This window comes from Ruditapes philippinarum, unplaced genomic scaffold (assembly GCF_026571515.1).
Source record: "Ruditapes philippinarum isolate M1 unplaced genomic scaffold, ASM2657151v2 ctg598_1_1_1_1, whole genome shotgun sequence".
Taxonomy (NCBI): Eukaryota; Metazoa; Mollusca; class Bivalvia; order Venerida; family Veneridae; genus Ruditapes; species Ruditapes philippinarum.
Window position 1 is genome coordinate 398,646 of NW_026859523.1, and position 72,089 is coordinate 470,734.

The window sequence follows — 72,089 nt, forward strand, 5'->3', positions numbered from 1 at the left end:
GGTGAAATTCTTTTAATTTAGAAACATCCGCAGATATTTTCACACGGTGGTTATCATGGAACCTTCAATGTGACACAGGAGTGTCATTCCATGAAAAGCGGCGTATGGTCCCCAAGTAAAAGTGTGCCCTAAATGAGAAAACAATGGGCTGAACTGAATAAAATGAAATTTTGAAAGGGGATCTGAGGTTATGAATCTGCATATCACATATAAGACGTCAAAAGACAAATTTAAAAAGCAGGAAACATATAATAATACTGGAACCACCCACGTTGAAAATGCCCAAAAGGAAGAAATTCAAAATGCATGTACCACATAACATGTTTACAGAACAATAATTGTCGTGCTGAACGATCTTCAAGGATCGAAAAAATAACATCATTCATTAAATGTACAGGGTGACTTTTACAGTGGCCACACGGCAAGTCTCGCCATATAACAATTCATGAAATGGATATAAATCTTGACTAACAAGTTCCGTTTTTAAAATGGTTTTTATTCGAAAATTTAATTATGAATTTAATTCATTATCACAATATAAAGTCACAATAGATATAAAATGGTTAATTCATTCGTTATCTGATCTGTTACATAATATATAAACTCAAAATAAAACAGATCCATCATTCAGTCTTACTTAATATCAAAACATGTTATACAAATGACATCCGTCTGTCCGTTGTTATGTTTCCGGCAACTGGGCATGTATTACAAAACAATTGATATTTATTGTTTTATAAAAGACAACATTTTTACCTAAGTGTAGGAAAACACTTTAAGAGGTAGAGTATAAAAAGTAGTATTAAATATTTGGTTTATGTAATGAAACATCTCCTAGAAGGGGGTTTGTTGACGTGTCTTCAAGTACGCTGCTACCTTTGGTTGTTTTGCAGTTGTTTCAAGACTAGACGCAATACCTGGATATTTATCTTTGGGTACTTTTGTGAGTGCATTGCAGTTTTCAAGGTAAACATACAATGCTAGATCGGCTACTGTCAGCTAGGAAATGAAATCAAAATGAAATAAAAAAGAAATATTATAATTTGAATATACTCACTACGTAAATAATAAATTGAAATCACATCTTCAGTACAAACAATTGAACATGGACTTTCAACTTATATAAATGTATTCAATGGCATTTATTTACACCTACTTTATCAATCAAAACTTAAGATTTTTAATATAATTTCTTCAACATTTATTTATCTTTTTTTTTAATTTAAACGATCGTCCTTAAATGTATTTTAATTGATATTAATTTCTACATAATGTAGCATGTATCTAATATCTTGCCTGTCATATATTTGATTAATTTTACCACTTTTTCATTTTTTTTATTTAAGAACTCCACATACCGAGTCTCCAACAGCAAAACCTTTCTTTCCAGTTTCTGCAACAAGCTTTTCTATATTGCCTAATACCGTAGGTAACGTGTTGGTATCAAACTCTTCAAACTTCTTTTTCTGTTGAACATAAAAGTATTTTGATAAAATACTGTGGACTTTTCTTTTAGAACATGCAGTTTGTTATATAAAAAGTACTAGGATGAAATGTACCTGATGAAATAAAGCCATAATAAAAAAGAGAATTGAATGATTATTTACAAATTATCACTTTGAAATTTATTTATTCAGTTTCAGTTTTTTGATTTTAACTTTTAAAAACGCCGTGCCGTAAAACTCCAGCCTTCGGGTATTGTGCCTGTTCTTAAACTTATGTTTTATAACGTCTGACACCCTTTCAGAATTTCATTTTATTAAGTTCCTTATTCCATTGTTTTCTTGTTCAGTGCGCAAGCATTATTAAACTTGGGGACCATATGTCGCTTTTCATGGAGTGCGACGAACGTGTCGCATGCTAACCGCCTTATGAGCACCATTGAAGATGTTTCTTAATACCAAATTTTACAATTGTCATGTATAAATTTTGCCGTTTTTTGGCGATCTATAAGGTTTTTTTCTCATGAAACCCGTACCATTATGATACACATGTAGGGACCATATACTGCGAAAGTAATAACAGGTTTTAAATGGCTTTTATTTTATGAAAATTCATCACACCTAATAGACCGGAGTGTCATTCTTTATACATGTAGATGAAAAAAAACTTTCCTTTAAGCATGATTGCATTTTTACCTTTTCTTCCTCGCTGTCCTTGCCAAAAGCTATTGTTACATATGGGGTAAACATGTCTAAAAGTGTGTCCAGTATCTGATCTACCATTACCATCTCTGAGTTCCCTTTCCCGTATAATTCTAAAATTCATGATACAAGAGATACTTTATTAAATATGTACAATATTTTTTTAAAGTAAAAAGCACAGTAACGTTACATGCTTAATACATTTTAATGCAATACATATATTCAATGTTTTGGTTGAAAGCTTAAGTTGAGCGCATGCAAAACACCAATATTTTTCCACGCAATAAAGTTAAAACGAGAAGGATAACATGAAGCTAATTTACTGTTCATCCCAGATGATTTCTTTTATATAACAGAGGAATAAATCCTGACAAATAAAAATTAATTATGATTTTACATACTGAATTCCCTTCCTAGATAACGTGCAACTGCAAAACTTTGACATATCCTTTTCTTTCCATCAATTTCAAGCACCGGTAGTGAGCCTTGTGGTGTTCCTGACAAATTAACAAACGCTGGTAGTGATGATGTATTATGCTTGTTAACTAAGTTATAACAGTGCTTATAATTAGAAAAATAACAATTATGTTTAAAGAAAATTAAAACGTTTACGTATACACCTTCATGGACACATGTGACCAGTTTAAAACAAAGAATAATCCCAATATAACCTGCTGAAAGTTTTGAGCCCTTTGCTTCCAGTGCAGAAAGATGTCAGTCTTCATCTTCATAAAATCTGATCATGCTTTATAATTTATTATATTTTGATATTGAAATCCCTTAAACATTGAACGGACTGTTCCCAATCAAAAGCTGGACAAGAGGAGTCCAATATCAGGGTTCTGTTTCCAATATGTTTAACGTCATCTGTATATCTTAGCTTTTATTTATACTGTTCTGGTTATCACTATCGCTTAATTCTGTAAATAAATATAAATATATATTAAATAGGTTATTCGTTGTCATACACAACTTACCTGCTTTAAGCTGTGGCCATTGTGAAAATTCAACCCGATCGTCCTCGAATTTCACGCCTGCAGCATTGAAGATCATTCTAGACAACTCGGCCCTTCCTCGTCCATTAAAATATGTTAACTTATATTTAGTAGGCATGATGTTAATATTTCCAAAGTATCTAAGTAAGAATAATATTTATATATATTTATATATTTTATATAATTTACACTTTTCAAATCTTAATCAAAGTTCAACTGTCTAACAAAAATTATATACTGTGCTTTGCGAAGTTTGAAAGCGCCCTTATATAGTGGTAATGGTTTGTTTACACATTTATGTTTGCACATTGAAAAAACTGTCACTCGTACATTGCATACACACACCAGGTCAGTTTTCGTGACATATACTAAATTACTTGAAAAACGTTACATCTCCTGTAAAGAAAATACAATTGCTGTTGATTATCTTTTCTGGTGTGTTTCATTAAACTTCATATTCTCATAAAAAGATTGTACAAACACGAAAATAATGCGTGTGAAAAGCACCAATCGTGCATTAGAAATAAGCAGACCATGTCGATGGCAGCCGTTATTAATTCAGCTCAGTATAGAAATTAAGCCCATTTGACCAGGAGGCATTAACGACAGTGGTGTTCTGATATTTTAACCCGTTTCGTCATCTTTGTATGATCGATGGAAATGGGGGGATAATAGAACACTTGACTTTTTCTAGTACATGTGTATTGTATTGAAAATAAAAAGGTCGGAACAAATGGCGGCCGTCACATTTTTTAGCTCATCTGAGCGAAAAGTCATCTGAGATGAGATTTTGTGAAGTTTTCTAATTCCGTCGTTGATACTTATATTTATACTCATTGTCTTTATACAGCTTCTCCTTCTTAATCACAGCGATGTTGGGATTTTACCAAACTTCAAAGAAATGATGATGAGCCTCTACAAAACTTATATTATTATAGATTATTCCAGTCTAAAGTGTAATAAGGTCACAAAAGCTAAAATATACCTTAAAAATGAAATATTCAAAGCCTTCTTTGTAGAAACTACAATGACTAGAATTAAGATATTTGGCATGTAGCATCATCTTGTGTTCCTTTACAAAAGTAATACAAATAATGTCACGGGAATTTTTCATTTATATAGACTTGTATATTAATAAAACACAATTATTTAAAGCTCTAAATGCGTGAAACTAAGATGCCAAGAGTCTATTTTGCATGCGTCACCTCCCTCTACAAAAGTGATGTCAACAATGAATCAAGGGTGTTCAATCAGTACATGTTCTAGAGTTAAGTTATTTTGCATGTTGCTTTACCACTCGACAGAAGTTATATTTATCATACTCCTGTGTTAAATATAGCCCCGCGCCTTGGGTCGCTTTTGTTACACTGATTTTATAAGAATCACGATTTACAGATATTTTTCTTAAAATCTGCAATTCATCTAACATGTAATATCACTTTGTGATCCTCTTTGAAATTTGCCCAAAGAGTCAAAATCCACAGACGCTTGTGGCCCAAATGTATGACGCCCATGTAAACACTCTATCAAAACTATTTTCATATTTAAACACGGATGGGACATCTGTTACAACGATAAAATTGTTTTACAAAAATTTTTAACATATATGAAAAAAACCGTATACTTTCAAGTTTTAGTAAAGTATATAAAAGTATATAAAAATCTCAATCTTTTTGTGTGAACTACATGGCCTTAACAAGAGATATATTGTATGCTATTTGTCCTGGTATATTTTTACGAATGTTATATGAATTATAGGCTTTCATAGTCCTGTGGAAAAAAAAAAAAAAAAAAAAAAAACACACAAAAAAAAAAACAATCATCATGACCCTTTAATTCAGCATATTTCTTTCTCTTGATCTGGGGAACAAAAGAGAATTTTAAGACGTATATTTTGATACTAATCCCGAACATGTAACTGAAAATGACCTTAGACATGTATTGTCGGGTCAAGATTAAATAATATTATATCAAACTAAATAAAGACTATAGCAATCCATAAATAAAGAGTTCACCATTGAGAAACCAACTTATTATTTGTGAACGTAAACAATAAAGAGCGGGCCTGGATCCAATACGTCATCCCGCCTTCAAAGTAGATGGTTGATGAAATTTATATTAAAGGCCCATTATGCCACATAAATGTTTTATTTTTTTCCTCAAAAGCTTTTTTAGTTTTGGTGTACTTTTAGCATGTATGTTTACAAAATTAGAATTGGTGATTAAGTGCACATTATTTGATCTGTGTAGTGTAGAACATTCGTAGTGTGATTATTCAGGCCGGTCATTGCCACCTGGTAAAATGTGACATCTTCAATAAAAAAAGACGCAGTACAATACGCATCTCACCGTTAGAAAAAATAACAAAATGACGATAAAGGGTAGTGCATGTGTATTTTACATAAGGAATAACAAAGTTACAAAAATTCAAACACACTTCCACGGCATTCCTCGTTGACGATAGAGCTGGCTCCTTTTATATACATGTCGTTCTTGATAACATGTGACTTGTCCTTCGACAGCAATGCTCTCTGCAAGTATAGATGTGCAAAACATAGTGTACTTTTTATAATTTTAATGTCGAAGACTCTATCAAAGAAAAATACTCTACTGTGCCGAAGCAATAATGCATCCTGTCTTCGAAAGGCATAATGCCTTAACTCTACCATTTCGTAGTCATAACACCTTCGCTGTACCAACCGAATACAAAAACAGATGGTATTTCTGAATGATATTAAACATGTAAAACTGAAATGCTTTCTAGCAAAATTTGAATTGTCTCAAGATAAGAATAACTTTAAACATTTTTCGGTTTGATATTGTTTTTGCTATGCACGTTACTAAAACAGTCAGGGGTAGACAAAATATAACATAAATGCTATACCATATTATAGATACTTCTATAGTATTCTAATTTAGGACACGATGTTTAAACATGACGCTTGAAAATAGAGTATTTGCCTTTCAACGCCTGGTCAAATTATAGAACATTTAGTTAAATCTATAGATCGAAGCCGAGGTGAATATATAGTGGTAAGGACATTTTGGCTTAAATTACTTTAAGTATTTAATCTGGGACATTTAACAGAGCGCACCAAAAAGTGTTCTAATTTCTACTTATTTTACCCTGTTAGAAAATAGTAACTCCCTTTCATGAATTTAATCGGTGCAAAAGGCATGTAACGCATGAATACCCCATGTAAAAAGCTTAAATTATTTTCGATCTAATAATAACATATGTCAAATGATAGCAACATATCGTCGGTTTATATCCAAAAAGTAGAACATGGAGTTTTCATATGTATTTTAGCGAAGTTGCCCGGATATTAGAGCTTGCATTTTACGATAAACCTTTATAGGGTATGAGAGTTTCCTCCCTTATTATAAATTAAAGTTGGCCACGGATGTCTTATCAGTCAATCAACTCTAAGATGGTTTGATGAGTTTGTTTAATATGCAACTTTTAAATGAATTTTTGATTGAGTAGTCCAATCTAAAAGCTCATTGTTTTAAAATCATGGTATTTCAGCAAGATATATAGAATGTAAGTTAAATCGTCTATGAAAATGTTATAAAACTTGCTTAATCTAATTCTCTTGGACGATCTATATCATACGACAGCGACTGTGAGATTCTTATTAGATTATTTTTATTGCGTAAATGAAATAGTTTAAATTAATGAAAATATACGTGTTTTGACGTTTTACGCGTGCTTTTATTCGCAGTGTTATATCAAACATGTGTAATAATAATGATGATAATTATATAACGTTTAAAATGTCCTATAAAAACGGTAAAATTTGCAGACTTGTGTAAAAAACTAGAAGAATATTAATAGGTAATTGTTAAAAGATGAGTTTTAAAGCTTTTTAAAAGACGAGATAATTTTACAGTCACGTAGTTCTGAAGGTAATGTGTTCCAAAGTTTTGGTGCTGCAAATGAAAAACATTTCATCACCGTATGTTATAGTTTTGGAACGTGGAACATTCAGTAAAGCCGGTTCATGCAGAGACCTTAATTGTCTTTAAAGTATATAAAATGTTAACAAGTTTCTGATGTATTGCTGGGCTTCTCCAATGACGTGAGTTAGGATTTTATAATCTATACCTCGATGTATTGGGAGCCAATGAAGTTCTTTGAGCGTGATGCTGACATACCTAGAAGTTTTGGTTATAAGTTTGTTAAGAACTGTCTTTGCAAAGCCATTTAGAAGGGCATTACAATAGTCCAGTCTCGTTATAATTGAATGATTCACCAATGATTTTGCAGCATCGCCAGTAAGATGTTGTCTTATATATTGCCTAATAATATTCATTAAGTTACTATACATTGCTGAGTACAAAACTAAATTCCATCGGACGAGTACACAACTGTAAAAAGTATAAAGGCGCTAGCCGAGTCCAATAGAAGTATTACAGCTGTGTACGAGTCAATATTATACTCAACTATGTAAAATGACCTTTTCATTTCACATCAAAAATGCATAATATGCATTTGATATTAAATTTTGTGAACTCGGGAAATTGGAACGAGGCTACATGGAGTCCAATATGCAATTTGGTGTGAACTTTCGGAACATGGAGAATTTTGTTGTTCGTTTTGTTTATATTCGGACACCGGCATTAACCATAATATCGAAACCTGCTGCGTCCTTGCCGGTACGCTGATTGCATCAACATCATGGACGTCTTTTTCATGCCGCTTAACCTAAGTCCTATTTTCGTTGGTGGCAATGTTGCTCGACAATACTTTAAAGACATCTTTGTTTCAAAACAACGACCCTTTGCAGGACAATATCTTCCCTGAGTTAGTCCCGACAGGTCAGCAAATCATCCCTGAAACTTATATTCGTACGATGATAATTAAGTCTACACGGTGCTTGGGAAAGTTCAATAAAAGGGTAAGTCTGCATATTATCCGAGGAAATATAATTATGTAGTTTTATTCTAAGAAGAATGTGTACCAACGTAATGACCCAGGTGGTAATCAATGTCATTGTAACTTTTTATGATTTGAACTCATATGTTCGAACCCTACCCTACGATGATTATCTTAATAAGACGGTAAAAATATAATATATCCTCAATTGCATTCCTGATATAAGACAGTAAAAATGTAATATAACCTCAAAAGCGTTCCTGATGTAAGATTCCATATTGACCAGCTGTATATCTGTATCAGTGAGGTGGTAGACATAACAAACATCATGGTCTACTATAACTGCGCTCATACTTCCCTACAAAATAACAAACACTGGTAATACAAGTACAAATGTTGCTGCAAGGCAGCAATTGAGAAGCTCCGCGCAAAAAATGCGCTCATTACAGATACCTTACCAAATTATTCCTACGCACAGGTCATGTAATATTCAGATTGTTTACTATTGTAGATTTTTTCCGAATGTTTTGTAAACCATTTTTTGCCTAAAATTTTATACTTATCTTATGCACTGTCCATAATTGAAAAGAGGGGAAAGATATTTAATATAAAAATGCTTTCACTGACTCCTACCTGGTAAGGGAAGTAATTCCATTGAATACAAACAAGACTTACAAGACTTGTAAATGTTATGTAACATGACTGTACTGTGTTCTGTTTGTGTCACTACTGTAGTCAGTAACATAAGATGATAACAATATCAAAGTCTGTTTTTTATTATTATAATTGTAACTAATATACAGATAGTAATAAAAGGACTTATATAATAATATAGTAATATTACATGAATATTTTCCATGTCAAATTAAAAAAATGGATTCTTTCAATACTGAAAGTAGAACACACACTGGAATGAAAAAATGGGATAAATTTTAAAAAGACCAAATTCAGGATTTTTTTGTTTGTACATAGTGATACAATATTCATCAATATAATAAAAGACTGTTACCTGAATTTTAGGCAGGTATGAGGAAATTCACTAATATCATGTTCGTGCGAGTCAAAGATATAAAAGCTATTTGACATTGGTGATATATATAAAAAAACTATTGTTAATTGATTTATTGGGAGATCAATATACTTTTTTGTTGAATTGCTTTAAAACCATTCATAAAAAACATTACCCCCCCCCCCCCCACATTTTGTGGTTGGGGTATAATTATCAAAAGCAAAATTATTAAAGTCTTATTCCTATAATCTTCATTATATTGACAAAATCAATCATTTATAGAATACTTGATATGCTGTGTGTAAATGTAATTCAAAATGAAACAAATTATAATTTCATGTACTACTAAAAAAGGGAAATAACAAATTGTTGCGAGTCAAAGATATAAAAGCTATTTGACATTGGTGATATATATAAAAAAACTATTGTTAATTGATTTATTGGGAGATCAATATACTTTTTTGTTGAATTGCTTTAAAACCATTCATAAAAAACATTACCCCCCCCCCACATTTTGTGGTTGGGGTATAATTATCAAAAGCAAAATTATTAAAGTCTTATTCCTATAATCTTCATTATATTGACAAATTCAATCATTTATAGAATACTTGATATGCTGTGTGTAAATGTAATTCAAAATGAAACAAATTATAATTTCATGTACTACTAAAAAAGGGAAATAACAAATTTATAACCTAAGTGTCAAACAGAACATTTATAGCCTTCGAATTTATGTACAGATGAACTGCTTTCCGGTTCTCATTGATTAATATGACATGCTGCGAATCACTGAAGGGGAAACCAATATAAAAATAGAAAGGAGTTCTTGAATGCGAATTAGTTTTTAGCTGTAAATCGAAGGGTTTAATTGATCAAATCCGGGCCCATGGACAAAAAAAGTAAACACAAAAAGCTCGCCTGTGGGCGCGGATCAATAATACCTATCACGGGCTCGTACAAAGTCGGCACGATTCGGCAGTTTCCGTGTGTTTTAACAATATAAGGTTGAACTTTGTCAATTCGTTGCTTTTAAAGTAAGACTTTCATTTTACAATCGTTATTTGTATATTTTTGCAATAAAATGTACACGGTGGTGGCAATCTTTTGACTTATTTTTAATTTCATCACGAAAAATAATTATGCAAGAATATAAGTTATTGATCAAGATTTTTGATAGGTTAAATGACCATCCATAAAGACCTTGTATTCTATAACCATCGCCTAGCGGCTTCGGTTACATTAGCTTTCGACTGTTTTTACTGGACTATATAGCCTATCAAACTTTTATAATTTATTAGTATATTCTGAAAATGACCGTATGAGGCAGAATTCAAACGAGCTTCTTTCTAATTAAGAATAGTACTTCAAGTATGAATAAAAGTCAACAAAAGTCAATTCTACTTGAGACAATGTAACAGGCATTGGTACTATAATCTTTTTCTGAATAAACGTTTGTCAAAATACGTGCGATAACGTGAGCTAAAGGGGAAAATGTGTTGCAATATTTCTAAAACAATATTACGGCACCAGGTTTTAATCAATAGCCGATACAATTCTGCAGCAAAGTCTGATTTTCTTATTTCCAAAGGTTCTTTACCCGCTAAATTTAAGGCACATTTGAACAACCTATTATGACGATGACAATCATCATGAATTATTTACCAAAACTATATATAAATAATAACGTTGTTGCAAATTTGATAATTGATATTCAATGTCATAATAAGATGATATTGTTCAACAGGTGTTATTGATTAAATCAGTATACAAACGTCCCACAAAGTTTAAAGAAAATGTAATATTTGACCTTAACAGTAAATGTCATGATCAGATCTGAAATATTAAACATGTCTGTGTTGTTTTGTCCAAATATCAATCAAATTGTTTACTCAGCAATCCTAAGTAAGATATCCTCATATGCTATCTATATTCTAAGTTTAATATTAACAATATCTCATTTCTAACCTAGTTTAAGAATCAGTGGCTCTTCACATAAGCATGGTTTATAACAACTGTAATTTCAATATTCCACACCTAAATCCAGCTATGAACCGAACACCTATGTTCTTTATAGTGACCTTCATTTAGCCCCTCCCCTCCCCCCTCCGACAGCAATACCGAACGAGGTCACCGTATGAAAATGCTATACCAAGTTTTGTTAAAATCCCCTTTCTTTACTAGAATCTATATTGACAGGAAACCATTTTTTTATTTTTAGTTACAGCGACCTTGATCTCCTACAGAGCCTTAAAGTAATTCTAAATGGGATATTCACATACTCTTGCTATTGTGATGACTATATATCACTCTAGCTATCGACCTGAAACAATTTTTATATTTCAAGTTTGTTTCTTTGTTTCATTTTACGCCTTTTTCCAACAGTATTCCAGTCATATAGGCGGGTAGTTTCCTAACCATCGTTCCTGGAGAGTTACACCAGTACTAAACAACCTTCCTCCGCGCTAAACTACCAAAGCATCTCCCGGGGATCGAACCCACGCCAGAGAAGTAACTGGAGTAGAAGTCATCGACTCTAACCCCTCAACCACGGAGGCGGTTTATATTTCAAGTCATATCGATCTTGGTCATAGAGGACTTAAAAGTGATCTCAAACAAGATATCTGCATAAGCTCACAAAATATTAAGCCTGCTCAAAATATCTCATTCCTACCTGAAGTTATCGGCCAGAAATCATTTTTTTCTATTTAGAGTAACAGTGACCATGATCTTCATTATATGTATCCAAAAGAAAGACAAAGCGAGGTCTAGTCAGAAGACCAAGGTGTCCCAAAATAATACCAATCAAAGAATATCTCTACATTCCAAGTCTGGTTATAATATGTCATTCCTAAATATCGTTATCGACCGAAATCCTACTGTTTATCGTCCTTCCGCTTGAACGCGCGCGGTCGTCCACGCAACATGAATTGCAAAGAAAGATCATACACACAAGTTTGCCAGACTTTCCGTTCACACGTTTTCTCCCTTGATCAAAACACAAAGAAAGATAATAAACCGGTCTTTCCGTCCACAAGTTTCCTCCCTTGACCATAATTTTAATCTGTGCCTGATATTCCCTTCATTCTGATAGGAATGTCACCCATGCCAGCTTTCACAGAAGTAGTATTATATATGACTAGCTTCACGTACGCATAATAATAGGGATCACTAAGCATATAATAAATCTCACTTGATGCAAAGATACTGATGGATAAGGTGAACAAAACATTACAAAAGTAAAACTTACATTTGATGATTTATCATAAATGACAGTTGGTCCATATGTTGAGGGCGTTGTTGCGCGTCTAGCATGCTGACTTGTTGCCGAGGCTGGAGCTTCCGCAGTTGTTGTTACTTTAACCCGTGTTGGTGATGACGTCATTTGGTTTAATAACGTCGTACTTTGTGTTTCTTTATTCTCTGTTGTATGGTAAGCATTTGACGTGGATACTTTATCTGACGGTGCTGTAGTTCTAGCGCTATTTAATTCTGGAAACTACAAATAAATGTATTACATAAATAAAGAAAATACAAATTGTTTAAAGTCGACCATCGGTAGACCTACACATAATCATATAGAAAAGAAAGACACGTGACGTGATGTTTGACGTTATTAAATTGAAATTGGGGGGAAATAGTAATTGTAAGTTGTCGGTCAAAAATAGATGAATTCGCTTTATTTTTATAGAATATGTTACGGTCTAACAGTGTTATGTTTATGAGATCAAGATTATTTAAAATTTTGAATAGAACATAGCGCTACTACAGTTATTAATACTGATGTGAAAAGAAAGGCTAAATTAGTTAGCTTGATATACCTTATTTGAAGCAGTTGTTAATTGTTGGTGCAGGGTCGTCGATTCGTTGTTTTTCCTTAGAAGCAGAATTAATTCCTTGCTGTTACACCAGTGTAGAATTTGCCGGGACGCTATCGGGTCAGATCTCAATACTCTCACTTCCGGTAGAAATCCGATCCATTCTTTCATCATTTTAAGCTATTGTATAGAATATAAACAAAAAGATGCATTGTTTCATAAAATAATCTAAATACAATAATTATATCTGAAATAGGAGGCAAACAGAGAAGAAAATGATTACTTGAAATAAAGAGGAAATACATGAATCTGATGACGATCGAGTATTTTATACCCTGTAATTTTTGATAGATGATTATAATATTATATTTTTTGCTATTGTGATTACATTATCGAGTTACGTAAACAAAAACGTGATCAGTAACCGAGTGCATTAGTACCATCTGTTATGTTAATTATCTCTATTACATTAATATCAATTAATTCAATCTCGGGATAATTATTTCGTTAACGGAAAGAACAAGCCAGTAAAAAGCAACACAAAGCTGTTTCATATGGTGGCTGATATGTGCCATGTCGATCTTTTGCTTCGCGGAGCGCCATACAAAGACATAAAAATACAACAAACGACTACCTTGTCGCATTTTCGTGTTTCACCTCGCGCCCCGCAGAGTGGCCTTATTGTCGTTATTTTTCGTGATTTGTCTGGCACCCCTGCGGAGCGAAAGAACGACAAAGTAGTATCCTCGTCATAATTTCGTCAGGCGCATTGCGGATCGAAAAATGAAAGATCAGAATAATTACAAAGCGATCACTTTGTAGTATTTTCGTGTTTTCGTTTAGCGCCCCGCGGAGGGAAGGTACGACAAAATGATGAGCTTGTTGTATTTTCGTGTTTTTTTCTAGCGCACTGCGCAATGTTAATACGACATAGCACAACCTGAACTTATACGTGTGTCTGAAAACCGGAGTACAAGGAAGGAATGGTATCAAAGCCTTTACCTCGATATCGGCAATCCCATTGGTTGTGTGAACCTCGTCCATTTCGTGTTTGTTAAGCGGGACTAGAATACAGGTTAGTCTGTTACTACCGACGAATATACCCTAGTGTTAGAATAGAAGATCATGGTCACTACTTCTAAATCACAAACTAGAGATGATATTTTCACTAAACATGATTCATGATTGTATTTGGCACTCTTTAAAAGAGTTATGTAAACAGACTGATTTTAGCGCGACTATTCATAATTGTACTCAGTCCGGCCTTGATCACTCATTCTCGTGTGTTATTTTACAAGACCATTTACGAGGCTTTTAAAATGTGCGTTCATTAATATCAATGTATTGTACTTAATATATATAGAGTGGATATTTGTCTTGCTTATATGCTGTATTAATTTAAACCATTCATCAATTTCTCATAAAATTTCTTTGTCAAACAGAAATGTTCAACATTAACGAGCCTATCATTTACGGGACTTTGCCTCTTTCACCTTCTCCTGTGATTTATTCTGCTTGTTTTGGTAAATTATTTTAACTTGTAAATGGACCTGGTTTTATTGTTATTGTATTATTTCATGAAAACAAAGAAGTATCCGTGTTTTAAACATATTTATATGAAATATGTTTATCACTTGCAAACAGCTTCTAAAAATCATACTTTTGGTAGTGTAATTCGTATTTAGACGTTTTGATTTTTATAGAGTTCAATATGGATATTTACTTTCATGAACGAATACATTTATCTTATCTTGCAATCACAAAAACGAAGTAAACATGAAAAGAGACAGGTCCCGTATCTGGCTGAACTGACCCCAAATGTTGATATAATTAAATGATAGAAAGGTTATTCTAAGAGACCAAATGAAATCGCCATACTAAATGCACAAATTTAAGGACCATGGTCTCGAAAATGAATAAAATTAATGTTATTTCTGGGTTCTAGTAAACCTATCATACGGAAAAATAAAGGACATCAGTACTAGTAATATTTTACATTTAAGATGTCGGAAAACTATACAAAAAGTGTTTATTTTTCAGTTCTAATATTTATGAAATGTCGTGGTTTAACTGAGAATGAGTGTGGTGCCGGCAACGTCGTCACACTGATTATTTCTTTTTCATGCAAGTTGGTATCTTTAAAACTACTGAAGGGAATGGGCTGAAAAATTACACACTTATTTAAGAGCATAATAGGAGGTCACTAACATGGACCTTGACATAATTATTGCACTTTTTTACCTTAGAAAAGTCCATGTTGTCCAGGCACTTGTTTAACTATCATGCTTTGAAAAAAAACGAGCTCGACAAACCTTAAAATGATTCCAAACGTCTCTTAGTAAATGTTCCAATGTCATCAAATTACAATCGGTTTCTTTACCCATAGATTATAACGTTTAATGATGTAATAAAAAATAAATTATCATCGATTGGTTATCTCTACTCTTATTTCAATTACTTTTGCAATTGCTTGAAATAATTGCAGAAATTAATTTAATACGCACAGTTTCTCCTTCGAAGTAAAACATAAACCGGTCACTTCCTGAAACTTGCACGTGACCAAACCCCGCCAACCATAGAGTCAAGAGTACCTATTAATTAAAAAATAAGCCATCTGAGCATTAAGTATGTATGATAAACTAGTTTTATTTAACCATTTAACTGCTAAATGTATGTAATTGATTTGTTCAGCTTTGAGTCTTACAAAAGTTCAAATTCAGCAAGTAAATGTTTAAAGATGACCAGCATGGTCAAATTGTACTGAGATGATAATGACAGTCTTAAACATGTATATATAAGACTTTATTATAGTTTTTAGAACTACAACATTTCTATAAAAAAGAATGGACTTTATGGCAGACTAAAGCATGAAATTCAATGGCCAACACTGTTTGCATGTTACCTTCTTAATACAACACAATAGCTTCAACCTGATTTAACAATGATACCTTGACGAACGCTAATAGACACACACACGTACATATGAGCCAATTTATCACAGAATGACATATGAAAGTCAATAGCAATGAGAAAATACAAAGAGAAAAATTTTAAAAACAAAACACTTTTTGTTATAATCAACTTAAAGATGCGTGATCAAGTAAAAAAAATGCGCGTGATGTTATTCAGAAAACAAAGTTGAAAGGAAAGTATTGAAATAAAATCATACGTAATATGTCCCCATGGTTTGGTTATCTCACAATTTTACATGTTGTTTTAATTCATAGTTTGATTTTGTCTGCGGTCTAATTTCTCCCAGTCTTATCTGTGTCGCTTCTTACATTAAAGCTGTTGTCTCATAGCCAAGGTGAAATACTTCAACATTGTACTTTTAATCACATGACATCACTTGTTTCCCTTTGAAATATAACCATATCGCATTTCTTTTTATATTACACCTTATAAAATGAAACCAAACAAATTGACTACCAGCTTTGGCACCATGTGACCTCCCAATATGTTATGGGATCAAATAGTATCAATAAAGTCAAGTATATATATTGCCAGTCGAAAATCACTATTATACTGTACCTTACCTAGTTATCATTTTCAAAGTCCAAAAAAAAAAAAATCATATCAGATTAAAATTGCACTCGAATTAACTATGTCAATTGTTATCTGTCAAAATGTCCAAAAAATAGATTTGCAATTAAGAGTTCATTATACGTAATTGAGTAGAATACTGATCATATTGGACTATTGCACTCGGCTAGCACCTCGTTGATATAGATTTGATATAGGGTTCAGTATTCTATACAACTATGTTATAATTTATTTAACTGTATAATAACCTCATTGTATTCAAAAAATGTTATAAAGCTCACAAAAGGCCCGCTTGATAATATTTTCTTGAAGTCGTTTGATAACATTTTATGTAATATGGCAACTTATGCGAGATCCTATGTGTATGTCACTCAGTGTTAAAATGGGACATAGGTAAGGTTTTGAACAGCGAACACTTCAATTGATAAATATGTTACACCCTGAGCTTATACATTTGTTCAAGTGAAAAGGGTGACCAGTTGGCAAGGACAGTAATAATCTTTGAAGTGAGATAGACTAGCTTTAAACATTTCACTTTTATCTGTACGATCCTATTTATAAACTTTGTAAATATAACAGTATAATTTCTCTGAGTTATCATGTTACGTACTATAAGTCAATGTCTTTCAAATAGAATGGTCTGGAAACGGGACCATTTTACGAAATAGGATGTCTCGGCAGAGTCATGTGATTAGGGTATAAATCTACCGACCGTGTATCACCGTTCAAAATGAAATTATAAAATATTTTTTTTGTTAAATCGATCAAAGAATTTACTGAAAACTAATTCTTGCAGGTTTTACTTAATAAGTGATGATTTAACAGATTTGCCTGAAATTATGACTTTTTTCGTATCCGGTGTCAAGAAAAAAATTTACTGCTCGTATTTGATAATAGGTCTGAGTTTGATAAGCCTTTTTTAAATTTATGCATTTGTACAAGAAAAAAAGGTGACCAAATTGCCAGGATAGACAAATAATCTTTGAAATAAGATAGACTAGCTTTAAACATTTCAGTTGGCAGTTTGACCTTTTATCTGTACGATCCTATTTACAAAACGCCATGTAGTTATGTAATAGTATAATTTCTCTGAGTTATCATGTTTATATATAATTATACTTATTATAAGTCAGTGACTTTCAAATAGAATGGTCTGGAAACGGGACCATTTTACTCGGCTAGGTCATGTGATTAGGTTCAAAATGCGGTAAAATTCAGTGGTACGTAAACACATTTTTAGATAATAGCCTCAGTAAAATACATGAATACGTTTATACCCTCAGTAAAATAATTAATACGTTTATATTATCAATGTAATACAATAGTACGTTTATACCCTCAGTAAAATACAATTGTTATATTATACCCCCAGTTAACACATTAATACGTTTATACCCTCAGTAAAATACATGAATATGTTAATACCCTCAGTAAAATACATGAATATGTTAATACCCTCAGTAAAATACATGAATATGTTAATACCCTCAGTAAAATACATGAATACGTTTATGCCCTCGGTTTAATACACTGATACATTTATACCCTCAGTAAAATGCATTGGTACTTTTATACCACAGTAAACACATTAATACGTTTATACCGTCAGTAAAATACATCAATAACCTTATGCCCTCTATAAAATTTATGCCGTCAGTAAAATGCATTTACATGTGACGGCATGACCGAGTGGTAAACGCGTCGGACATCAAAGTAATCAAAGCACCGCTAGCATCATAGGCTGAAACACCGACATGACTGGAGCAAGTCATTGTTTCATTGAGCAAGAAGTTTTACACTTGTTGCTCAGCACTGGTCACTTCCAGGAACGGATCCGAAACTGTGTCTATAAGCTTATATCTTCCTTCAAAATAAATCTAAAAGACATTGATACGATTATAGTCTCCGCAAAATACATTGATTCGTACAGTGATACGTTTTAAAATGACTTTTTTTACTTTTGGTGATTTTGTTCCGTGTTTTAAACCATAAGTTTTATCATTTTGTCATTTCTCCCTTATCTTCTAAACAATCAGGCGAACTTTTGCAAACAATTGCTAGTTAGAATCTATCATAATTCATCAAAAGCCAGTGTTCACATGTGGGACAGTCTTTGATACTTATTTCCTAATATCATAATAATTGATATTAAAAACTGATATTCATGTATGAAAATAAAAATGAAAAGAATGAAGGAAAATAATGAATTTCAAACTAGGATAACCACTATGGCATTCTGTCATTGCTTTGAAGTTAGATTTTGTCAGTATGTCCACCATAGTTAATCGGAAAATTATAACGTTTAATCCACAAGTTTTTGTCAATTTCTCAACTGAGAAAATGTGTACCCTTTCCCGACTGAACCAGTGGCTAAATACAGTAAAGTTACAGTTATGTGCAAATCAACTGACACAGCGTATTCGTGTGCAATTCGTGTGCAATGAAACAGCCGGTGTAAAAGTGAGAAACAGACGTTGTGAAAAATACATTACCGGTGATGGAGTTATTCCCTTAATTAAGACAATTTATCATGTAACATTTTGCAATACCCATGCAGTTAAAGTAATTCTTAAATACGGGGCATGGGTAACAGTGTTACGCCATTACAGTGTTATAGCGGCGGGAAACATGACTTATTTCACATTATTCACGTGTTTATGGATATTGAAAGTGTCAATAATTTGTAAGATAACGCTACTTTTATTCACTAAATATTGCTTAACATATAAAAATGAATTTTACAGAAACTGAATATTGAAATGAAAAGCCTTTTCTTTGGAAAGCAAGGTAAAACTACACACGGGAATTAAAATTTAAATAAAGATTATGATTATTATCTTTATTTCCTCCATAACTGAGGAGCTTTAACAAAATATTGATTATAATATGCATATTAAAATTGTACTAAGAATCATATGTACAGTAAATATAAATACAAGATTTATATGTATAATATAAATGAGAAAAGAGAAGGCATATTGTACAAACATTCAAATATTTACTCATACTGAAAGATAACTAATGCAATTAATCCGTGATATCTATCAACAATTAGTTTAAACATAGTTTATTTCGAACAAATTCACAATATATATACAGACAATAATGTACACAATACAAACATAATATGCTGAAAAAGGATTGGGTCCGAAAGCTGAGCTTATAAAGGCCTTCTCCTTATAGATTTACAATGCATAAAATACGGTATGACAGTATATGTGACTTGCTTGAAATATATCTGATTTTACATTTTTTTTTAAGAAGTTAAAGTCAAAATTGTTTCTAACATTTAGTTATAATGTAAAGCAAATATTAATACAAAAAAATGAATGAGAATACAAGACTGCATCATTTGTTATATAAAATTAAAGAGAAATAACGTAAATTAAGATAGAAAGAAATGAAGTAAGAAACTTTCAGCAAAATAGAAAAGAAGAAGAAATAAATTAAATGTGGATCATTCGGATAGTTCGGCGATTTAGATGGGAAGTATTTATTGATTTGAGCTGATGTGAATATGCTTAAGAGAATCTCCTGCTTTCTCGGATGTATGTATGAACGGCTTCAAACAGTCTTCTGTTTGCATCATCACTAATGTTTGGGTCTCCATTTAATAACTTTTGGAGAGTTGCTGAACAAATAGTAGATATAGTGTTAAGAAAAGAGGCCCTGCTGTCAGCATAGCGATGACATCTATCAACAATTGTCAATTGATAAGAAAAAAAATGAATTAATGAAAATATATACATACATAATGATATACAGTTGTTAAGAGTCGCCTTAGGAAACTCATACGTGCATCTCTCTACACAAAACGTTTTATATTATTAATTATGTATGTAGTAGAAAATGCAACGCATACAGAAGTAATAAATAAGCCATTGCTTTGAGAAACACAATGTGATATATAGAGCATTATACACAATAACTAAACGGTTTCTTTTTTGAATTTCATTGATCTGCAGTAAACTTTGAAGATAAGAACTTTGAATTTTAAAATAAAAAATACAACCTATGTTGTATGCATATATATATTTTACAGTCTGCGATGATCCTGACCCATGTGAGCTGAGGGACGCCGGGCTATTATCCCATCCTAAAGAATGTCAGTTATATTACAATTGTTCGCTGCCAGTGAGAAGATTCAAACCATGGTTAGGGAAACATGTAATGGAGTGTACATACCCAGACGTTTTTGACGAGAAAACTTTACAATGCGGAGATTTTCTAAATGTACAATGCAATTCAAGAGAAACATATGACCACGCGTGTAAGTATTTCATCTTCTTCAGACATTTGCATATTTTTATTATAAGATGTACCAGACAGACTCGTAAAAGTCGGCATATTTCGTCACTTTCCGTTAGTTCTAACTAAATTAGAATTGAAAGCGCTAAATAATTCAAAGTCAGTGAAAACTTAACACTCATTGCTCAGTACTGGTTAACTACAGGAACAGATTTGAGAGTGTGTCTATTATCTTATAGATTTCTATAACTTCTTTTACCAATTCATGTTTAAATGTTGAATTCTGCTTAAGTTTGTGCTAGGTGGCGTGGACGGTAGTTTGCACTTTACAGTACCGTCCATGGACAGGCTCAATCAAACCGAGCCTGCAAAATTTTCAATTTTGCCGTGTTGGGCTTTCTTTAGGGATTCTTATTTCACTCTATTTTAAGTAATTTCTGTATGAACTAACTAAATATAAAACAGTATTTATTACAATGACAATATGCAATACACAGCATCTATATTTAAATAAATAATGATTTGGCAAATAATGTTTTAAAGTCACCGTCAGTATCGGAAAACTTTAAGTTGTTTTATCATAAACTGATATCATGATTAATTTCCGGCAGACAACAGTGCGCATTGCTACTCTTTTAAAAGTCATGTAAATGTTAAAAACGGAAAGTTACGCGGTTTGTCAACGTCGGATACCCACAACCGAACCACATGTTATGTTATATGTTAATCAACCGTGGGTATCCGACGATGGCGGTTTGTCGACTATACAATCCCTGAATCGGTGAAATACTTTAAATTTCTAATGACCGTCAATAGCTGAACACCATGGCTTTAAAGTAGCAGCGTATGCATTTTCGAACCACCGAAATAGAGTTTAAACCTACGGATTAAAAAAGAAGAAGCACAATTTCAACTATAGATTAATTTCAGTTCCGACATGTTCAAAACAGTTCTTGAAAATTTGAAGAAAAAGTAAAGTAAGACATATTAAAGAATGTATCATATTGCATTAATATTTTATTATTAACAAATAACATCATTTTATACAATCAAAATGGTGACTTATTTTGTTTCAGGCGAATATCGCAATAACATGTGCTGGCCAAAGTCAAACTGTAAGCGATGCATTAGTGACTTCTCATGTAATCCAGAAACCGGAAGTGGTCATCAGTGTCACTTTGTGATATCTGATCCCTTAATGCTAAGAATATGCCCGTTACTTCGTAAAAATGCATGTTCATTATAATGATAATTATTAAACTTGACCACTTATAGTATTGCTTGTTGTTGTCTCATTATCCAGAAGAAAAAAACATGATGTATATCATCTTACAGAGAAAGGATATATTATATACAAATACGAAAAGTTTATTTTGCATAAAGCTTAATACAATGCTTATAACAAATATAAATTGTAATATATACAATGTTTGGATGTCAAAGCATGGATTTTACAGCAGACAAAAGATAATTTATGGAATATCATGTCCAATATTCAATATTTTGCGCTTGTATGTATATGTTTCAAATTAACAGGTGCCAACTTACAATATACTAAAAAGTCTACACTTCAGTTTTTCTATCTTATTCTGGTACGAGTATATAATGGTAGCGAGAACACTAAAGATTTACAGACTAGAAAAAATGTTCACTGTTGCAAGTCAGTTCTTTCTGAAAGATATACATGCACATACAAACCTCTTAGTCAGTAAGTTATTGACTATCTTTTACATATTATAATATTATAAAAGCAGTCAAAGATTTAGCCCAGACTAGTTGTTGGTAATATCTAATGGCCTAAATAGGTTTTTACCCCCCCCCCAAAAAAAAACAAAAAAAAAAAAACTTTAAAAGTGGAAAGTAAAGCTAAGAAAATTTAATTGTGCCTACCATCCATATAACAAAGAACAAAACGAATGGACAAGTTTAATATGATGACATTTACGAAAAGTGTTAGCCTGGGTTCCAGTCTGTAGATTTTTTATCGGCTTCTGTTCGGCAAATCGACAAACCCGATCGAAAATGAAATAGCGCTTATGTTATGACTAAGCAAAAAATATCAACGCCTGAACGCCAGGCTAGAAAAGTATGATAGTTAAAAGTTATAAGTTAGTATTTATTTCATTTTGAAATACAATGTCAATATTACTAAAAACATGGATGAATGAATGCGACTTCTAGTAATATATCGAAAACGTGTTTGTTCACTCATAGACCGAATTTCAAACTATTATACATGTATCATAAAACATTGATTTTAAGATTCTTTCTTATTTTCTGTAACTTATAGCAATGAATTGTGCAAGATTAAATGTGTATGCATGTCTTCAATCATATACAACAAGCAAATTCAGCACAAGAATTACCCGAGACATTTGAATTCGGGTCCAATTTCCGGCCAATATCGTTAATCAGAAAAAGGTTAAGGAAGTTTAGACTTTAGCAGTCTAGAATTAAAATTCTTTTTTTGAATAATCTATAGAATATACCTTATTACCGTAAAAAATGAGAATCTTTGTTCTGTTCTGTTCTGTATGTTTCAATTTTAATCGGATTAAAGTAAACACAATGACCGGTATTAATCTGTTTTTATTTATCTTTTGTTATTGGATTGATGTTTGATCGATGTGCGTGCTTATCAATTATCGATAATTATCGTTAAAGATGATCGGCAAACAACGGTTGAATAAGATATTGTTTTTAAAACGTAACATCAAAGGCGGCGTGTTTTCAGAAACACTATACAAACAAACATGTGTGAAAACCTTAAGGCATGCGCGATTTGAATCCGGTAATTTTAGAAACAACATACGCATTTGAGAAGTTACTCGCATACAGTGTGTTTGGATAGCAATTGCTCATCATGTAAGTAAATAATATTTGTTGTTATATATTATTGTTGATTGTATAGCCTAAATGAATGTAAAAACTTACATTATTTAATTGCCGATATTCTTACAAATTGACTTGCGAGATCGTGTTGTGAGACATGGTTAACGGTAGTAGTCAAACAGAAGTTATCAGACTTAGATTCTAGTAAATGCAGAAGAACAGAACAGAATATTTAATTGGCATTAAATACAAACAATATTATAGCCATACAAATATAAACATGTATACAAACTTTACCAGAAGAACAAAAGTTTAACAATTTAGATTTAACAAACATTTTTAAGTCTAGTTTCTTAATGGTATCATTGTCTTTCTCTGAAAGCCAAATATAAAAATCGACCTAATTTGTAAATTGATCTTATAGAATCTGTTGACATTAAAGTAGTGAACTTTTGAATAGATGGCCATCTGCAAAAATACGGGGTGAAAGTTTTGATTCGTAACTGTCTGTATTTAGGACAAACAAGTAAAAAATGATAAGGATCTTCAATCATATTCATATTACATTGAGTACAGTATCGTTGTTGTCGGTCAGTATTGTTATATCGTCCAGTTTCAATGGCTAAATTATTTGTATATAATCTAAACTTTGTAATTGTAGTTTTATATTTAGTGTCCATGTTTAACTGCAGGTACTTCTCTGTTTCAAATTCGTGTTTGAATAAACAATAGTGCGATAACCTATTAGAATTGTTAATTGTAGTATACCACGATTGCTTAAAGATATCTTATATTCGCTGCTTAATAATAACATAACTGATATCATTGGAATTCTGAGAAAGCCACAAATTTCCTAATCCTATTTTTTTCAAGCAAAATTTTAATATGATGTGCCCAATTAAGACCGTTGTATGAGTTTCCATTGTTTGCGTCGTTTTTCAACATTTCGTATATATTTATAATTAATGGGTTGTTTGATTTCAAAACTTGTATCCAATATTTGATAATTATCAATTGCCGTGCTGTTTTCATGGGATATCGCCTACAAGCCGTATAGATTTGTCGATCGTTTTACACATAACAATTTTCGAAGGAATTTACAATGTATTTGTTCAATGTGGTTGCCATCATGATACCCCCAGACTGATGCATTATAATTTAATATAGAACCTACTAAACTGTCGAACAGACGAAATTTTTCTTTCAAAGGTAATTCAATTTGATAAAAAACTATAAATAGGTTATGGAGCGCAAATGATGAATGTTTTGATATTCTAATTTGTGTTCTATACCACGATCCATTTTTGAAGAGATGCGTTCCTAAATACTTAAATGATGGGACTACTTCTAGCTGTGTATTATTAAGAAATATATTACACTGAGTATGTCGACCACGTTCAAATACCATAACTTTGGTTTTGTTCGTATTGATTGTTAGTCCCCACGTACGACAGTACCGGTTAAGGTCATTTAGCATAGACTGCATTGTTTCGGGTGAGTGCGCAAATAATGCCGCGTCATCAGCGAACATCAAGAGGAAAAACTTAAGTTCATTTATTGTAAATATTCCTTCTAAATTAGTATCAATATTTTGTAATATATCATTAACGAACAGTAGAAACATCAGGCTTGAGCTCGGGTCTCCCTGTTTCAATCCTATAAACGAGTTGAAAAATTCCAACATTTTACCATTATATCTAACACATTGTTTAACGATATTATACATTGACTCTAGAGCTGTAACAAATTTTGAACTAACTTGATAACTTTTTCCGTAAGAAATTTCTATCTATACGATCAAAACATTTTTCGAAGTCTATAAAGACACTATAAAGTTTTTGCTTAGAATTTAAGGTTTTTGCAATAATAGAGTGAAATAAAAATATACAATCAGTAGTGGATTTTCCTTTTTCGAACCCTTTATTGGTTGTTTAATATTAAAGTTTTTTCCTGTGTCCAACTTGTAAGTCTATTCATCAAAACTTGCGAGTATATTTTAGCCATCACATTAATGAGAGTTACTCCCCTATAATTTTTTGGGTCCTCAATATTACCTCCCTTGAATATTGGTGAAATGATACCCTCTCCCCATGTTGTTGGATATTCTCCAGTACAAAATAAACGATTAAATAATTTAAGTGTGAATGGAGATGTTACTTCAAACGAATGTTTATATATTTCAGCAATAATTTCATCAAGGCCTGCACTTTTGTTATTATTTTGAGAAAACGTAGCATTTTTTAGTTCATCATAAGTTATCTCTTTGTCTAGAAACTGGTCGGAATTATTTGCATTTACGTTTTCATTTAGCAAGTTATTTTGATTTGAGCCAAATAGTTCTTTAAAATGACTATAAAGGTCGTCTACAGATAAACTTTGTGCTTTACTATTGGGTTTTTTATATTGTCGTTTAACATTCGACCAAAATTTCTTTGGATTATTTCTTGCCATCTCCGAAATTTTATGTTTTTGCAAACTTTGAAACTTTCTCTTTTCCGTCTTTTTGACCTTACAATAATTAATTTTGGCTGATAGAAAAGACATTTTGTTTTCATTCGTTTTACGTTTAAGATAGTTATTCCTCGCGTTATTAAAAGATTTAAGTGCATTATAGCATACGTTATTAAACCAATCTTGCTTCTTTTGAAATGAATTGTTTTTTACTATTCTCTTTTTACTAAAAACATCTTTTGTAGAAGTATGAATTAATGTTATAAAATTTGATGAAACAATATTAACATTATTTTCTAAGTTCTCTACACTTGATTCTAATTGTCTAATGGCATTCTCATCTTGATTCAATCTCAATTTAAAATCTTCAATTTTAGACGCGTCCCACTTTATATATGTGTTTTCTATCGACTCATTTTGTAAAATTTTGTCTATCTTTTTGTAAGATTTGAAATGAAATACTACAGTGATCGGAAAACTCTGTCATAACATTGACTTGAAAGTTATTAACAATATGAAAATTTTCACTCTTGAGTAACAAATAATCGACTGTACTTGATCCATTGTGCGAATGGAATGTAAAGTCCCCGTGAATATCGTTATGTAAGCGACCGTTACAAATGCGAAGACTAGTTGTTTTACACATATCGAGCAGACGACGTCCATATGCATCTATCACGTGGTCAACATTTTCACGGTCTACTAAATGTATGTCTAAGTCTGTCCGATCAATTTGATTAAGTAAATAATTATCAGTTTCCAAAACATCAGATAATGTTGAGGTTCTTGCATTTAAATCGCCTAGCAAAAATATTTTACCAAGGGAGTTATATGTCTCAATATCAGACTCTAATTGATCAAACATATCAATATCAAAAAAAACTTAGCAAAGGAGAACAACTAGGTAGAACATAAGTATTACATAACAAAATATCTTCATCAAAATTAAAAAGATACACGAATTATAGACTGTTTATACATTAATTTTGTTTTGAAACAAATCTGATAATACACTGGTAAAACACCAAACTTATTTAAATATAAAATATAATTTAGAACAAGAAATAACAACTGTAGAATCTGAAATGGCATCGAACTTAGCAGGGGTATTTGTGCACTGTGTCAAAGATACGTTGGTGATGAATTTCATTATATTCGTGAGTGTCCATGATTTGTTACAACAGAAACCTAACTTTTTATAGAAAAGTAACATTAATTCTGTTGATCTGCGAATGAACACTGTTGTTAACCCTTAGATAACTTAAAAATTGTTTATTTCTCTTTTAACTTTTAAGATTGAAATGAGCCAAATACTATATTAATGTACTGTTGATGAGAGCCCACTTAAAGAAGTTGCTATATATAAATAATAATTAAAACAGTGATTTTACTGTAAAGACAAATGTTTTATTTTACTAAGACTGTCGTTTCTTACACACTCGTGTATCAAATATTATTATTTACTATTTCAAATAGTGTATAAAGTTTTATAGTGTACACAATCTTAGAAGATTTTAGTTGACAGGATATTATTTTACAAATGTTATTAACTGTCTCTTATAATTCTGTATGAATGACATTATATATCGTGTATTGTATTTGGATAAGACATCCGTAAACTAAAATATATATATTGCATTGATAAAACAGGTAGGTCTTCATGTAAATTATGTAGAAGCCAATTGTTTAAGTTGCTAGTTACTAAATTTGGTAACATTTTGAGGATGTTAAGTTTAACAAATGACATACTTCCCCATGTTGCATGATATGAGCCGCGTCACGACAAAACCAACATAATGCGTTTGCGACTAGCATGGATCCAGACCAGCCTGCGCATCCGTGAAGTCTGATCAGGATCCATGCTGTTCGCTTACCACCTCTATTACAAGTGGAGAAACTGACAGCGAACAGCATGGATCCTGATCAGACTGCGCGGATGCGCAGGCTGTTCTGGATCCATGCTGGTCGCAAACGCGCTATGTTGGTTCTGTCGTGACGCGACTCATATAATGGTCAACATTTCTCTTATACGGGGAAGTCAAAGACCGTGCCCACGAAGCGGGTCCGGGCTTTGGCTTGCCCGGCTATAGACTACACGTGTATATTTAAAAGAAAATCAAATAAAAAACAATTAAAAAAATATATAGAATTCTATACCTATCAATGAAATTTTCAGTGTCAGTTCTAGCCGGGCACCGCCATTTACAATGTAACTCAATGAAAATAGGCGGGATATTCCGATATCGGAACAAATCTCAACTTTTCAGATAAATAGTAAACGTCGAGTGTTCCGAGTGAAAACGGAAGCGGGTATATATAATACCGAATGACACCTTTAAAACGGAAAAAATGAAAGGATTTTTTACCGACTTCCCCGTTTTTAGGCTTTTCCTAATTTCATATTAATACAATGTAGGCTTTTATAAGAAAATGTGACAGTGTGAATATATTGATGTTATGTTTTTAAAATATAGCGTAACCTTGCACGGAAAGATAATGTGCTAAGGAAGACAAATCTTAAGTGCATAAAGCAGTAAACTGCTATGATAATTGATTAGCATTTTATTGTTATATATGTATTATATATGTACACAGACACTTGGGGTTTGAAGCTCAAAACGCCTTTAAAATCCAAATAAAATGCATATTTGTCAATCCCAGCACATGTACTGATCATATATATCAAAAAAACTTAATATAAGCCGTTTTGAAAAAAAATCATATTTCAACATCTATAATAATACACAAGATAAAAATGTTCGCCGGAAAAAATCCGCTCCCCTACCGTCATAATCACCATGTATTTTAATCCATTTCCAATATTTTCACATAATCCTTTGGTCCATCGACACAGAAGATATAATGCTTCACGATGATGGTCAATTTTAAACTTCAACGGTAATATAAACAACGCAACAGCCGAAATAAACATCAATATTCTCGCCGTTTTTTTTTCAACGACAAAAACTTTCGATAAATTCAATGGACCAGACGGCTATGAACGAAGCTATCCGATTATGTGGCCCCAGCTTTGCCGTGTGCAAAATGCGCAGCGCTTTTAAGTTTGGGAACCACATAATCGGATAGCTTCGTTCATAGCCGTCTGGTCCATTGAATTTATCGAAAGTTTTTGTCGTTGAAAAAAAAAAACGGCGAGAATATTGATGTTTATTTCGGCTGTTGCGTTGTTTATATTACCGTTGAAGTTTAAAATTGACCATCATCGTGAAGAATTATATCTTTTGTGTCGATGGACCAAAGGATTATGTGAAAATATTGGAAATGGATTAAAATACATGGTGATTATGACGGTAGGGGTGCGGATTTTTTCCGCCGAACATTTTTATCTTGTGTATTATTATAGATGTTGAAATATGACTTTTTTTCAAAACGGCATAGATTAAGATTTTTTGATATATATGATCAGTACATGTCCTGGGATTGACAAATATGCATTTTATTTGGATTTTAAAGGCGTTTTGAGCTCCAAACCCCAAGCGTCTGTGTATATGTATAGATGAGACTGTAATAAATAATTGTCATATAATAATGACTCTCCTCTATAGTTAGGCATGTATAGTATTAATCGCTCTGTCCTGTAGCTTCGATAGAGCTATAAAGTATGTCGCCGAAACTGTATGTCGTGTTGTCTTAATACATGTATATTTGTTTTCTTGTTTGTTTTTTTTGTAATCTCTTTTCATCGAATGTCGTAAAAGGCTAGCTACCATGTAGTTTTAATTTAAGTTTTACGGGAACTCCAAGTTGACGAATATACTGGTATGCTTGAACTGAAGTTGTGTCCGCGTTTGCCATTTTTTACAGCTTAAGGATTGAACAAAAAATGCTAATGCCTTATTTTTTAAATCAATAATTAACATGATTATTCCAAATTAAAAACTAATATGTTTCGAGTTGATCTTTTTTTAAAGAAAAAAAAACCAGAACCAAAAATTAGTTTTTATATTTATTTTGGGAAACAGTTCTGCCGTGAAAAAGGCAGTTATTTTGGCAAGGAGAAAGCTATATAGTTGTGTAGGTTTAAAATGTAAGTTAAATCGGCACCAGGATAAATTGCTACATTAAGTCATAACCAAAATAGTCTGAATCCTGACACAATTTGTTTCTTCGCGCGTTGTACGAATACCCTTTAAATATTTGGCATCGAAAGCTTCATATATATATGCATGTACACATCTGCCTTCATACAATCATATCCTTTCGCATATACAATATTGAAATTATCAATATTGAAATGTCTATGTTATTTTATTTCATGTTTTTACCTATACAAGTATACATATATATAAAACATAAACTACATGAATAGCCATTTGTTTACTTCTAAGGGGGACAACTCCACAAAACCATATTACAGCAAGTTACTGTTTTATGCACTAAAAAGTTATCGCCCTTAGCTAAACACATTTCATAGCTGAAACATATATTGGTCTTATACATCGTAACTAAAGTATGATATATTCTTCACCAGCAAAGTGATAAAAGTAACGTTGACAACGAAGTATAATCTTAAAATAGCTTTCCAATCGGATGGTTCAGGAAATAAAATCGACGATAAGTGAAATTAGTTTACAATACATATATAGAAGGTAGTTTTAAATAATTACGACATTGTTTATTCCGTAAATAACATGGTTGATAACTGTGGCATTTATATTCACTTTTGTTTTAGGATGGCTAACAGAGACAACAAAGAGAACTTGGTGCCAAAAAGACAAAGAATAAAGTACAAACCTGAACAGGTAAACTGAAACTCCAAACAACTATATTGTTTATACGAATAAGAATACTGAATATTGTATATATTATACATGTATAACTGCTATATCAGATATTTCTATATCCTGTTTGTTTTTAGTGTCTTTTGTATAATCCGATCACGATAAACAGAAGTTTCTTCAGATTTATTTATAGTACGGAACAGTCCATTTAAATACTATATAGGATAAATGGAATTTTGAACATCCTAATGATTGTATGTTTGGCTGATCATTGTAGATGTAGGTAATAAATGCCCCAACAGCTCAATCGGTAGAGCACTAAGTTCAAAGGGAACCTTGCAGAAGGGTAACAGAGTCTTCGTTCATGTGCGAGACAACAAAATGATAATGTGTTTTTTATATGATCGATTTATTTATGTCACTTTTTAATCGAATAAGATTCATCACATTTATTCGACTATCTCATTTGTTTCATTTCTTATTATAAATGTATCAATATTTTAACAAATTTTAAGAGAGGCAAAAATACAATATCTTTAAGTTCATATGCATAATAATATATTAATTTTGTCAGACAGTTATAAGTTATTAAAAAAAATAAAACTTGAATAAAAATGCAAGTTTTTACCAGGTTTCGAACCAACAAGCTGAATACACTTTCATTTTAACAAGCGGTCTTACTTACTGTGCTATAGTGTCAGTCGATGATAATATCTCATAAAATATAATTTGTATAACTTTTAATGTAATTATTTGGTTAATCACTTGCAGTTTACATGTGTCCCTGGGTTTATCTTTTAATGGACTGTGCTTGTATTTTTTAGAACTGACGAAAGTTCTGTTAATCGTGCTCGGAGTCATTAATCAAATAGCGTTCGTCCATGCTATTTTATATAAATCGATGCCCTGCTTTTTCAATCTTTGCTATGCTATATCAATCCGTATTATATATACTTCTATCTTTACGTTTTATGGTATTATCTGTTAATGTAATTCTATTATCGATCCATGTTATGCTATTATCGATCCATGTTATGCTATTATCGATCCATGTTATGCTGTAAATGATTAATGTTATGCTATTATCGATCAAGGTTATGCTATTATCGAGCCATGTTATGCTATCATTGATACAAGTTGGGCTTTTATCGATTCAAGTTAAGCTATTATCGATGCATTTTATGTTATTATCGGCCAATGTTATAATAGCTAAATGCTTTTCTGTTATCATCCATGTTATGCTATTATCGATCCATTTGATGCTATTGTCGAGTCATACTATGCTATTATCAAGCCATGTTATGCCGATCCAAGTTACGCCATCATCGGTCCAAGTTATGCTATTATCGATGCATTTAACATTATTATCGATCAATGTTATGAAATTATCAGTCCATGTATGCTGTTATCGATCCGTGTACTAATGCCACAATCAATCCGTGGGCGATACACATTATACAATACTGTTACACAAACTTTTCAAAAAGGAAATCATAACACATATCGAATAATCAAACTTTAAAAGAAATCACCTAATTAAAACAGAACAAAAATGAAATACAGCTTTGTAAACCAGAAACCAGATTATAGTTGTTTTTATGTATGATATAATCACACGAAAATGTGGTGATACGAGTATAATTGTGTTAATATGACTATTATTGAATCACTTTCCTATCAGTTGAGAAGTCAAGTGGCAATAAATGGCATGCTATATTGCAGCGTTCCGTTGTCTCTTTCTATCGAAACATGAGCCGTGATATATACACCCTCCTTTTAATTGAAAGCCATTATCGTACAAAATTGTTTATTTGTAAGGAGAAAAAAGTGTGACACATTAAACGGGAACAAAGTTCTGTCACAAAACAGACCCGGACCCGTATTTGTAATCTTTAGATTTTTTAGTCCTTACATGTTTTTTTCCCATGAATTTCTTATCCTTAACTAACATTTATCGCTTTAAAGACATGAGACCGGAAAATCCAATTTCAATTTAAGCAATGAATTTAAGGCCTAAGTTATGTATTTTCTCCATATTTGATAATAAATATACGACGTGGGAATGGTTCATTCCGGGTAATTTACGGGAAGGGCCCAACCCTTTTGCCATTTGTTATTTAGAAATCAATTTGTTTTTCTGTATATTTACATGTATATATTACCAATAAAATATGATTAAACGCTAAACGGGAAGGTTTTGTCATTCCTATTGAAAATACGAACGCGTTTTTTGCTGCCATTTTAAATTTGAGATTTGGGAGTAAAAATGAGCGGAAATCGTCCGACAAAGGCAATGAGCTATATTTAAATGGAGAGGAAGCTATGACGTCATACACTTAAAATCTATATCAAGGATCTATAATCACGCAAGTTCACATTTTTGCGAGATTTTCCGAGACCGTGTTTGACGATACATATATGTATATATGTACGCAGCCATAAATAAAAAAAAATTGTTATGCTTATCAAAAAGAAGTATAAAAAAGTAATAAAGATTAAGAAAATGTAAATCTCTGTAATGGATGAAAATGTATACAAATAAAGTTATTGAAAACAAAATGGCGTAATTGATCAACTCAAAGGGCCGGTGAATCTCGCGCAAAGGATTGGGGCCAGGATTTTGAAAAATGTTCTATTTATATATCTTTTTATCCCTCCGTAATTAAGGAAATTTCAGGATATCCTACAATGATTTTGTTTAAACTGTTACGATGTTCTTGTGGTTGTTTCTGAAATTTCTGTGATATAAGTATAATTGCAGAAAAAAATAATCACTAAAAACTTTAAGAAATAGTATCAACTAATGGATTTAGTGCCACTTCGACGAACAAACTCTGCACATCGGTTACGTGCGACGAATAGATGTTTTATAAAAATCCAGTATAATATAAAAAATACTTAGACTGTCACAAACTTGTATACAAAAATGTTTTATAATTGTCAGGTTGAAGTGCTAGAGAGGTTGTTTGAAGAGAACCATTATCCTGATACCTTTCGACAAGAACAGCTTGCCCTTGACCTTGGTATAACACTTGACAGAATTTCTGTAAGTAATTTAGTAGTTAATGTTTGTTTAATAAAGTCCATGAAACTAAACTAAACTAAAGTGATCGATCAGTCAGCCGGCAAACATTTAACGGACCAAAGCCGAAGACTAAGGTCCAGTCACTAAATTCTAAGAGGTTCAACGTACCATTTCGTATATTATACCACACTTTACTAGAACATATGGCAGAAGTTCAATGGTGAAGGGAATAAAAAAAATTTTTTTTTGATAAGAATTTCTAGTAAAATATACTGAAAATTGCTGATAAAAATATTTTTCTCGGTTACACACCGCTAAATTTTAGCGGTCCTGTGCCTGAATAGGCGGTCACTGTACGTTTTAGTCGGAACGATAACGTCATCGTAAATACTATATTATTAAGAGGCCCCGACACGTATACAAAAAATAAAGAAGCATATATAATTTGTAAATTATATTTCGAAAACAAAATGCAGATATTTGTGTCTTTATGTATGAAAATACATACAAAATCATGTATAGGTTATAGTTTACATATTATAATTATATACAAAGAAAGAGGAAGCGTTAGCTTTCAAACTATCGTATCATTTGTTGCTTCTCTTTCAGACACCAGTAACGTTATGATACCACCTTCTCTTATTTGTCCTTTAACGTTACGAATAATTGATCTGTTACTGTTATCAAGGAATTCTATTATATGAACTTAAACCTATACTTATCGGTCAAAATGATTGTGTATAGACTTTCTTTCAAAGTTTTCCCTAGATCACTTGTCTATGTGATTTGTTTTGTTAAAGGGTATATGAAATATTTTTTCAAAGTTTATCAGAAGTAAAATTATATATTGTTTCCATAATTCTATGATCCATTCTTTAAGTTGTAACATAAGATAATTCCGTTAGTTAGCACACATGAATATTGTACGTGCACAGAATAAAATCTTCCAGAACAAAGTAATATTTGTCTTTTTTAAGTATTTTTTTTTCTGTGTAGCAATAATTGCTCGCGTGCGCCATTCATTTTACGACTATTTACTGGCCATTTTTACAGGCACTTTGTAAGTTTTTTGAGCAGATATATAGCTTAATACTCTTTATTTAGATTGCTTACAGTCATTTTATTTCATGCTTTCCAGTGTTTTACTGTAATATATCAGGTGATTATATTCGAATAAACCACTAGTGGAATTTATAAAATATAATTTTCACTGTAGTCGGACAATGTCTGGATGCGGATGAAAATAATATCATTACTAAATGGAATAACAGCAAAATAAATGCCGTCATATGAAATTTTGCTTCTTTCGAAAAGAAAGTCGATATCATCATACATCATGTTAAAATGTAAAAAAATAGAGGAATTTCACAAAACTATATTTCAAAATTGATGATGTGACGTCATGATGTGATGACGTCATATAGAGTTTGCTCGGCGCGTTACGTGGCAAAATCAGTAAAATATACTTAAAATCACTTAAAACATGAAATAAAAAGAAAATTTATTTGTTTTACATATAAGATTGAAATATATTTCATTTGTGAACACCTGCTATTCTATTTTCATTTGTTGCAACGCCAGTCGTAGTGTTCACTTAGTGAAATATATTTCAATCTTACATGCAAAACAAACACATATCTATGAGAAGTACAGATTTGTTCACTTCCCGATACGTTGTAAATATCTACTAGTAAAAATTTGTTCAACTTCACACATCTCAACTTCGCCACATTATAATAGAGTTATATAATCTTTAAATGTATTGGATTGACCTCCACAACAACTTAGTTGACCTCTTAAAAACAACCAAATGAGTTGATTTATCAATCATATTGACATTTATTTGATACATATTAGTCAATGAAAATGAAGAACGAATTGTAATGAATTTAGATATTATCAAAATTACGTATCAGGATAGTGATTTCGACCTATAGATGGTCATCACCATTCAACAACAGTACAACAAACCTTTCTTTTGTATTACAGATTTGGTTCCAGAATAGAAGGTCAAAGTTCAAACGACAGCGTCAAGCAGATCACATGGCCTGGATGCGCAAACAAATCTTCCAGAGTAAGGACGATCATAATAATGGCATTATGTTCGGAACGCCAAAACTTCCGGCATTGTCGTCTGCTTGTCACGTGTTGAGTCCTATAGAGACACGAATTCCAAGGGATGATTCTACAGCAGATTTAAATTCTGTGTAAGTAACATAGAGCAAGTATTGGATTCATTTGTTTCTACAGTTCAACCAATAGAGATGGAAACAAAAAAATCGTCTTGTTTCAAATGAATAATGTTTGCATTAGAAAATTGAATACAGTACAGTTCTCGTATTTCTATTGGTTGGCTGCATTTTTAGATGTTCTTCACTATTGTTTTTGTATATTATTTACACAAAATGAGCTTATCTAAACTACTTTAAAATCATCTACGTTGTACTTCTTACTTTTCAAGCTGTAAACTGATGATATAATTTGCCATTATTTGCATATAAGAAGAATTATAGCCGTTTCTATCACTATGTGCGCAAGCCACCCCAAAGACGTACAAAGCATATAATGTCTTTTTATAGGGAATGTTATTATAGGTATTTATTATATTATTTCAGATCTTCAAGTCCTTGCATGTTGAACAATATTTCAAGACCATTGCCACACGAAAATATCTTTAATTACAATCACGATCAGACGACAACATGCCGTTATGAGACAAACATGACATCTGCTCCAGCGTTCTTCTTAACGCCTACACGAACAGGTCTAGAATATGACTATACGAGTTCACCTAACACTATGTTACAGCACACACATGTACCAGTCTTTGACATGTTTCATTTTGTGTCATCAAATAGTTCACCAGCTTACGTTCCCAGCATGCACGCTGTCGCTCAAAATCACGTTACAAGATCTCGTTTGGACGAGAATGAACTAAACAAATGTGCAGTTAACGAGCAGCAGCCACAGATGTCGTCAGAAGTCCACACAAACTTTAACAGCAAGAAGTGTCCAAGTTTACAAAGAGCTGATAATTCTTTTGGAGAAAATTCGAGATCCATTATAAACGCAAGTGAACGAGATGTGATATGGTTAGATACGGACTCGGGCAGCAGCCCAACCAAGGACACGACTCTTGATTGTTTAGCCCATTGGTGTTAAAAATTTTAAATTGAAAGAAACGAAGATTTTATAAAGAAAATACCAGGACTTGTTCAAACAATACAAATGTGTAACTCAATTAAAATACATGCAAAAGAAACACACATGCGCACAGACGCACAAATATGTAAATATTTTCACCCAAATCATTGTGCCTCATTGCATTCGTAACATGCCTGGAAACAAGATACTTAATCAAATAAGCAGACATTGTAATTAATAATTGTAAATGTGTTATTGTTATTAACATTATTTATTATTATCTATGTGCATGCATTTTCATTTCATTACATATGTAATTGCACAGTTCCCGTATGACAAATTATCACAAAAAGAGCAAGTTTCAGGTACATTTATCAGTAGCAAGTGCTAAGTTATTAATTTTGAACTTTGAAAGTGTATAGCTTATTTAAACTATAGTTGAAAATTGAAGCGAGAATCATTATTTTGCGCTTATGTTGTACATTGTGAAATTAGTTTATACATGTATATAGTATATGTACTTCAAAATGTAGCTATAATAAAATGCAGTGCTTTATCTATTATTTTTCAACACACATTTCTTATCCCCAATTATCCCCAATTAAATGAGCCATTAAGCGTAAAATGCTACCATTTTTTATTTTTTTAAAGTTCCCTGTTACAATTTCGAAAAAGTTACACACTGGACATTTACCTACGAAAGACCGGTAGGGCCATTTCAACTTCATGAATTCACGATTTCAGCTTCGATAATTCACGACTTCAACTTCACGAATTCACTATTTCAACTGCATGAATTCACGATTTCAAGTGCGCTAATTCGCGATTTCAACTTCATGAATTAACGATTTCAACTTCACGAATTCAACTTCGTGAATTCACGATTTCAACTTCACGAATTCACGATTTCAACTTCGTGAATTCTCGATTTCAACTTCATGAATTCATGATTTCAACTTCACGAATTCACGATTTCATCGTCATAAATTCACGATTGAAACTTAGCGAATGCACGATTTCAACTTCATGAATTCACGATTTCAACTTCATGAAGTTGAAATCGTGAATTTGTGAAGTTGAAATCGTGAATTCATGAAGTTGAAATCGCAAATTCGTGAAGTTGAAATCTTGAGTTTGCGAAGTTGAAATCGTGAATTCATGAAGTTGAAATCGTGAATTCGTGAAGTTGAAATCGAGCATTCAGGAAGCTGTAATTGGGAATTCATGAAGTTGAAATGTCCCCACAGGTCTTTCGTATTTACCTGAGTCATCTATTGCTTCTGCTGCATTTTGGCAATTGGTACACTTATAGTTATTTGGAGGTACCACTTTTTACTGTTTGTTAACTTTATCTCATTTTATTTAACATTAAGTGCTATTTACATTAGGTTATAAGAAGGGAAGTACAAAGCACCGCGAGATACGTAATTTCCCTTTATCATCACAAGATTTGTACGTGACAAACAAGGCCCACGTTAATTAATGATACAGGTCCTTCTACTGTAAATATCTTCGATTGGATTAGTGAATTTGTAATACTTTTAAGTTGACAAATGATTCCACATTTGGATACCCACGGCCGAACCATTAATGTACATGTAAATTAACCGTATGTATCCGACGATTTCCATACACACCAACTTACCTGAGTAGTTCAAAAAGCTTCTTACTAAAGGAAATGTTTCATGTTCATATTGAAATTGTGATAAGACGATATTTATGGTGACCCATGTAATCAAAAGATGATTTATATTACGTAAAAATTACGTCATAACTTTGCCGTTAAGATTTAGCACTACGAACCTTTTAATAGTTTTGAAAATAAACATGTACATTAGATTTATTAAGCCTATTTGTTATAATCAGTAAATGATCAGTATACATAAATATCTGATGATACAATAATTGAAAAGCATGAAGATGGAATGTTGATAAATTATTGTTAGATATTTCCTACAGCTGTCTAGATAAAATATTTAGATGATACATTGTTAAATTAGCTAGGGTACAACAAAATTATTCAAATTATTGATACTCAATCGTATAAATAAATATTGTATTATATCTGTTTCTTTTTTTTATTTAACTTTAACATTTTATCACATTTTTGTTGCTTTGTATATACACCAATATAACTATTACGCATGTCTTTATATTGTACACGTGTAAAATAACGACACTGTTGTAAACGGCACATTATGCCTCGGAAACAAATAAATTTTAACTTCTTTAGAAAGGACAAACATGAAATTTATAATGTTTAAATTATGTTTTTAGAGAATGTTAATGCTTGATTTCTGAACAAGCAGCGAAACAATTTGTCATAAAAGTAGCAAAATTCCAACAAAGTAGTACTTTGACTGATAAAAGCACTCAAAGTGTTTTCAGTGGTAAAAAAACGACAATTTTATGCAAATATATTTTCAAATAAACAAGTATAGTCTAAGCTTAAAGTTCGTCCTGTCATTTTTCTGACTGTAAATAAAGTCCTATTATGCCTCAGAAATGCTTTAATTTTTTCATTAAAAGCTTTTTCATTTTGATGTCCTTTTGTAGTATCCAAAAAGTAAGTCATTGGCCATTTACCAGAACGATCTTTTTCATCTGTTGCTTTTTAGCAATAAGTACAGTTAAAGTGAGTACATCAAAATACTACTTTGTTTACTATTTGCTACTTTTATGACAAATTATTTCCAAATATCGCCACATTCTTCAGGAAATAAGCATAAACATGCTCTAAAACCATTATTTAAAAATTATGAAACTCATGTTTGCCCTTTCTAAAGAAATAAAAAAAAAATGTTTCTGAGGCATAATGTGCCTTTCAAAGAATTGAAAAATCGAAGCGTGATTTATGTTGGTTCTAATCAACAAGCATCCTTGTGCATGTACATATTGAGCAAACATTGTGTTTCAAATCAAAGAAAATAAGCTAACTTCATTCCACATGTGGGTCACAATAAGCGATTTAAATTTGGCATTCAAATGTTTAATAAAAACTCCAATCTTTTGTCTCAGAGGTAAAGTTTGCAAACTATTATTATTCAATAGTAAGTGACAATGTAATATTGTCAAAGCCATTTTACATTTTATTTTTGAATTTTGAAAAAAAAAAGGATTTTTACCAAAGAAATGTTTTGGTGTAATTTGGAACGAACGTATTAAGTAGATCTATTTAAATGTAAGAAAGTATTGAAAACAGAACATGTATGAATTCCCACAAGCATAATGTTTTAGTTATGTTTTTCAAATAAAGTAAATAAAAAGATAAATATATATAAATATTCATGTCTTATAATTGAAGTCGAGTGGCGATCCTGAAAATATATTCCTCATCATTTCTATATACTATATCTCATTTATGTCAACCTTAACCAGAACGCTGTAAAGATCTTGTTAAAAGATATGCAAGTTAATATGATATAATACCTTAAGTGTAATTGTCTATCTTGTCCTCTGCAGATCGAGCATGCGCTAGAAAATTCTTCACCCTGTTGATTTTGCATAGCATTTGGTTGCGTCGTAAAAAGGTTTATAACTAAATGCAAATACAATGTAATAAAGAATCGTTCAGTATATGAAAAGAAAGACATTTTGGTATTTAGTTTTGTTTTGTTTCAACTTTCAAATGTATCGTAATGCGCAAAAATAAATTATTATAAGTTATTCTCGTTCAAATCTTTCTCTTCCTTCAAAATATGGTTATTAAGTAAATGGATACATAAAAATGAATACATTTTGTACTTACATTGTATCATTGTTTATGTTACATATTTATCATTAAAATGCTTTAAACAATGATTTAAACAAAAACGCCAGTAAACATTTTTTAATCTGATTGGAGTTTTAATTAGAACTACGTCATTGTCCATATTGAGACAGAGTTTTAAAAACGTGGCCAAAATGTCGTCAGTAAATTCAGCGAGCGTTCATTTCACCAAAGATTGCATGATTTTACTTTTTTATATATCATGTATTTTGAAAAAAAAAATGAACGAAGGAATTAATTTACAAAATGAAATATTACAGACAACAATGGATCATTATTTCCACACATAATATCTTCCTTTCAATTAGCAGACGGCAATACAGAATCAATGAAACACCGGATGCTCGCGTGTTTGATTTCATATCGCTTATTAATAATACCAATTAATAACGGTTCTATGATATGTATTTTACATGTACAAGTACAGTGATTATTTTTCATCAAACAATAATGTATCACGGTTGCAAAAGTAATGGACATATAGTAAAGAACGTATTACGACAGTACTGAAAACTTGGTTTATGCTGATACTAACGATGCATCGACGTTTTGTTCAGTTAATGTAAACAAATTGTCTTTTCTAACAGCTTAATTAAGGAAATTGCATAATTTAGAAGGGCATCAATTCATTAAACATATTAAGATAAGCTAATAAAACATGACGACACAATTATAGCAGCTTAGTATTATCTACAGTTTCACGTTACAGAATGAGCAGTCAAGCTAGGGTAAAGTTTAGTCCTAGAAGTGCCCAGTTATCGTACAAGTATCTGGATTGTGGAAGCCGAAGAGAATATGAACAATGTCAGGATATAAACCTACAATCTCTACATATATCTAGTATGATGTTTCACCTAACGTAACAGAGGCACGATCGTGAACTTCGTTTCAATATGGTGGCTGAAAATAATCTCTTATATCTACTTGAAATGCCTGTCAAAGTATGTACGTACAACAGCAACATTCAATAACTATTCTTTGTTTCGGTATTTTATTGTTCTTAATAAGTTATACACTAAGTTGCGTACATATACGCATACATGCATGTCTTATGTATTGTAGATTTACCATTTGTCAGTTCTTGTATTATAATGTAAACTGTTACTTTGCTCATTGTAATGTATGCTGCCTCAAAACTTGTCGAAAGCATATAGTTTCTGATATTAGAATATGTAGACAACATTGACAGGCAAAATAAAGTTCTTAACAGTCTTTATACTTTAAACATCACACTTCTGTAAATGAAATCATGTATATGAAACATCTTTCTCTCTCATCATTCGTTATTTCGAATCTGCTTCTGTTTCGTTTGACTAGTCACTTTTATGTTAAATTAGATAAATTGTTCTTTATGAGCAAAATGTTAATTTGTGCTATCCCTTGTCACAAATAATAAGTCCGACACATAATGGGGATAAAGAGAAATTAATACAGAAACAAAAATAATTCGTCAAAGTAAGAAGCTGTTTGTATTTCTGAAGTAAAATAATGAACGCCAGATGTTGTGTGCTTGTTATTGAGTGAATTACTGTAACATTGTATTGAATGATTTACGGTGTTGAGAACTAACAAAGCTGTTACAGGATGCATTTTAGAAAACTTTCACATTCTGAACTCCTACAGATTTGAATAAAACATGTGTTACTTGTGAGAAACAAATAAAATGCCCTGGATAAATAGTTTTATCGATTATCTACATGTAATTGTTCATAGAAAACCTGCAAAGTATTTTTAAAACTCAACATTCGAACCAATATTTGAATAAGGTTTTGTTTCCCTTCAAACAGTCCATAAACCTCTCCAAGTAAAGGTTTGAAGAACAATTATCAATAGTTAAGCTTGTTCATAACAGTTTTATTATATTTAAGAAAACGTTATAAATAACATAAACGCCATAAAGGAACCTATCATATCGAGAATGTGTTGTAAAATTAAGTGATTTATTTGAGTAGGACAGTTATCATATTTCTAGTTTCTTCACAAACAATAAATATCTAGAGCCGGTTGGTAAACGTAAACTAGGCAAATAATTTTATTGGCCTAAGTTATTATATGGGGCGAGTCAATATCATTGATATTGTCGATTAAATGAACTTGTTTAACAATTTCTCTGTCAACAGATCTGAATCGGATGTGAAGCAAAACCATTCATTTGCTGAAAACGTGTGTTTAACTTAAAAGAAAACCATTTTCTGTTTGTTTTAATGACATTTGGTCAATTATTGAGAGCTTGAAGTACACAAAATGCCATCAAAGTTTGTGCTTTTATATAATCAAGGAAAATAAATTGGAAATTTATTTGCTCATAAAGTAAGTTTGAATATTTTTTCTCTTCTTTTACGAAATGTTTTATACATATAAAGGGATTATTGATACAATGTTTGATACAGTAACACATAAGTAAATTGTCTACATGTTAATTATATATACTTGCAAATAGGTTAACTCATATCTTGATTGTCTAAACCATTAACTAGCTTGAAACTATCAGATTGCCCTAGAGTAGGCCTTAATTTACAAACTCGCTCATTTTTCCAGTCGTAGAAAACACTACGTCTTACACGTCTAATATAATGTTTATGTCATCGTAATACATAAAGAGCGGGCAAAAGAGCAATGAAAAAAGAAGACCAGGTGTGCAAAACGTTTTTTTTTTTAAGTCAAAACATTGTTTTATGAAATTCATAACAGTACTGAAATAAATCTTTTGATAAAAAGGATTTAATAATTGAAAATTAAATATGTTAAAAGAGACATACTCGTTATGTTTATTAAAAGGAAGTGTTTAGAGAGTCCAAACTAGTACAAGGATAGGCATTAATATTTTAGTTAAAACATATAAGAAAGTCTTTGATTGCAAATTTAAATGTTAAAAATTCTATTTTCAGCTAAGATAGTTAAAGTTGATAAGATATGATACAGAAATGTGTATCCGTTCTTCAGCTTCGGGTTCGAACGTATTGGAGAACAATGTGTGTTTTAGTGATATTTACTCTGACCGTGTTTATAGGTAAGTCTACCTTACGTTACCCGACATTTGAATCACTCTATTGTTTACAAACATTTATCTGCAATATCTATATTTGCTAAACTGCCAACGGCCGCGCATATGAGCGAGGAGTGTAAGTCAAAAGCAATAATTATTTCTTCATAATAAATTGGGATAGGTGATTAACCAAAGGCCACTGGGTTTTTATAATCACCATGTTACCATAATACCAAGTGTCAGCTTTAATCGACCAATACAGAAATAAAAGTAGGACAATAAAAGGATATGTACATTTTGTCGAGATGGTATTGCAACTGAATTGCATGTAATAATTGAATGTTCTATATAAGACACAATAAGGAAACCATTGTTATAATTTTCCCATTTTATCTTTGAATTGTTTACTCGTATAATAACAAAACATTAAAAGTTTATGTGCCTATTTGGCCACCAAGACAGTCATATGACAAGGTAACTAGCAAAAACCTGCTGTGATATTGTTTTATAGAAATAACATGTTACATATTAATTTAAGATTTACTATGCTCATCTTTATGTGAAATACTTTTATTGCAAAAATTCATTGAAACATAGGAAAATCTTGCTGAATTGATTTTTTATATGAAAAAATAATGCATAAATAATATTAGGGAGGCTACATTACGTATTGTTGGTCAAGTTAATGTGGTGCCTTTTTCAATTATCAAATTTGATCACAATATATCTTAAAGAAGCACGTATCCAGAGTCATGAAAATGTACACATGTATCTAATTTTACAATAGGACAAGACGTTTCTCGTGAGAACGATTTAGAACGATTTTCTTGTCTCTTATAATTCTACATAGATTGACAATTTTATGATATTGTTTATATATACTATGGGTGAACATAAATGCAACATTAATTAACATAGTAAAGAAATGAACGTAACACGCACCTTTAATTGCTGATTGCAGTCACATAAATAGAACCAAGTTGCTAGAACGATTTTCAGGCCAAAATGATATGATATTGCATGAGGTTTTAATTTTCGGTCCGAAAAAGAATTTTGTTTCGACAGCAAATGTAGTTTTAGTCACAAAGATGTCTTACAGGTTATACGACTCAGTATCTTGATTATTAACCCGAGTCTCTAAACGAGGATTATATTGTAAAATATTGTTTATACACACCATATAACATACCAGACATCTCTTTAACTTATTTATAGTCATCAGTTAGAACATGATATACAAAATCCTGTGAGGTAGCCAGTAGGATTTCTATTACTGTATGTTTGAGAAAAAATATCTAGACTTATAACATATCTTAACATTGTCTTTGTAAACAAATGTATATTCTTTTACCTGATTAAGTATCATATTGTATTTTGTGTTATCATGATCAGGTGACATGATAATTGTTTATTTGCATGGCGATGTACCATGTCTATTCTGTTCTATAATCCAGGAGAATAACTTTACTCGATTATAACCTCAAAAGCGACTTTATAAACATGCGGTGTAACACCGCACTTCGGGGTCCAACGCGATACGCGTCATAAAAATGAATTTTAATGATATTTTTACGTTATACGAGGGTTGTCAAAAAAATTCGTGCACTGCAGCTATTGTCGTGAGAGTTATTAATACAAAAACATGAATTATATATCACTTGAAGGGGAAATCTATCTCAAATAAGAAAACAAAAGAAAAGGCCGTGTAACTGGCTCGTCGTGAAAACGAATCGTCATACAGTTACCTTGGTAACGTAATACCGGCGCACGACAAAACATTGGGTTAGTTCATTACTTTGATGCATCACAGTATCCTTTAAACACTACGTATAAACGTCAAAATTCAGGGTAAAATGTGTGTACGTATCTCTGACGTCACTAGAAAATATGACGTTATTTGCTCTATTGTAACGGTCGTAAACAAACATGAATGTGTGGTCGTCAATACTGTCATTATGTGAAAATTTCAGTCGGTAAACGTTTGGAAATACGGACGATCATCAAATTTTGCGCATCTTTTGGTAAAACACAGACAGATACCTACAAAGAACTTAAAAGGGCTAGCAGACCAGTTCAGTGTCACGAAGGCTCGTTTTTTAAATGGCACAAACGCTTTGTAGATGGGCGAGAGTCGGTAGACGATGACAACCGGTCAGGCAGCCGTCCGTCCGTAATGACGACGCATGTGACGAGGGTTGTCCAATATATTTGTGCACTGGTGGAATATGTTACATGTACATAGTGTAGCGTGTACCGAGCTGTTGATTAATTATTCAAGTGCTACAAAATAAAATGATTTTAAACCACAAGATTCTCAAATGCAAATATATAATTTTTCTTGGGATACTTATCCGAAATGATTTGAAATATTTTATATAAATTTTCCTTCTGGTTTCTTTACCTTTTGATTATATATTAACTTAATAAAACTCTAGAAATTATAAAATGCAAAAATAACAATCTTCAACTAATACTTAAATAATCCAAAATATATATTTCAAGAAGCAATTAAACTCTATTTACTCTTACTTTCAAACTAAAATTTACATTCCTAAACCTATCTCTTATTTCTAACTTTCATATTTCAAATCAACAAACTCTAATCATAAAACGTTCAAAAACCGATTCTTCAAATAATGTCTTCAAATAAACTCTTCTCTGTCAAACACTTGTCCAAGAGGTTTTACTTAGGCAATAAGGTATTTTTAGCACCAGTATCTAAGATGCCTGGCTACTAGTAAATACAATATTACCTATATCCAACTCTTGCAAGGACAACAGGCAGACTAACTACTTAAATCATAAAATATTTTCTGAAGAAGTAAAGATATTTTTAGCACCAGTATCTAAGATGCCTGGCTACTAGTAAATATAATTACAACTTCGATCTTAACGGTCCGAAGCCAAAAACAAATCTAACCAAAAATATATTTCTTAAAATAATTTATGCCCAAGGAATTTTACAGAAATCATAAAACGTCCTTAGTACCAGAAATCTGAGATTTTTGCGTACCAGTTAGTATTTATGAATTCGTTTCCACTCTCCAACGGACAGGACCAGACTGATTTTTTTTTAAATGCGTTTATTTAAGGTCGCCGCCGGAAAGCCCATATGGGCGACCGTACACACAAGTCGGGCCATCCCGCCGAGATTTTTTCGTCGATTTTTTCCAGCTTTTATTGGTGGAGGAAGACCCCAGGAAGACCCCAGGTGCCCCTCTGGGCATTATTTCAGGCACGAGCGGGCACCTGGGTAGAACCACCGACCTTCCGTAAGCCAGCTGGATGGCTTCCTCACATGAAAGATTTCGACCCGAGTGAGGATCGAACCTACAGTGGTGAGGGACCAGTGATCTCAAGTCAGCGACCTTAACCACTAGGCCACGGAGGCCCCTAATGAATTTTTTACAATGAACTCGCTCTATTTATATGCTTGTGAAGCATCATCTCCGCAGTGAAGAAAAACAATCATTTTGATTGGCTAAAATAATAAAACGTTTCTTGAAACTGATTTTAATTAAACCTTATAAGCGTCTGTCATTTGAAGTAAATTTCCATACAAATTACTGTAAGTAAACTAGCAATTCAAAATATAAACACTTTGGATGATTCTCCTAACGTATATCTTTTTGACTATAAAAACAACTAAAATACCTACTCTTTCATGTCAAATTTAATACATAACTTTTTTTATTTTTTAATACAAATGGCGAGCTTATAAAAAGGGGAGGCAATCAAATTTACTACAAAGTACATTTCCGTCACAATAGGAACAATAAAAACTACAAAATACTTTGCATCACTTATTCCTCTATTGACGGTTAAAAAAATGACATAAAAAGCAAATGCCACTTTACAAGCAACAAAGAATTAATACAATAACAGTAATGAACCAACCCAATGTTTTGTCGTGCGCCGGTATTACGTTACTAAGGTAACTGTATGACGATTCGTCTTCGTGACACGCCAGTTACACATATTTTTCTTTTGTTTTCTTATTTGAGACAGATTTTTGCTTCAAGTGATATATAGTTAAAGTATTTTTATCAATAAATCTCACGACAATAACTGCAGTGAACGATTTTTTTGGACAACCCTCGTATAATGTAAAAATAAGTAATGAAGTAGGTAAAATATATAAGGTCGGATACATATAACAATAGCAGACGATATTAATTTCATATTGTTTTATCTAAGGATTGCATTTTGCTATTTATTATATTTAGTTATATGTATCACAGAAAAGAGGCATTAAAGTGAGATATGTAAACATATTTTGTGTGTATAGAGTGTAATATTACGTTCGATAACAAATTATTTAAACTGAAATAGTGCTATTTTGTATTGACAAGTTGAGCTAATTAAAAAGATTGCCCATTTAAATGGTGATCGACCAACAGTTGGTTTCGGAAAATGTTTAGGATAAAATATAAAACTGCCTAGAATATAAAAAAGACTACCCCACTTTTTTATAATTTGAACATTCCTGTGATATTTCAATGGATATTTACATACATTTCCTTTGGTCGCGTGATTTATTTATTGATAATCCGAAGAAAATGATGAAATTGAAAGGAATTGTGTTGCAAATTATAAACTGATTTTGACGTTCACATGTTCAGTCACCATTTCACCTGGGCTGTTAAACTTTGCTGGTGCGCTGATAATTGTAGTGGTTGTGTGACATTTTTTTTCAGTCACATTAAAATCCAGATCCTTATATCGCAGGATCTGGTGAAAATCTGAGTTTTACATATTTCTATATTTTTCATTTAGTAAATATTTAGATAAAAAGAGCATCGAAACACGAGACTGATTTGGGTACGAAGGGGTGAGGGGTGATAGTAAATCAGATTGCCAAGTAGTTTGATGTTCCTTTCTCTTTTTGGTATCATAGGCAAAAAATGAAAAGTAATTTCCCCTGTCGTCCGTGATATGAAACCCCCATAAAAAATAACCACTGTGCATGGGCATCTGATTATGATTTTTAATCATCATCCATTTCCCCCTGTCAACATAATTTAAAATTAAACCAGTTAAAACGGGCATGCTTTTATTCTTATACCGACATGTAAGTAAGAAGATATTAAATTATTAAATATTATCAAATAGCCGCTCAAGTATGGTCTCGTGCTGTACATTTTCGTCTACATTATATTCCACTCGTGTCATTTCGGTTTTAGTATGAAGATGGCGTACAATTGGCAACAATAAAATAAAAGTATTTGCGACACCTAAATGTGTATTTAAGAATACTTTAAATCTCACTAATAGCTGCAGTTACTTTCTTAAAATAACATGATTGATATCTGAAACCATAAAGATTTCAGAACCACAGATTTTTTCCGAGATGGCAACAAAAATACGTGTTTTAACGGCATTTACTGATGGAGTGATCATGGTCATTCCGTGCAGATGTAAACTGTTTTACAAACAGTATTTTGTTTCCAAAATTTAATCAATTTTACAAGCAATAATTTGTTTCTAAAATTTCATTAATTTCGACTTTGTTGTGATAAATGCTTCCGAGGGATCACCCTTTTTCCAGATTTTTGTATTTTTCAGTACAACAGAGGTCAAAAGCCGTGTGGCAGCCGTAAAAAGTTGCCTCGAAATTCACTTCAGTGTTGTGATATTTTACTGTTCCTTCAAGATCATTGATTCCAAAATTCAAGTGTTGATAATTGAAAACTGCTCAATCCGGTGCTGGGGGCGTGAGGGATGTTGCACTCTTTCATTATCTCTCATGTGCAGACTCAATCAAACCGAGTATGCAGTTTTTATGTAATTTTGCTGTGATCATAATTTCCGATGCATCGCATTTAATTTCCTCATGCGATGCCATGTGGTCCAAATATTTAGAAATATCGTAAATTGTGAAATAAAATTAAAATAAATTAACAGCAGTACCCCTCACGCACCTTTTCTCTGATAAATGTTACTTCTAACTAACTTTTTACAAGTCATTAAAAAAGAAATATAGAATTGTTTGAAAATAAGATGTAATGAGATAATATTTAATGCATTTATTACATTGTCATCAATGTTTAATTTGTTGTCCAATATGACACCAAAACTTATCAAGTAAATTGCAAATGACTGACAGAACAGAATGCTATTGACAACATTTTTTTTAGAAATACATGTACATGTACATTTACAATTGAAGAAGTTTGTTATAAATTCACAATTTTGTAATATTTAAAGTGGTAAAATTCTTAAAGCATATACTAGTAAGCAATATCTTTTTAATTACTGCTACATATGAATTTTAATGACACGGAGTACAATTATTTAATTGCACAGTGATCTAAGTATCTAAATATCGATCGCCATCTTGAACACAAACATTTTAAAATATCAAAACCACGTCTGAATACCGAATAGCGCATATGCTATGAATAAACAAAAACTATCAACGCCTGAATCTCAGGCTAGTTGGACCCCAGAGTGCGGTGCCATAGGGCAGTACTATAATTATACTGATAATGTCCTCTAATATCTAATACACACTGCCACTGCCAGAAGTGAATTTTTCTATAATTTACATATTTGAAAACAAAAAATATATACCTGGAAATGAGTGGGTGAGTGGTTTTAGAGAGAGTGCTTGAACATATGAGTGGATGAGCACGTGGATATGTGAATTTGTGAGGAAGTGAGTGAGTTGTGGAGTGAATATGTGAATTTGTGAGGAAGTGAGTGACTTGTTGAGTGAATATGTAAATTTGTGAGGAAGTGAGTGAGTTGTTGAGTGAATATGTAAATTTGTGAGGAAGTGAGTGAGTTGTTGAGTGAATATGTGAATTTGTGAGGAAGTGAGTGAGTTGTTGAGTGAATATGTGAATTTGTGAGGAAGTGAGTGAGTTGTTGAGTGAATATGTGAATATGTGAGGAAGTGAATGAGTTGTTGAGTGAATATGTGAATATGTGAGGAAGTGAATGAGTTGTTGAGTGAATATGTGAATTTGTGAGGAAGTGAGTGAGATTTTGATCCAAGTAGCATGTTTATGGTTACCAAAATGTAAATGTATATCAAACATCTAGCCGAATAAATGATAAATGTCCATGCCACCTATATTACATGCAACATAATAATGGGTGGAAGCTTTGATGGAGTCGGTCCGTATGTTCCTTGCCCAGAAGGAATATGTAAATGGTTTATGTTACTTGGTACGAACATTCCCCATGACCAGTAGATAGCCCTTCTTGTTTGTTTTTTAAGTTTAAGTAGATCACTTAAAGTTGACCTCTAAAAGTCCGACCTATAACTAGGGGATGTTTTCGCCTACATTTCCAAGATTTGATGTGGAGGTCGGTCATGACTACGAGATGATGTTACAAAAACATATTCATAGGCCATTATATATCCTCATTTTGGTGCAAAGGGTGAGCAATTTAATACATTATCAATATTATAACAATTGAGCAGGCTTAATTCGTAAACAGAAACTTCTTAACGTGAAGATCACACAACGTTGCACTAATACCGATGGATCAACAGCTTGTTTTTCCCAATCAACAATAATATTGATTTATCGTTTGTATATTTTCCCGAGCGACAGTAATATCAATTTCCTTATTTTTCCGGATCGACACTGCAAGTGATTGTTTTTCTCGACCGACATTTGGATCATTTGCTTGTTTTTCTCGATCGACATTTCGATCATTTGCTTGTTTTTCTCGATCGACATTTGGATCATTTGCTTGTTTTTCTCGATCGACATTTGGATCATTTGCTTTTTTTCCTGACCGCCACTAATTTGCACAGATCATGTATTGTTTTTCCCGAACAAAACTGATAAAGAAGGAGCATAATTATGCTTTTTATCAACACCTTTTTGTTTACTTACATTTCTATGAAAGATTGTTTTACCGTAGTATACCAGGACACTCTGACTTCAAAAAATGCACATAAAGAAATATTAACATGTCTGCTATAAGGAAGGATTATCGTGACTTGTAAATCTCTGCTCAAGATAATTTACATATTTTCACTATAAGGGAAACATAATCTATATATTTTCCAAATATTATTCTATCTTTGCAGTTTGGACAATATCATATGATGTGTTGACAGTAGCTGGTGACGTCAAATATCCGGTCCAAACTGGTGCTCGCAATATTGCAAAATCAATGCGCTCAAGTTTGTTAAATATCTTAAATATATCCGACACTGGCAGAGCAGGCTCTTTGGCAGGTGAGTAAGTTGTACTTTTCACGACAGAAGCTTCTCAAATAAAGGATAATTTGCAGTACGTTATAAATACTTGAAACTTTTAGTTCATACAAATGACTCGTATTCCTCTTTAAACTTGCTAACTGCAAAATATGTCTGTACTATCCTTCGTTTTTTTGAACGGATCAGTCATCAATTAAAAACCCGTGTATTATTGATGAACTTCTTGATCTAATTGACTGTATGTGGTAATCATTAATACCGTACTTAATTAATATGGAATAGAAAAAAAAATCATCAATGAATGCCCTAAAAATGTTGCAGACTCGGTTTGATTGAGACTACTCATTTCATGGGCAGTACTAAAAAGTGCAAGCTACCGTCCACCCAACCAAGTCCCACACGAAACTGGCCTAAGCAGAATTCATGAATAAACATGAAATGTTAAAAATTTTCAATTCACTAAAAAGGAAGTAAAAAAGAAAAAAGATAATTTAAGTGTAAAGAAATAATGATTGGTTATATCGTGAACTCAATTATTATTGGGGATAAAATATTTATATTTATGTCTTTCTTAATATAGAAACCAATTTCACTGGTGTTGTTTTATTGACGTATATGAGAAGTGGATCATCCCTCACAGGAGAGATTCTACAACAAAATGAGCACGTGTTTTACGTGTTTGAACCTCTACGAGTTCTGTCACATCTGGTTAAAACCAATCAACCTGTGCTATGGTTTAACGGGACAAGAAGGTTTGTCATCAAATAAACGACAATGTTTCATTTTTATATACTAGTACATAGCTAAGTATAGAAAATAGGCATGATCGAAATAGTGATATTTATGAAACTTGCGGAATGGTGCATTTTTCCAAAGTCCAAAGGTGCCAAGTGCACTAAATATATAAAGTTACCGCCTCCAATTATTATGTTAGTATTAAAAGTTCGTTACAACTGTTTTTAAAGGGACTCCAGTAAGGTTTTTGATATAAAAGTTTGGAAATATTTTTTCAAGATTTTTTTTAACTGGATGTAGGTCTGGATCAATAATTCGTGTTCACAGTTTCAGATTGTTTGCTCACTCCGTTTTACTGGGCTTTCATTTTTTATGGTGCAAATTATCCCCAGATGAAAACTGTTGCAACGCTTTTCACCAAAATCAGCCAAAAGAAATCATCGCATTAAAAATCGATTATCAATTAAATATGGAGTATTGTTGTATATTATCTATTGCTTGGTTTTCCATTTTCAGTGCACCAGTTGATTTTGAATGATTTAAAAATGTAATCAGTTTAGGCTAGTGAACCTCAGTGCAGTCTCTTTAAACATTTACAAAATTGATTCTGTTGGATATATAGCGATAATTATGAAAATGGTAAAGTGCAGAAAATAAGAAATCAGCATAGCTGTGTAGGTACATACCTTTTCTAATACGTGTTATTTACCACAAGTCCCTTCAGGCTAACATATTTATTTAAATTTTGAGCGAACGCATGACCATTTCATATTGTTCATTATTTCAAAATAGAATCCCTTATCAACGCCTAGAAATGGTAAAGAAAAAAATGAAAATATTGTAGTCTTGGTTTGTCTTGGTTTGATTTTGCGTGTTGGTAATCCGTGTTCAAAATCTCATTTAAATAACAGATAAAAATCTCTTGCTCTACTGAAGAAACATAATCAGGTATCTTAAGTAGGGCCATCAGGTGTTGTCTCTAAAAGCTATGACAATAAAAGCGTCCTGATGGATAAGTGATTCGTTGAAAATAAAGAAATGGTTTATTTTTAAGTGCATTTTAAACCTAAAACCGTGCAAATACTTATTTGTTTCAGTCCTGTGACAGCGTTGAACATAACAAGTGTGAAAAAGCAGACGTTAATTGGATGGTTGACCTGTAATTTCTCCTTGGTTCCATCGCAATCGTTTGACGACTGGTATTTTCTCTCTTTCGGAAAGAAAACAGATGTCTATAACAATTGTATTTTTAAACACTTTGGTATAAGATACAATAATCATTATCCGAATTCTTCACAGACAAGTTCAATCTTACATATTCGGTTGTCAGCAATTCGTAGAGGGGAACGTGAAAAGTGTTTGCAGAAACTACAAAACACGTGTTTATCTTCTAAATTTAGAATAGTTAAAACAATACGGACGTCTATGAGTTTAGCAGACGAAATCTTAAAAGATGTGTATGGAAGTAAAATAATACATTTAATAAGGGACCCTCGGTCTACAGTTTTGTCACAGGCGCATTATAGTGGTTGTCCAGGCGGGAAAAGATCCGTGGTAGCGTGTTCAAATTTTCACTGTAAAAGAGTGGATGATGATACAGAATTTAAACAGAAGTTACTGACAGAAAAACCGGCACGAGTTATATACCACGCTATACGAGCAAATATCCTTGAATCCAATTTCGTTTGCTAAATCTTTATACAATTTTATTGGAATGGAGTTGTCAGAAGTGATCAGTAACAGTGTTTTAATGATCACCACAGGTCATAATATAACAGGATGTAAAGTTTGTGAACAGTCTTGGCAATCAAGAAATAAATCTTATCTTATTGCCAAACAAGACAATTATGAGACAATGAACAGTCATTTGTTATCATACGTACAAAGTGTGTGTAAAAATACAATAAAATATTACGGATATGAAATCTACAATGTTAGTCATCGAGAATTTCTTAGTTATAATATAATAAATGTATCAAATGACAAGCCTATACATGTATAACATAACCGGTTTGTTTGTTTTTTACTGAGCACCATCTTTAAGCAGTATTTTAGGTAGCGTGTAAGTAGCCATGCTACCGAACGAACATCCATTTGATGTCCAGTCGTTATTATGTAATTTGGATTCATCACGAATTAAGATGGGACTGAGCGATAATTTACTTTATCCCAATGGCCCACTCCTATGTTATTATTTTACCAGCACAAAGAAAACGTGGTTTTGTTAAGTCAGCCAAAAACTTGATATGTAAATGAGCATCATGTTATACAACCATTATTCACCCATTGATAATTTTTCGTCAAAACAAGTGAATCAGATACAATAGTTTGTCATGACGAGTATGGTGAAGGTTTCCGGAGACAATTATGATGATGAAATAAGATTTTAAAACTTGGTCGAGAATTATTGGGATGGTGTATTATATGACCACCTTTTCACAAAAAAGAAAATAATACAATACTAAAACTGATGATAACGACACCTTCGATAATGATGATGATAATCCATGGTGATAACATTTCTAGGATGATCATTATAATGACTATGACTATAACAACAACTTCTCATATGTTAACATCTAATGTGGTGGTTGGCGGTAAGTATATATAAATCACCATAATTTTAGAGGTTGCATTCAGATCCTTATATGACAGGATCTGGTAACGACTAATTTAAATCTGGGTTTCCCCTAGTCCTAGTTATTTTAAAGGGAGGTAATATAGTTCTTTCTATGTTGCGCATTGGATGTTGCAGAAAAGACCTACATGGAAAATAAGTTAGGGGTGACATTCTTCCACAACTGGGAAAAATCAAACGTCCAAGATGGGTTCCAAGATGTATGTCAAACTTAATTGTAGAATTCATCATGATGAAGATAAAAAGTACATATTTAGATGAAATCGGCGCCCATTTATGAAGGAGCTATTTTTAAACAGGAAAACGGTAAATTTAAGAAAATTCGAAAATATTCTCTGTTTCTGATTTGGCAGCGGTTTTGGTGGTTAATAAAACGGATATATTTGTAAAACATAATAATAATCACAAAATAACCTGCAATATTTCTTTATTCAAACACATAAATTGTCTCCTTGTGTAAATTATACTTTACATCTTATTTAACTCCTATCAATTCATTTTCTAGTATCAAGGTGGCGTCAAAAATGGCCAAAATTAATTGAAAAATAATCACTGCGGACATGTTAAAGTATATTTAAGAAAAGTTTAAATATACTTATACTATATCTACTCAAATTTACTTATACTATATCTACTCATGAAGCAACATGAGTGGTACCTTACAAATATTTCTTAATATCATCAAGATTTCAAAACGGCAGCTTTTTACTAGATGGCAACTTAACTACATTAACTTCAATGCATGGTCCTGGTGATGGTGTAAATATGAATTGTTTTACAAACCTTTTATTTCTATTATACGTTTTTATTAGCTGCAAATATATGTTTTGGAATATCGAAAATTGAGATATAGACTTAAAATGAAGCCCATCTGTAGCCGTCCCGCAACTTTATCCAATTTACCTGTCACAAGTCATTAAACAAAAATTGAATTGTTTGAAAATAAAATTCAATGACATGATATTAATTTCATTTCATCCCGTATGATCCCGATCATGTCTTAAATGGCACCTAAACTTATCAATTTTTATCAGAATTTTAAATGGCACTAAGTTCTATTGTGTAGCTGAGACGTTGCCTTTGAGGAATTGCAGCCACCGTTTATCCCTTAGAGGTCGTCAGAGGCCACGAAAGGGGTTCGAATGACTGGAATCTATGCATGTCTTACCTCAAGCAATGTTGTCTTAATTCTGTAACACTCGACATAAGCCAAAATCATCTTTCCTGTTGTTGTGTCATATGACATGAATAGTTTGGTGCGCCGTAAAACCAAACTTAACAAACAAACATATACAGTAAGATTGCACAGTGATATACTTTTTATGTATTTAAGTATCGATGTCATTCTTATAGAATGTTTAACATGATTTGTAAGCTAGATTCCAAATTACTATCATGACAATATCAACAGAATGCATCAGAATGAAGACTTTTTCTTTGCATACCTTCACACCTAGATCAAGAGCTTTAATTTCAGCCATTAGATAATTTGAAAACACATAAAACATCAACGGTGATAAATTGCATCACTGTTTTGGTCCCATTGTGCAATCGAACCAGTATGTTGCGTATTGGCGAATATATACTTGCGAAAATATGTTCATGTTCATGTAAATGATTTCTTGGTCCTCTCCTGTAATTCCTCATATATCTTTCATATGAACAAGAGTATATATATTTTAAGATGAGTCTTAAGTTATCTTACGTGATATCCTCACATAGTTTCAAATGGTGATTGAATTATTAGGAATATGAATGAAAAACTATTATTATACGAATGTATGTCCTGAAGACTTTAAAATTTATTTCCATTCTTTAGACATACGTATATATTGATAAGGAGGGTTAAATTAAGCATCTGTACTATTTACCAGTGCCATTCACAGTGACACTGCACTGTAATCTTTTTTAATCGGGATGATAACGTTTTATCTGAAATTCGTGCTTAATAGGCGGTGCTTAATTTACCAAGTGCGTTAATTAATTAACAAGTATTTCTCTTTATTATTGTCCATTTTTTATCCTATATTGTAACTTCATAATTTTTTTAAGAACATTAATATATTTCATGAACGAATATTTAATTTATTTTCTTAATATTGTCTATAATATTTTCATGTACGAAATCTGCTGTGGTCATAATATTATTTTTATAATAGGTTAAGCTTAAATTTGGTTTGCAAATTACGGTCATGCAACTACATAGTTAGGTTAAGAAGCAGACACTGGTTTTCGTTGAGTCTATTATGATTTGTTAAATATACAAATTTACAATTTATATGCATACAGTATATTATTTTGCAATGGTTTTTATTATTTTAAATGTTTCTGGAATTGTGTTTTTTATCAAATTATTTGTAAATAAAATTAAAATGAAAGTCACATCTTCATGTATATTGATTACGTGATGGTTTTAGCAAAATTGAATAGAAAATAAACATCGACTAAGTCGGGTAAAGAAAGTTTGCAAATTGTAAATCGATAACCTTCATGTAGTAAACAAACTTTGAATTGCAAGTATTAATTTCATATTAAATTTTCGGCAGAAGTAACTGTTCAAGGAGGGCCAGGCATTATCATATCGCAAGATGCTTGCCGTTACAGTATCACGTGAACATTCCAAACACCACGACTGAGCGCGGGATTTATAAATATAGCTAACCGAATACCTTTTGTATTAATTTGATTTGTATAAAAATAATTTCGTTTATTTAGCTTCAGAATAATCATAAGATTTTTTTCCGTTTTATATACACATTCCGCTTCATTCATATGTTTGTTTCCCATTTAAATGATCGCATGTTACGTAGGGATGATGAGGGAATTATAAAAGTTGATATAGTTCGAAAAAACCGTGCAGATTTCTCAGTAAGCTCGTCTAAATCGACGACTCAACATGTTTAGACAGAGAAAATCTTTGCAATCGCAATATTCTTAAATAACCAAATATGAGATAGAGGCATACGATGAAGTTCGGACGAGGAAGAGCGGTAACACAGGATAGAGTGGTCATTGACGAACGCCTACGAAATGATTCGCCAGTTTCAAGGGGGCGAAAGCGCAGCGCAGCGGAAGCATGTTTTGGAGACAAGGAGCACGTAGCTCGAGACAGGAGACAGAAGAAATTGGTGGGGAAGATAGCAGGTCCCTGCAGGATACTGGTTGGTAAAATTTAATCGACTTTGAATAAATTACTATGGATTCGGGTTTAATACCATTAAATGAAAGAAAATCGTCTATTTCTAATGAAAATGTTTAATTGCTACCAAATTCGCAAATTTTTTCTGAGTTGGTTCGCTTAGCAAGTGACGATTTAGCTGCTGCTCTTGTCCGGTCATCGCTTACAGGCGAATACGTAAACTTGTCTCTGCTGCTAAAGGTGCCGAACGTTGAACTTTCCTAATTTTGCAACGGAAGTATTCTCAAATTAAACGCCGACAGGTAAATTGAAACTGGAAATAAGGAATGTAAAGAGAAAATATTGTCCATACAAAAATGGACTAACGCATATATCATTTATTTATCAATTAAACTCTGAAATCATCCTTATAAAGTACATGATATGCTTCATTATCTCTTTAATATCTGGAAATGTGCTTCACGGCAAGGTGGTAGTGCCTGGCAAACACATACGATGACCAATTTCAGCACCGCCAGGCGTTATCACCATGAATCAATAAAGTGATATATTCTCGAATTCCTGCTATGTCTAATACCCGCAGATACACGTGCAATGTCTAATAAGGGTTCATGTACGTGGTAAAATTGCAGATTTTCTCATCATTGTTCCAAATGTGATGGGGTTCATCCAGAGTTCCAATGCAACAATTTTTCGCTGTTGACGAACTCTCAATCGTCAAAACCCCAGCCAATTTTTGCGCCAAGCCAGCTGTTAACTACTTCAGGGGCGGCACAAGGGGTCAAAATGATCCGCCAATCTCAGTAATAGTAGTCGCTGGACAGTTCAATATTTCAAATTTAGCGAAATCGCCAGTCAACGTAGAACTTCTAAAATATTTTTGTTCATTTTATGACAAAATTGAATCAGGGTTTTTATGGACGAGTTCTCTGTTCAGTATTAAGAGCCTACAGTACCGCGTGATTCAAAAAATATTACGCTCGACAACATTAAATCCAGAAATCATTCAATCGCAAATAAATAAAGAAGTCAAAGCAGGCATGGTAGCATGTCCATTCACTCAACGCAAAATATTTCCCCGATTGGTCCAGTCCCTAAAAAGCTCCACGCAATTCACCATTTGTTTTATCCCTCTGGTGAATCAATTAATGATTATATCGACCCGACACTCTGTATTTTTAATACACTCGTTTTGACGAAGCTGTCAAGTTGGTGCAAGAATTGGGGCCTAACTGTAAACTTTTTAAATCTTACGTAAAATGTGCAAATTGATAAATACCAGTGAGGCCTTTCGATTTTGAATTAATTGCATTTTTATTGGTTTTTCATTTAACAAGAAATATTATTTTGATAAAGCTCTTCACTTCGGACCATCTATAAGCTGCATTATATTTGAACGAAATGCTAGGGTGTAAATTTAGAAATAAAGTCGGGTAAATTAATCTATTATTTAGACGACCTTTCAGGTGGAAACAAAACGTCAGATCTGTGCATTCGAAATCTAAGCTATTTGAAGAGATTTTCGCTGAATTTGGAGTTCCCATAGTAAAGAAAGAAACCGTCGGAGGTTTTGGTATTTCTCGGGCTTGAGCTAAATTCTGATCAAATGATAAAATGACTGTCAGTATCCCAATGTCCATACTTAATGAGGTTGTATAAGATACAGGAAATTCTACTAATAAAACATCTTTAAACAAGATGCAATCTTCTGTAGGGTCATTCGCCGTTTTATAAATGCAATTTGCGGTCTTACAAAATAATATCATCGAAAAGGGATAAAGAAAGATATTCGCTTAGATCTAGAAATGTTGGTTTTCCGTGTCCAGGATGTTGGTTTTCATTTATTTTGCAATGTAATTAACGGGGCTGCGTCTTTAAACATTGGTTGTTTCTGTCCGAGTTACCCTTGCGAGCTACTGGAAGTGCATAAAGTTTAACAACGGTGACCTGTTATTGCGGCGTTAAGCATGTAATGCAAGCTCTTAACTTGATATTAAGGTCGACCCGTGTTGCTTAGAGTCACTAGATCTTGCTATAGAAGTACATGGTGAGATCTAGATCGCGTTGCTTTGTGCTGTAAAACTTGAATTGGAGTCAGTATCGCGCAATAGTACCTCCCTGGCACATTCACATATCTACCTGCATTTTAATAATTTCTCTTCTTTTCACGTTGGTAGTGGTTTCCATTTCGTTACCGTGGGGAGATGAGGTCTATGATCACGTAGTTTTATATACACACATATATATATGGACGTATTGCGCTGGTGTGTATCTATGAACCTTATATTAAGTGCGTTTGTTAGCTTGAGTTGCTTCAAGTCATTTCATGGCATGTTTTGTGGTTTCTTATGTATTGGGGTTGTTACATGCTGATAACGCCTGACCACCTTCTGTAGAGAGAAACACTTGCGGTAGGAGCAGCTACGCCTAACTTGTCTGTGCCAATATTATATTAATTCATTTAAATATATTGTATTATGATCTGTCGATTCAAAACATATACGAAGTTAAATAAATGTTAAGAATGTTGTACGTTCGTTATCTTTATTGTGAATACATGAAGTTTTAAATAAATATTTTCAAAAAGTATTGAATAAATTGATAACAAATAATGGTGTTTCTGTAAATAAATAATCATTTCTTTAACCTGTGACATTTACAATAATATTTAAAATGAGATTTATTGTTAATATTTCTATTTCACTGGGTTTGCACGATTTTAATATGTTATGTGCAGTGGAAAATGTTTATGTTTTAAAGCATTTAATTGGTCGTGCATTGTTTTCTTATATTTTGATTTCCTTGAAATCATTTTTCTGATTTGAAGGCATGCAGATTTAATATTATGATATCGTTATTACATTCTTATAGAATGTTTAGAAATATAAACTATTTTGTGACATGTTTGTTCATTTAACATAACACCTTTTATGCAGCAACCACAAGAAGTCTTCACAGAAGTTAATATGAGATCGTACCTTTATAGCATACGAATATATGTAATATTTTTTTTGTTATTATTACCCCTCACGTTTTTGTAATGTAAATTTTCTATAGGTCACTGGTAGTTATTTGTACTGTTAAAGCAAATGTACAATGTGAATAAGACATTTGTACTGTTACAGGGTAACAGTACTTTTTAATAGTATAAAAATCTGGTCATGTGTTATTTTTCAACTTGCAAGGTAAGGATAGTTGAGTAATTGTTACACTTGGTTCAGTTGTGTTACATGTTTATTAAGTTGAAATGTTCAAATGGTATTAAAATAAATAACACATGGGTTTGTGAGTAACAGTAAAAATATAAACCCTCGTGAAAATACTGTTTCCAGAGACGTTACGGGTAACAGTATAGACGGGTTTGATTTTCAGAAAAGACCCTCCGTTAAGAGTCTAACGGCATTTTTAGTACAAGCAGGTAGTCAATCGTTTTTATATAATTCGCGTACGCTGAATCAATTTTTGCTCTACCACAGCTGTACTCGAAGTCCTTGACCTTCTAAAGGTCAAATCAAAATGGCCGCCATTGTCCTTTACCATTTACTTAAAAATATTATTTCTGGTACATATCGTATCGTATGTCCGTTTACATGGAATAAAGTTTCAATTACTTTAGGAATAATTGGCGCTTTACACATTGACTGCTCTGCCGGCCATCTTTGATTTCAAAATGTACAACTTTTTTAACAAATATAAGTAAAGTGCTTTTAAACAAATGGATCCTTTTGTAGGAATGAGTATCAAAAATTGTAAAATGATATAAGCAACATGTCATGTCGAATTGTACACACTGTTTAGGTATACTGCACACTTTAATTTACATCATTACTTCAAACTATCACAGGTCATTCCTTTTGGACATTTAATCTATACTGTATCAGGTATCTGAGATCCCAAATGTCTTACATAAATAGAGAAATACAGAATCCCTAAAGAAAGCCCAACACGACAAAATTGTAAATGTTGCAGGCTCGGTTTGATTGAGCCTGTTCATGGACGGTAATGGAAAGTGCAAGTTAACGTTCACGCCCCCTAGCACCAGCTTAAGCAGAATTCAACATTTAACACGAAAATGGTGAAATTTTGAATTTAGAAACATCTGCAGATGTATTCAAATTTTAATTTACCATTAGATGTTTATTTTTTTTTATTTTGATAGAATAGCATTTGTGTAAAACTTTATGGACACTAGGTCATTTTATAATTTGAATGCAAGAGTCAAGGTCAGTATGTAAATATTATAAAATATTGCCAGGTATCTTCACAGGTCAGCGACTATGGCTCTGGGCCCGCATGTCTTTGCAACAATATCTATTGTACGACACAATTTAAAATAGATAAAACAACAACAGAATCCCTAAAAATGATAAAAACGGCAAAATTGAAATGTTCTAGGCTCAATTTCATTGAGCCTGTACATGGACGTTACTTGAAATTGCAAGGTGCCGTCCAAGCACCCTAGCACCGGCCTACGCAAAATTCATATATCAAAGGGGGAATTGCAAAATTTGGAATTTAGAAACATCCGCAGATGTGTTTATACAATATTTTTTATTGTTGTATTGATATATATACTTTATAAAGGGTCGTATTTATTTATCAATCACAGAATGATTTGATAGAGCATTTTGGTTTTTTTGCTACTAAATCATGTAACATATGCCGTTGAAGCCTATGTCTTTAAATGTTATTAACTTAACTGATAATACGAGATTTTTTGTGTTTTGTCTTAATTTATTGATATTTATTCATTCATTGTCTTAGTTAATATCAATGTCTTCATTATAATTATGTAACTTTGCCAAGGACGCTGCGCCTTATTCTATCTATGTTTGAAAAGCATTCAAGTGACTAAGATATATTCAAATCTTCATAAGTATTATGTTCTTGTATTGGCTATCTTTCAGGAAATTGATGAGTATCTTATTCCATTATGATATAACATATTTTGATGTCATTTGCCACAATATAATTATTTTTAATCTCATATTTTTTTAACTATCACTCCATAAAATTACTTTGGTATTTCTAAGTGTAATTTTAGTCACTAAAATGTGTACCAACTATTTTTGCACTATCCTGACAATAATTATGTAAAACAAAGATAAACAAGGGTGTGTCACTTTCTTTGTTAATCTTGTTTTCATTTTTTTACATTGAAGGCATAGTTACAGTAGTCTTACAAGTTTTACAAACATTAGAAACATTAATCTTGAAGCATTTATTTATATCTTCAGTAAACCTTATTATTTAAAAAAACATCCATGAATAAATAACACAGATATAGACACAACCATCAATGTTCTAAATTGACCTATCTAGCTATCAACCTAGTGTTAAAGCATTACAAGTAGTCCTAATGTGCCACAAATGTATGCCCAGTTATGCCAATATCCGTCCAATGAATGACAGAATTAATGACTGGACATGACCTTCAAAATATGACCTTTAATGTCTGAAATTTAACTATATGCGACAATTCTTTTCTCACTCAAGACAAATTGTTTCAAAGTACCACGTATTTATTCTTAGCTTTCGCTGAATAACACATATATGGACTGGACATGGCCACAAATGCACTCTCATACCATGACGTTTGAAATACAAGTGTGACCTTAGAACATTTGTTCGCTACATGTCGTCTTACAAAGAGGCACCATATTTATCCCAAATGATTTTTAATTCGTCCATAAATGACAAAATCATTAACGAAACTTTTTAGACACTTTTATGAACTATTTTGTTCGAAGGGAAAGTATGATTTTGATCTTTGATTTACATCATCAGATGGGTTTACATGTGACTCATTGGCCAAATGTGCCATATATTTATGCAGAATTATTATTTCAAAAGGCATCAATTAATGAGAAAGTTATAGTTCGGACACAACCACCTTGTTCATGTTTTATTCTTTTATTTATGTACAAAATTTTAAACTGCAGACAAAACCCTTTTTGCTTGTGCAGGGACACGCCCTTTTTTGAATTACACATTTAAAAAGGTATTGCCCGTTCTAGGCCCCGGTGGTTAACAAGATTTAACTATTTTTACCCGTACTTCCCGCCTCTTCTGGGTTTCAAAAAAACAGTTTAAATTTAATTACCACATGGTAAAAAAAATAAAACGACAAAATTTCCTAACACGGGGGGCCCTTTAAACCCATCATGTTTTTGGGGTTTTAAAAAATAAAATACTATACAAAAAAACCCCCCGGGGCAAAAGTATGTGGGGGCCCTTCCCAAAGGATAAACCCCCCAATTTGGGGAATTTTTCTCTTACAAGAAGAAACATTAACTCTTTTTTTTCTGGAAAGTTTTTTCTATTTCATTGAAAAAAAATTTTTACTGTTAAACATTTTTTTTTTGGCAAATTCTTATTTGGGCAAAATTTGGGGCCCAAAAATGCCCAAAAAATAATTTTTTTCGGGGTTCAACTTGAAATTCGCTTTTTCCCCAAAAAAAAATTTTAAAACCGGGAAACCCCATGTCTTCGGTTTATTTTCCGCCCTTTTTGTCCTTTAAAAAATTTTTGCCCCGTTTATTGTGCGCCCGAGGGGAAATTTTTATCTGTATCGTCATTGACTTTGGGGTTAATCAACGGTCAATGAAAAACGTTTAAAACCCCAAAAAACCAATTAATTTTGGGGGGTTTTTTGAAAAAAAGGGAATTGGGGAACTGTTTGCTAAAAAAAAAATCTTGATTTTTTTAAATTTCTAAAATTTTAAAAATAAAACTTGAAAAAATTAAACCCCGGGGAAAATTTGATATTGTTTTACAAAAGGGAAACTGGGGAATTTTTTATTTGTTTTTAATTTTTCCCAAATTTTTTTTCAAAAAAAATTTTTCGGGAAATTTTTTTGGGTTTTGGTCACAAAAAACAGAAAAAATCAAGTAAAAAGAAAAAATTTTCCCCATGGTTTGTTAGGTCATGAAATTTATATGAGAAAATACCTTCTTTAAAACTAAAAAAGTTATAAAAAATTTTTAAACTCCTTTTTTTTTCCCAAAAAAAACTAAAAAAATTTCTGAAAGAAAACCCATTTATAAAGGTACTTTAAAAATGGCAAAAGAAAAATTTTTAATAAAAATTTCAATCTAAAGTTTACTTTAAAATTAAAGCATACTGCCCCTTTAAAAGGGAAAAAAAATTTTATTTGGGGAAAAGGGATTTAAAAAAAAACAAATTTTTGGTTAAAAAAAAGAAATATTGCTTCCCTTGATGACTTTTTTGAGTATTTCAAACGTCTAAATGATAATACAGCTGCTGATGATAATGATTATAGAAATGAAAATTATACAGGCGATGATGCTACAATGAACGAGGAAATAAATGGCCCTATAACAGAAAAAGAAATTTTAGATGCTGTTAAACGTCTCAAAACAAATAAGTCACCAGGGGTGGATCAAATTCTTAACGAGCATATAAAAAATTCTATCGGCTTGATGTTAAAAATTTATAAAAAACTTTTTAATATTATTTTGATAAAGGTGTTATTCCTGAGAGCTGGACTATAGGACATATTAAACCTATATATAAAAATAAAGGGAATGTTAAATTACCTGAAAAATTATCGCCCAATATCACTTTTAAGTTGCTTTGGAAAACTCTTCACATGTATAATAATTCAAAGGTTGAATAAATTTGCTGATAGCACGAATCTTATACATGAAACACAAGCAGGGTTTAGAAAAAACTTTTCTACTGTTGATAATATTTTTTATTCTAAAATGTCTAATCGATATTGTACAATCCAATAGGAAAAAACTTTATTGTTGTTTCGTTGATTTTAAACAGGCCTTTGATTCCGTGTGGAGGGTTGGATTATGGCAAAAATTGAGACAAAATAATATAAATGGAAAATGTTTTAATGTCATTAAAAGTCTTTATAATAACATTAAATCGCGAGTGGTAACTTCTGAAGGATGTACGCCTTTTTTTCGACTGTCTTGTTGGGTACGTCAAGGGGAAAATATGTCTCCTTTTTTTTTTTCTCAGTTTTCTTGAATGACCTTGAAAGCTATCTTAATAGTAGTGGTGTAAATGGAGTTTCTAGAGAAGCTTTTGTTGAAGGGGTGCGGGTTTATTTGAAACTTTTTATTTTACTTTACGCTGACGACACCGTCATATTCAGTGATAATGAAGAAGATCTTCAAATTGCTTTAAATAAATTCAAAGAATACTGCGATCAATGGAAATTAAACATTAATGTAAACAAAACAAAAATTATGATTTTCAGTAAAGGCCGTCCTAAAAGTTGTAAAGTGTTTACAATAGGAGAAAACGTTCTTGAAGTTGTAAAATGAATATAAATATTTAGGTATATACTTTAATAAAAGTGGCTCTTTTTATAAATCTAAAATTGCAATTGCAGAACAAGCAAATAAAGCTATGTTTGCATTGTTAAGGAAAATTCAATTGTTAGCTTTACCGTTTGATTTACAAATTGAACTATTTGAAAAGACAATCAAACCAATTTTATTATATGGAAGTGAAAATTTGGGGATTTGGCGATGTTTCTGTTTTTGGAAAAAGTTCAACTGAAGTTTTTACAAATATATTTTTAATTTAAAAAAGTCTACACCGTCTTATATGGTGTACGGAGAGACAGGCATTTTTCCTTTAAAATTCATATTAAAAATAGGGTTGTATCATACTGGACAAGACTTATTGATAATATAAATAGTAATGAAACAGCGAAACTATCATCAAAGTTGTATATTGTTTTAAGGGAACTACAAATAATTATTTAGTTAAGTCACTCTGGATAGAAAATGTTAAACAATATTTATGTGAGACAGGTTTTTCTGGAATATGGTATGCTCAATGTTTTAGCAGTAGTAAATGGCTTATTAAAGCAAACTTTTCAAAAGTTAAAAGATATCTATATTCAAAGCTGGAGAGCTGAAATTAACAATACGTCAGACTCAAATTTGTATAAATATATAAAAGAAAACTTTTTGTAGAAGCGCTTACATAGACACATTACCTCTGTATTTTGCTAGGAAATTTTTTATGTTTTTAACAAGGAACCATCGACTTCCAATTGAAAACGGGACGTTGGCAAAACATACCCATAAACGATCGTAAATGCACTCTTTGTAGAGATATAGGAGATGAATTTCATTACATTTTTAAATGTCCAATATTTGAAAACGAAAGAAGAAAATATTATAGATAATTTTTACCGACAAAGACCAAGTATGTTTAAATTCATTAGAACTATTAAACTGTAGAAATATGAAGAAATTAGAAAATTTAAGTATCTGTTGTAATAAAATTATGCAATATTTTGTTTTTTTCTTGATTATTCTCTATGTTACATATATTGTCTATGTTATGTACACTGTAGATTTTAAGCGTATTGTAGATGAAAATATGTCAACATACTAATATACCATGTTTATGTATTAGATATTAATGATTTCTGTTTAAAAACAGTATATTCTGTAATTTTTATTCACATAGTTCACATATGGATGTTTTATGAAAGGTTCACTAAAACTGATATGTCACATTGTGAAACATTAAAATACTACATTTTTTAGAAAATTTAGAATATTTACTATTCTTCTGAAATGACATAACTGACAAAAATGCTCATTATGCTGCAAATATATTGCATTATTTTTCATTTTCTTGTGTATCATGAAAGAGTTAAGTTTTATATTGTTAAAATATACAAAATTAAAGAATTATATATTGACTTAAAGCATATATAAATATATTTATTTATTTTTGGCATTTGAATTATTTAAAAGAAAATTTGTTTCTTTGTTATACGTACTTAATATAAGTCTCTCTCTTATCGTTCTTAAAAAAGGTTGAAATTATGCAAACATGTTAATCAATCACCTTTGTTTGAAATTTGAAAGTATAATATCTTAAGATATTTGAAATACTATTGTCATTCTCGGGCTATATGTATAAATATATATAATTTCACACTTTTACATTAAAGTATTAAATTACAATCTTTATGCTATAAGTACGTTTCGCACAATTTTATTTTTCTCTCAAGCAAATCTAAGATTCAAATATGAAACTTTCTGTTTCATTACAAACAATTGATACTGAAATGAAATGTTAAATTGTATAGAACCTATTTATAACCTGGATATCTTTCGTGTTTGTTTTTTCGATAGGCTTTCGTTTCGTTTTTGTTCAGGTTATTATGAAAGGTGTAAACATTCTATTTGATCCATTAGTCATACTAAATATTTTACTATAATATATATTTTTTTTCTCACCAAATTGTAACTATATATATTACTATTATCCTAAAAATGTAATATAGCCGTTTTCCATTATGTATTTGTATATGTTTATGTATGTATACTGCTGATGTTTCCCGCTATTGTGGGACTTGTGCATTTTGTAAATAAATTGAATTGAAATTGATTTTTCTGATAGCTTGCTAATCTTCTTGCTAAGTGAAACGGTCTGTCTTAAAATATGGCATTGGTCCAATGCTGATTCGATGGAGAGGTATTTATTACAAATTTCATTATTATTATTAATTTTAAAACGAAGCAGACGACATCATTCTTTAAAAGACGACAATTCCCCAGCTTGCAATGTGTTAAAGTTTCACTGATTAGCCATTCAAAGGCAAGCAGACGAAAATCAATTAAACGGTACTGTAATTTGCCTAACATGTAGTAAACGATTATGTTTACCCTCCGGCTTAAAACTGTAGTACAATACAATAGGATACATAAATAGAAATGTTACAAAACCAACTCGCAGGTGCTGAAAGTATTTGTTCCAAATACCAAAACAGTTATTCTGAAAATCGTAAGAAAAAGGCCGGTTTTGTTCAATAGACATGGCTTTGATAAATTGTGTTGGAAATTTAAGTTAATCAATTAATTTGGACAGAAATTTTCACATTAATTAGAACAATCTGTTAGAAATACCATTTTAAAAAATTTGTGAGACGCATTAAAATTTGTTTTACTTAATTTCTAGTGCAAGTCACAGTTACTTTCCTTGACACAGGTAATATGCAGCGATGAAGTTTTTTTCCAATTCCTCAATAATACCAAATTGTTCCAGGTAAATATTTCATACTAGTAATCTGAACGATATGTATATTGCTGCAACACTTGAATATCTACTGGTTTCGATAATTTTCCCGCAGATATATATCCATGCTTTTACGCATTTTTCGGATATTGTTCATTTCGGACAGACGTGTATGACAAAGTGAAATATTTCGCGAGAAAATATGAATTCGCGATATATTAGCGAAAATTTAAATTTCTCGGCGAATAATAAGTGTTTTACAGTATTCTAATGCCAGCCTGGATTCCTATATTACTTTTGAAAATACTAAGACTTTTTTTAAATATCATGTCGTGCATGAAAAATTGTTAACCGGGTTCCCGACTAATGAACTTTTACAAACTTCTTGATAGACATGACCCTGATCTTTGGACTGTTGAATTGGCTCTCAATCACTACACGTCCCAGTACATGTTCTTGCGTAATTGACATTGACATAAGAAATAACCAAACACTTTTCATGCTATCCCTGTTTGAAGATTAAGTAATAATATTAAGTACATCATTTCCCAATCCGTTATAGGCCGTATAAGTTTTTAAGGTCTTTCTAAGTTTCTTATAACATTGTATCAATGTGCCACACATTAATGCAATTTATTTCAAAATCTATCCAAAAATGACAGATATGGACGGGATTAAAAACGGACAGACAGGGACACGCTCTTACTGATTTGTGAAGATGTCTGTTATCTTCATGTTTGTTTCTTACTCCAAAAGCAGCCTTTGCCTCCCATAACCAATGATTCATCCTATAGGTTGGGAGTATACGTAATTTATCTAAATGCCTAATTGTGATCGCAAATATCCCTAACTGACACAAAAGGACACTCAGACAGATAGACAGACGAACAGACATGTGAGCAGGTCGCCCTCAGGGCGATATAAATCCAATTAAAAAAAGAAACATCAGAATAATTTAAAAAACATGCATTGTATTCTTAGGAGTATAAAAAAACATCTCAATGACAAAGTGAACGCAAATATGACTCTCATTTACGTTGCATTAGGGTATAAATTGTGACCTTTTTGCACCATAAAGTTTGTAGTTCTAATGGATGTTTTTCAAAATCTGCGCTTGGAAGTCTTAATAAGTATCACTGCACTTCTAATAAAAGAAAGCATGCCTGGTAAAATGTCTTCTTGTGCTTGTTAACTATAATACAGTATATAAAACAGTATATAAAACATAAGAAATTGTCAAATTGAAATCCAAGTTGGCTGCCGCAATAAATTTTATTGTTTTTGCATATATTCTTCCCATCCTCACTTCAGCAGACTAAAATTAACAAAGCCTTTAATTAAAATGCCAAAAATATGTATATATCTCGCCCATGGAAAAATTAAAGTAAAATTAAAATAATTCAATGGTGGCCATTTTGAAATTGATTTTTTAAGGTCAAGGACTCAAAATACAGCTGTAGTAGAGCAAAAAATGAATTCAGCGTACTCGAAATAGGTTAGTAAGCCCAGGTACTACCTGCTTGTACTAAAAATGCCGTAAGGATGAACATTTTCACAAAATCAAACCAGTCTAGTATTTTCTTCGGGGTGATATTTTTACTGCTATCCACATACATGTGTTATTTATGTATTGTCCATCTCTATATATATATATTTTGTAGGAACAGAAAATCGAAGTATTCTCATGTGGATGGAGGTAGGGGTCAGTTGGGTCAAGGTCACCAGTGCTAAAAAATAGATTTTTACACTTTTGCTCATACAGCCTTTATTTATTGACAGATTTGTATTATAATCGGTAGGAAGATAACTTACATGGTATTCTTCCTTTGGATTGGATGGGGTCAGTTGGGTCAAGGTCAACAGTGCTAAAATAGATTTTTACACGTTTGCCCATACAGCCTTTATATATTGACAGATTTATTTCATATTTGGTAGAAAAATAAGTTGCATGATATTCTTCCTTTGGATGGAGTTAGGAGTCAGTTGGGTCAAGGTCACCAGTGCTAAAAAATAGATTTTTTTTACACTTTTGCCCATATAACCTTTATTTATTAACATATTTATTTCATATTTTGTAGGAAAATAAGTTGCATGATATTTTTCTTTTAATAGAGGTAGGGGTCAGTTGGTCAAGGTCACGGGTGCCAATTACAGATTTCTACACATGATTGGTTTTCTTCCATACAAATTAGCTACTTCACTCTCTAAAGTTAAATTATTGACAACAGTGAGCGTGGGGGCATTTGTGTTTGTCAAACACAGATTCTTGTTTTAAAAATAATTTTGTAACATTTCACAAGCGGCGAAGGTTACTTATAATTTTAAAATTTTAATAACTACACTGCAGAAACAATCAAAGTTAGAGATAGTTTAGCAATATGAAAAGATTTAAAACATATTCTAATTCAGCGCTTAATTTGTTTGCAATGTTCATCTCCCGTTCAGATTTAACACAAACTGTGGAAATAATCAACCTGTTTTTCGATCTTCGACAAATGATTAGTTGAGAATAAAATATTTTGCATGTTGCTAGAAATAGGTCTGAAATATATACTTAAACATGTTAATTAGGACGACGGAACATTGTTTTATTAAACAGTAGTCATGGAAACATTCCTTCTGTATGATTATACATATACAAAATCATGAGTACAAACAAATTATGGAGGGAATGGACAGTGTTGTGCGAAGTTAATCTTAATAACGTAAAAGGTTATGATTATAATGGACTTTGTCATGAAGATGTTCTTACATCCATTAACCTGAAGAAATATTTATAGACTTTAA

General features: G+C 31.9%; 5 protein-coding genes across 5 annotated transcripts; 3 read left to right on the plus strand and 2 right to left on the minus strand.

Annotated features, from left to right (window-relative positions):
• Window positions 1–484: 484 nt before the first annotated feature.
• Window positions 485–3,395, minus strand: LOC132756837 (S-crystallin SL11-like). Its single transcript, XM_060747982.1, has 5 exons — window positions 3,122–3,395; window positions 2,546–2,641; window positions 2,139–2,257; window positions 1,359–1,466; window positions 485–999 (listed from the first exon to the last, which is right to left on the minus strand). The coding sequence occupies exons 1-5, from the start codon at window positions 3,255–3,257 to the stop codon at window positions 835–837; spliced, it is 624 nt and encodes a 207-aa protein (XP_060603965.1). The 5' UTR covers window positions 3,258–3,395; the 3' UTR covers window positions 485–834.
• A 2,121-nt stretch (window positions 3,396–5,516) lies between these two features.
• Window positions 5,517–15,380, minus strand: LOC132756842 (uncharacterized). The gene is made up of 6 exons (XM_060747985.1): window positions 15,347–15,380; window positions 13,845–13,946; window positions 12,846–13,022; window positions 12,275–12,523; window positions 8,266–8,376; window positions 5,517–5,670 (listed from the first exon to the last, which is right to left on the minus strand). The coding sequence occupies exons 1-6, from the start codon at window positions 15,368–15,370 to the stop codon at window positions 5,557–5,559; spliced, it is 777 nt and encodes a 258-aa protein (XP_060603968.1). The 5' UTR covers window positions 15,371–15,380; the 3' UTR covers window positions 5,517–5,556.
• Window positions 15,381–18,710: 3,330 nt separating this feature from the next.
• Window positions 18,711–21,908, plus strand: LOC132756843 (uncharacterized). The gene is made up of 3 exons (XM_060747986.1): window positions 18,711–19,068; window positions 20,428–20,655; window positions 21,710–21,908. The coding sequence occupies exons 1-3, from the start codon at window positions 18,726–18,728 to the stop codon at window positions 21,877–21,879; spliced, it is 741 nt and encodes a 246-aa protein (XP_060603969.1). The 5' UTR covers window positions 18,711–18,725; the 3' UTR covers window positions 21,880–21,908.
• An 8,644-nt stretch (window positions 21,909–30,552) lies between these two features.
• Window positions 30,553–37,344, plus strand: LOC132756844 (homeobox protein OTX2-like). Its single transcript, XM_060747987.1, has 4 exons — window positions 30,553–30,679; window positions 33,603–33,704; window positions 35,673–35,890; window positions 36,299–37,344. Exons 1-4 carry the CDS (start codon window positions 30,569–30,571, stop codon window positions 36,843–36,845), a joined length of 978 nt encoding a protein of 325 aa, XP_060603970.1. The 5' UTR covers window positions 30,553–30,568; the 3' UTR covers window positions 36,846–37,344.
• A 4,981-nt stretch (window positions 37,345–42,325) lies between these two features.
• On the plus strand, window positions 42,326–54,483 carry LOC132756848 (uncharacterized). The gene is made up of 5 exons (XM_060747991.1): window positions 42,326–42,906; window positions 43,485–43,606; window positions 51,633–51,782; window positions 52,345–52,516; window positions 53,597–54,483. Exons 2-5 carry the CDS (start codon window positions 43,510–43,512, stop codon window positions 54,189–54,191), a joined length of 1,014 nt encoding a protein of 337 aa, XP_060603974.1. The 5' UTR covers window positions 42,326–42,906; window positions 43,485–43,509; the 3' UTR covers window positions 54,192–54,483.
• Window positions 54,484–72,089: the final 17,606 nt, after the last annotated feature.

Coding starts and splice junctions, on each gene's coding strand:
- LOC132756842 (XM_060747985.1), bottom strand. CDS start 15,370: ATGTTTTACTTCGAAGGAGAAACT. Junction 13,947..15,346: donor TTTACTTCGAAGGAGAAACT/GTGCGTATTAAA, acceptor TTCTAACACTAG/GGTATATTCGTCGGTAGTAA. Junction 13,023..13,844: donor ATGGGATTGCCGATATCGAG/GTAAAGGCTTTG, acceptor TCTATACAATAG/CTTAAAATGATGAAAGAATG.
- LOC132756848 (XM_060747991.1), top strand. CDS start 43,510: ATGATACAGAAATGTGTATCCGTTCTTCAGCTTCGGGTTCGAACGTAT. Junction 43,607..51,632: donor TACTCTGACCGTGTTTATAG/GTAAGTCTACCT, acceptor CTATCTTTGCAG/TTTGGACAATATCATATGAT. Junction 51,783..52,344: donor CAGAGCAGGCTCTTTGGCAG/GTGAGTAAGTTG, acceptor TTCTTAATATAG/AAACCAATTTCACTGGTGTT.
- LOC132756837 (XM_060747982.1), bottom strand. CDS start 3,257: ATGCCTACTAAATATAAGTTAACATATTTTAATGGACGAGGAAGGGCC. Junction 2,642..3,121: donor ATGGCCACAGCTTAAAGCAG/GTAAGTTGTGTA, acceptor TTAATTTGTCAG/GAACACCACAAGGCTCACTA. Junction 2,258..2,545: donor TTATCTAGGAAGGGAATTCA/GTATGTAAAATC, acceptor CATGAATTTTAG/AATTATACGGGAAAGGGAAC.
- LOC132756844 (XM_060747987.1), top strand. CDS start 30,569: ATGGTTGATAACTGTGGCATTTATATTCACTTTTGTTTTAGGATGGCT. Junction 33,705..35,672: donor TAACACTTGACAGAATTTCT/GTAAGTAATTTA, acceptor TTTGTATTACAG/ATTTGGTTCCAGAATAGAAG. Junction 35,891..36,298: donor ACAGCAGATTTAAATTCTGT/GTAAGTAACATA, acceptor ATATTATTTCAG/ATCTTCAAGTCCTTGCATGT.
- LOC132756843 (XM_060747986.1), top strand. CDS start 18,726: ATGTGTACCCTTTCCCGACTGAACCAGTGGCTAAATACAGTAAAGTTA. Junction 19,069..20,427: donor ATTGAAAGTGTCAATAATTT/GTAAGATAACGC, acceptor TATATTTTACAG/TCTGCGATGATCCTGACCCA. Junction 20,656..21,709: donor AGAAACATATGACCACGCGT/GTAAGTATTTCA, acceptor ATTTTGTTTCAG/GCGAATATCGCAATAACATG.